Source organism: Agelaius phoeniceus, chromosome 3 (genome assembly GCF_051311805.1).
Source record: "Agelaius phoeniceus isolate bAgePho1 chromosome 3, bAgePho1.hap1, whole genome shotgun sequence".
NCBI lineage: Eukaryota > Metazoa > Chordata > Aves > Passeriformes > Icteridae > Agelaius > Agelaius phoeniceus.
In genome coordinates, this window is record NC_135267.1 from 5287764 (window position 1) to 5359412 (window position 71649).

Below are 71649 nucleotides of genomic sequence, written 5' to 3' on the forward strand. Positions count from 1 at the left end.
GCACTTTGGGATGTACAGAGGGTATCTACTGAAGGGTCCCACCCTTTCCACTCCTGATTTGTTCCAAAAACATACATTTACTGGTGTGATTGCAAAGAGGTGGATATGGAAGCATTGTGTGCTGCAGCCTGACACCAGAAGGTGTGATATTGTCTATTTTTGCATCAAAGTCACCCAAATGAAGAATAATCTGCCCCATATGGATACTGATATGACTCGATTGTGCCATTTGGGCCAGATGCCAAGGAAGTGGGGTCTGATAGCTCCAAGCTGTCTGCTGTGGAGGATGGACTCATAACTCCTTATGTTACAAATATTTGAGTTTCCCACTGTTTGAGTCTTTTTTTTTTCTTCTTTTTCTGAAGTCCAGGAAGGCTCACCAGAATGGACAAAACCTGGCATATTTTTCTTCTTTCTTGTAAAGCTTTTCTGATGTTCCTCCCACATCTTCAAGCAAAATGACAGTTGGCTAAATGCCACCCTGCTTAAAAAAAAAAATAGAATGTGAAAGCAAATAAAAATGAAAAAATGAAGTGGATAAAAGAAAAAAGAGGGTAGAACAATGAAAATTGGGAAAATTAAGATCTAGAATAACACAATTAACAAAGTGAGAAGATTCAGAAGTTACTAGAACAGCCTGTAGTTTTTTCACATTTAATTTTAAGTTAGTAGAAAGAAAGAGGAATCAAGACAGAAAGGCCAAGTAATCCTTACAGCTGACCTTACTGGTGCTTTTCCTCAAATCCAGGCCACACTTCAACTCTTCCCTGTGCACTGCATCATGTCATTCTGCTAGCTGGCAGAGCAACGAGTGAGTTGACGTTTAAATGCAAGCCAAAATGGTGTTGCTCTACACAAATGCTAGATGTTGTTGCTACCACGTGAAAACTGCTGCTCCATGGATCTCACAAGGTGAAAAGGGAGCCTGGTGTGCCTCTGGCTGGGGACACAGCCAGGCCAGGCTGAAGTCACACACAGACTGTTGTGTAGGTGCTTCAGGACCCTGCCAAAACAAGGTCTATAAATGCAATATATGGTTTCAAACCATGGATCGTGGCCAGCCCATGGAAAACTTGCTCACGTTTCAGCCTGCAGGTTAACCAGGGAGACTTGAGAGGAGGAGGGACCCCTGTCCCCATTTCTGGTGGGGCTGCCAGAAGCTCCTGCTGCACTTTACACCCCCAGAGACCACGGGGAAAGGAAAAAACACCTCACAAGTTTTCAGCTGGTGAGTGCATCAGGAAAGCCTCTCCCATTCACTCCCAGAGTTGCATTCTCTAAAAACCTTTCACGTGGCCTGAGAAAGGCCTGGCCAGTTCCTCTCTTTTCCCCATAATAAGAAAGAGCACAAGAAACTTTGCAGTTTATGGACACAATAATCTCATTAAAGCTTCACCATGGCTTCCAGAAGTTTTAATAAACCAGCTGGCTAATCACAATAATCTCCCTCCCCCCCTCCACTTTATGGAAAGATCCTGCGGTCAGGAAATATAAAACTCTCAACACATTGACCACAGCAAGGATTACAGCCTCATGCAGTGACACTTTTCCAACTGGAGATCTTGTGTGCTGCACAAACCTCAAACAACCTCATAAACAAGTTCGAAGCAGACCTAAATCCAGGCTTGCCAAGGAGAACATCAAGAGTGATTCTGTTAATGAGGTCTGGCTGGAGCTGAAACACCTCTCCTAAGTGTGTTATTTTTAATCAAGTCATTTCCAACAGGAACCTTTATGGGAGTGTGCACTGATTCATTCCTTAAAATTCACACTTGAAGGCCCCAGTCTTGGGCCACTGATGTCACCAAAGGCTGTGGCAGTGGTGGGTGGGTGTTGAAGCAGACACTGAGTGACTCAACACCCACAGCTCGGACCTGAATCCACGTCCTCAGACTCTCATACCTCAAAGAAGGCTGGGAACATAATCCACAGGCTTTGCTCTGCAGCAGAGAAGAGCATTAATCACAAATCAGGGAATTATCAAAGGGATGGAGCGCTCTTATGAAGACAGGCTGGGAGAGCTGGGGTTGTTCAGCCTGGAGAAGACTTTGGGATGACCTCATTGCAGCCTTCCAGTGCTTGAACAGGGCTTATAAGAGAGGGAGAGAGACTCTTCACACAGACAGATAGTGACAGGACAAGGGGGAATGGGTTTAAAACCATTATCTCTCCTAAAAGATGAGAGATGGTGGCCCTTCCAGTCCATAACCACTTCTATTCAAAGTGTACCTGAACTAAGAGTTCTTTTTTCCCAGAAAATAAGGAGATTTAGGGTTAGTGTCCTGCTCCACTTGAAAGATTTCAGGCCCCTGTCTCCCTATAAAGCCCCTTAAACCACCAGGCTACTTTAGGAAAAAAGAATCTCACCCCCTCATGCTGCAATTAAGTGACTGTGAAACCAGGAGAGAGGAAACAGGGGAGAGTCTGATTTCCCTTTGGACAGGACTGTGTCCCCCTAGACCTGTTTTTATATTACAAACAGGGGCAAGTGTTGAATGTGGAGACCACTTCCAAAGACTCTCTGCTGCTGGTAGACCTTGTGGACATTGTGGACATTGTGTGCTCCTCCTGTGGCAGCAGAGCAGTGCCAAGCTCCTGCAATTGTGTCAGAACAAAGTGTGACTCTAAAGATGCTGGGAAACTTGAGCTCATGTCTTACCTATTAGGCCTCAAAAGCTGAATTCTCCTAGGCCAAACAAGTTAAATCCCCTTGCACAGAAAAGCACAGCACAATGAAGGAGAAAATTCTGCAGTAGTGACAAGACTGCTACGGAAGTGCAATTTTTTGTCTGAAGACCTCAAAATTCTTCTCAGCATAAATTAAGCAACAAAAATCACCTTTTTGCTACTTATCTCTGCCTAATTCAGCAACTTATCAGATACAGCCTCTTAGTTCACTGAGGGCATCACTAAGCAGAAAAGGCAGTTCATAATATCCATAATATCTTCTTTGAATCCTCTGGGTGTCTGCAGAGTCCACTGAGAAACAGAGATGTAGAAATTATGCTCTTCAAGCCAATCTAGGTACTCAGGTCAGGGTGACACAAGGCACCCACTGGAAGTTCTTTCTATCCATGTAGAGGCCACCTTTGCAATATTTACAGGTGTCTCCTTGCAGTCAAGTACAATCAAGAGAGATTAATTTCAGTGTTTAGCTGAAGGACTTAGCCTTAGAATATGGCTCTCTATCCCCATTTATGAACATTAAAAATGAGAGTTAAAGCAGGTGTTCAGGTGGAGCTGAGAAAATACAGCATTTTTTCCTCATTCCCATGCCATGTCTCTCACTCAGCCACATTGTTTCTCTAAAGGTTTTCTACTCCTGGAAATTTACTATTTCTGGGTAATGGTTCCCAAGTAGTTGCTTAATTAAAGCCCCCATGTAGCCCATTTTATTCCAGAATTCTGGAATAGCTATTCTGGTAAATTCTGAAGTGTCAAGAAGCCCTAAGGCATGAGAAGAGAAGTGTGTGCCTGTCTCAATGAGAAGCTGTTAAAAGGAAGGTGAAAATAATAGGAAACTTTCATATATTGGTAAAAGCCAAAGAGTGTGTTGCTGGTAACATCACTTTAAATCATTCTGGCACACAAACAACTGGAGCTGCACAACTAGTTTGGAGGGGAAAAGAAGGATTGAATTAATGCACCTTTTTTTTGATTCACACATGGTCTTCAAGGTTGCAGTTTAGTCATTATCTGAATTAACACTCTAAATAATTTCTTGGAGGCATCTCAGTCTCAGGTCTATGAGCTGTTGATTGTATGTGTTTGATACATGAAAATCAAGCTGTGCTAATTAGTTTTGATTTTACATATAGTTTATGATGTGTTAGATCTTTGCCTTGATTGGATTAATGCAGGTCTTAGAAACACATGTTACACACACACAAAAAAAAAATGTATTTTCAAGTACCTCTGACACAAATATCCTCTAGCAGTTGTTTGAGATTCCTTGTTTGTGCAAATTTTCCTGCAGTAACTTGCAGGTTAAACTGTACATTAAAAATATATATGGGGAAAGAAAGGGGGAAAAAAATACATGCAGTATTTTATTTGAGCAAGAAGCCAATGTTTTGCAGACTAGCCCAGCACTTCTCACTACTGGTTCATTAATTGCATCCACTAGTTTTGTGGCCCTTATTGCTGGCACTGAGAGTCCTCTGCTCACACACCAGCCCCATCACACACACACACACTGACCTTCATCTTCAATCATGCCCTCCTGCCTGCACTAACATGTACTCACTCAGACACTTTCACATTGGCTTACGTGCCCAGCTCCTGGCACTCACATCCAGTTATGTCCAGAGTGTTACACCCACACTTAATTACAATCACACCCTCACACTCCCCATCCAGTTACACCACCAGGGCTGCCCACCTCCCCCCCACGGTCAATTATCATCAGATGTGATTAAACCTGCAACTCTGCACCTCTAATCCTCCACTGGTGTTCACATCCACTTATGCTCAACAGCCCTCCCTGGGATGCACGTCTGCTCATCACATCCATGCACGCATGGAAACACTGGGTTTCTTCTTTCATTCTGACAGTGGAGGGTTTTTTTTGTTTGTTTTTTTTTTTAGTTTTCCTTTTAGTGGCACAAAGAACACCCACTTCCTACTGAGGAACAGAAAGACTTGCTGTTCTGTAGACTGTTGCCCTCACCTTGAATCCTTATTTTATACTCCTGAAGAATGTATGAAGTGGTGGTTTTTATTTTAGTTTCTGGCAGGACTTTAAATCAAGGCACCATTATGCAAAATGCTGTGTACTTGAAACAAAAGGCAGTATCAGCACTGTAAATTTAAGCTACATCTTTCATCTGAGGAGAGTTATGGAGTTTCTTATAGAGGAATATAGTCACCTCCTCAATCCCCTGTTGCATCCAGGGAATGTTACAAAAGCAAATTCCTGATGTTCCCTGACACGGGGACTGGAACCCAAGCAGCCTGCAGGCACCTGAGGTGGTCCATAAAAATTATCCCCTCTGCATGGTTGCATGGCCTTCCTGAGCAGCTGGTGATGAGCAGGTGAAATCCTTCTTCTCCTAAATTCAGCAAAAGGGTTTTTCAGAGATCACAGACCCCGAGTTGTCCCGGGCCAGGTTGGATGGGGATCCCAGTAACGTGATCTGGTGGAATATTCCCTGCCCATGGCAGGGGAGTTGGAACAACATAACCTTCAAGGATGCTTCCAACCCAAACCATTCCATGATTCCTGCCTCTATGACCTCTCTCTTAAGCCTATCACGTCTTCATGAAGACAAGACCCATCTCAGAGGTGTGTGAAGCCCACACAAATGTTAGCAAGAAATCTGGCAGGAAATGGGACTGGTTTCACCAGGTGCATTCAATTCCAGGAACACTAACCACAGCCATTGATAAAGATCAGTAAGAAAAGAGGACAGAAGAAAATGTTTTGTTCAGACACTTTAGAGGCATAAAGAGAGGAGGCTTATGGGTACCAACCCATGTGCACCCAGATGCACAGACATCACATTTTTTTTCAGTATTTAAAACCCACAGTCAGTCTGAACCAGACTTAAGAGGAAGCTCTGAGAATCTGAGGTTATTTCTAAAGCAGGTTTTGATTTAGGAAGATAAGGAAAATCTCTGACTAAGAAGCCAAATTTCCAAATGTATGTTTCTGACAGAGACTTGGACTGGAGTTTTTATTAATCAGGACAAGATACCAACAAAATTCACTCCTAGAAGTAGTGGCAGGTGGTGGGAGAAAGGAAAAAGAAGAACAAGAAAAGAAAAATAACATAACCAAAACCATCCAAACGTAAAAAACCCTGCAGAACGAGACAGAGTCTGTGGATAAGTGCCTGCCACCACAATAGGATACACATGGACTGCTCAAAAATGCCTTTGCAGGAAGCCAGGCCACAAATAAAACAAGACATGTGGTGTGGGGTTGAGTTGGCCACTTTTTATTAAATAAACAATTGATCCACATCAAGTAACTCTAAATAATTTAGGAGGTCTTTGTTGATCCTGACCAGAACTAACATGTGCAGATAACCTGCACTTGGCATTATGATTATCATCCCCTGCACATCTACCACCCATCAGAAATCCCAATTCTGTGTGTCCCAGAGGTGCAGGAGAGCAGAGGAGAGAGAAGGTAGGGGAGACACACAAAAACAGGGAGCAATCTCTTTTCATCATCAAAACCTCTTCAGGACTGTCCAGGCCTGAAGAGATGCAAACCACAGAGGGGAGACACACCTGTGTCAGGGTCACAGGGATGGCACCCCTGTGCTACACCCACCACTGTGTGCTCTGCCCAGCTTTCCATGCAGGGACTAAAATACCACAACTGCTCCTGACATCATTCTTGGCAAAGCCAACAGAAGGAGGTCAGAAAAATATGAAGGGTGAAATGCATCCTGCCATGTCCTCGTGGAAAGGGTAAAAGCCAGATTTTTGCCACAACCTAATAATTTTAAAGATAGAACAGAAATTATAATGCAACATGGAACAGTTAGAAATTATTTCACCACAGCATTGTCATAATCCACAAAGATCACAATAAAAGGACAGAAAGAGTATTTTGACCAAACGACCAAACACCTTGCAAAGCTCTTGTGCTTTAGGAGGGTGAGATTCAGGTTTGGCTGCTGTGAATACTCCAGGTTCACTCCTGAGGTTATTGTGGCTTCAGATAAGCTGTCTTGCTGCAATGTTCTTGTATGACTTTTATAAGTCACAGGTATTTTAATCAACATTTTTCCAAGCTGCTGTTGGCTGCTTGCTTCTCATTCTTTTTCAGGACCCCATCTTTTGACCACCATTATTTTAAAGTCATGGTAAGTGACCACCACTCCATAGTCACCACTCTCACACATCCTACAGAAATGGAAGCATTTTGGAAAATCCAGTCCTGTTGTAACTGAGTAACACTTGTGAGCTTCTGCCATACTTAAGGCAAGGTTAAGGTCAAGTGGAAAAGATCTGGGTTCCAAAGAATGAAAAGCTTTATGGTGACAGTAAGGATTACAATTCAATCATTTGCTGGGAACATGAAAAAAAAAATTAATTGTCACTCTCTAGGAGGTACATTCTGCTTTTGGCTGATGATCCATCACTGCCTATTTTGATTTTTCATCAAAATATGAAAAATGCTTTCAGAGTAGTATTTTTCTGGAGGCTTGATCCTCAAAGACAAGACCCAGCCCTGAGGGTCCATCAGGATCTCAGCAGAGTTTCTGTGACACCACTAGCATCCCAATGCTCAGTTAACTTTCACTTGAGAGGGTTTTTGCGGATTTACACCCAAAATTATCCATGTCTGATGTTTGTAGTGGGCTCATTTCCTATGGAGTAAAGGAAGGGAGAAAAATCATGCAGCACAACATATGCCATTATTAAAACAAAAACTATTATCAGGATAGTGCAGAGAGACCAACTTTGCAATAAAAAAGATCCCAATCCATATTTTGGGTTCCCACCTCTCAAACAGCTTGTGGGAAAATAGTAACAGCGACAACAATAAACACAGGAGCAACAAAAATGTGGAATCCCAATGCCTGTGCCCACAGTGAGAATAAAAAATGCAAAGCCTGGGCCACCTCGCCTTTAATTTCCTAACTGCTGTTTTGTAAGGCTGTGTCATGCTTCTCAGTTCAAACACGCTTTGGCTCTTTATTATTCATGGGCCTTTTTCTCAGTCAGTGGTGTTGAATAATAAAACAGCCCAGGATCAAATGGGCCAATTCTCCACGCCTGACACCAACTGCTACTGTTCGCTGGGCTCTGCCAAGCGTTGCCTCTGATAATGAGTGGGATTTGGTTAAACAGTAAATTAATGAATAATGAAATATCCAGGTTGATCAGTTAGAGAGCACGCTTGCTTTGCCCCCGGCCAAGTGCTCGGGGCAGAAATTACTCTCAAACGGCACTTGCCTGTGTGCTGGGCTGGATAACTATTTTACAGCCTATTGCTTGACAGGATGTTGGGAAGGGGGCGAGGGGAAGGGGGGAAGTCAGGGAAGCAGAGCGGGCAGGGCAATCTCCTTATCACCCCGCATGGAGAGGAGAAGGGGCCGCTTGGGGGTTGTGCAGACCCCCCTAGAAAGGGGAAAGGGTTGCAGGATTGAAGGAGGTGGTGATGAGGGGATAAGGATCCCTCTTAGGTCTTCCTCCCACTTCTCCTGGCTTTTTTACTATTATATCTGAAGTGGCATCATCATCATCATCATCATCATCATCATCATCATCATCATCATCATCATCATCATCATCATTTTTTTATTATTATTATTATTTCCTAGTCAGAATTACCGATATCACTGGGGTTAGCCCAGATTTCTCCCCTTCCCCATCGCTGTTAATTCTCGCTTTCCAACAGCCCTGTCCGAGAGTGTTTCAGAGCGGGGCCATCCCTCCCGGCAGGGCTTGGAGCCCAGGCTGCAGAGACTCCCGCAGCCTGTGTCAGGTGTTTTGGGCAAATAAAAGAGCCCGTGAGAGGCTCTGTGTGCACGGGATGGGGCACAGAAACAGAGAGATGGAAAAAGCAAGTGCGGAAAGGAGGAAACAACCCTGAACCCTTCATTTTAATAACCCCGTACCCTTCATTTTCTGCATCGGAAGAAATAAGTAGCTGTGAAATATTTCTCGCAGGTCAGTAACACAAGCACACGTACGCACACAAACACACAGGCACGATTTTTACTGCTGGAGAAGGGTAAAAAGCCCTCCTTGACTCGCACACGTGGGACTGTACCCCAGCCTAGGGTGTTTATTTGGGGTGCTGGTATTGCTCCACATCAGCGAGAAAACCACTGGAATTATCACCTTTTATCCAGACGGGAAACTCTCTGTAAACAACTTGTCTTTCTTTCTTTTTTTTTTTTTTTTTTTTTAGTTATTCTTTCCAAACTTTCCAAACAAGCCCAAACTTTTAAGACAGCGCAAGGAGGGCAAGGAAAAACCATATATACACACTAAAATAAAAGAAGGGAGTAGAAAACCCATCTCTTTCCAGGTCGGGGCTCAGCTACTTTCGCTCAAGCAACTCCTAAGTTAAAGTTTAGAGAAACCTGTGAAGCGTAAGGGGAAGGAGATCCCGGCTCTGCCTCGGCCATCGCCCCCGTCCTTCCCCGGCAGCTGCCGGGTGCGAGGAAAAGCCTCCAGGCTCCGGCTGCGATGGCAAAATCCCGGGAAATCGGGATTGGAGGGGTTTAACCACAGCCTCCTTCAGTGTCTCAGTCTCCATTCATCGGCGTGGTGTGAGTGCAGGGATGAACAGGCGGCTCCGGGGCAGGTTAGAGCCCGTGTTTACTTCATTTCTCACATTCACCCTCTCATCTTAATATCAAAATCCAGAACTTTTCGTTTTCGAGTATTTCCCTGCGTTCCCTCCTGCTCTCCAATTTAAAAAGCATTTTTTGCTTCGGACTATTTCCGTGAAAACCGTTTACCCAAAAAAATGTTTTCATGCCCCGTTTGCAGTTCTTCCACCACCACCCCCCGCCCTCTTCCCATCATTATCAGTTATTATACTGTGATTTTCTATACAGAGCTGGAATCAGGTTCCTTTTTTCCCAGCAAAAAACAGGTTCCACTCTGCACTGGAATAAAGCAGAGTTTAGGGGTGTCCGGGGCAAATCTCACCCCTATCGTTGGTCACAGATTTTTTGAGAAAACAGCAGCTTTCGGTTAAGTTGCTGGGAGTTTCACAGGAGAAAAAAAACCTGCCAAGTGATGCTTTGTGCACGAAGATAAACTATTGTCAGTGATGATTTCATGAGGCAAAAAATCTTCCCTGGTACTTTGACGGATTTCTACATGGAAAATAAATGCCCACACGCATTTCACTCACATTCGTGTTTTAAACCAGTAAAACTATCGATATAATTGCAATTTTAGAGAATGCTCTTAGTAAATCTCGACGTGCACTGATTTATCACCTGGAAGGAGCCAGAGGTTTTTGTTTTAAAGGAAGTGTTCCTCTGGACCTGAGGAAAGCATCCTCCTCTCAAGCTGTCAGGAGATGGATGAGGTTTCGCTGTGTACTTAACAGGACTCATAATGACCCCCACAGCACTTCCCCACGCTGGGGAACCGTGGAGGTCCAGTGCTTGGCTTTGTATTAAAAAAACACTTTGCAAATGTTAGATTTGGGTGGTTTGGGGATTATTTTGGTTGGGGATTTTTTTCATACGTTTGCCCCATTCGGGACCAGAGGGAGTACAAAGATTCTGAAAATTCGGTTGAGAAATACATGCGCAAACACACACACACTTTAAAAAAAATAATAATAATGTTGTTTGGAGGAGGCTCCAAGTAATTGCGGTCATTTCGTAGTTGCGTGAGGTTCTGGGTTTTTTTTTTTCTTCTTCATATAAAGCAGAGAGTCTAGAGACACTCTTAACTCGTAAACCCGCAGAGATTTATCCCTCCCTGCCCCGGGAAGCGTTCGTAGGCAGAGCGGGGATTTTGCTGGAAGGGTAATCGGGGCAGCCCTTCCTCCGCTGGGACACGGGGATGTGCGGAGAGCAGCAGAGCCCAGCCCCAAGGCAGAGCTCCGGGAGGCACCGGCCCCTGGCCCCGGCCGGACTCTCCCGCAAGGGTTAAATTCCGAAGGCAAAGACGAGGCGCATTTTTGTTTTTCCCTTAACTCCTAAAAGCCAGTAGCGGAACCGAGTCTGGAGCTACGCGAAGCTGTGGCACAAAATACAGCACAAAGTCCTGGTGCAGCTGTGCACAGACACAGATACGCATCCAGCTACGGGGGGAAAATATGTGTGGGTGCCTGTTTACGAGGCAGACAGAGAAAACCGAAGGAATTCGGTGGATATATTGGTCCTGGGGATTATTTAAGATATTTGACTAGTTCCATCATAGGGACACCAGATGTTATTTATGAGGTCTCGTATAAATGTGGGCCATACCATGCAGGTAGGGAGGGAAAAAGTCAGCATAAAAAAGCCAAAGGAAGGAAAGAAAGGAGTTCACCCCAAAGGGATGGAAGACAAAACTGATGTTTATAACGATATAAATCACGCTGAAGTTTTGTAATGGAAACTAGAACTACCTGGAGTTTAAAGGAAGAGAACGGGGCAAGGCAGGAGAGGCGGAGGAAGGGAAGATCCCTGCTGGCCATGGTTGGGAAAGCAGATGGGAACCCAGAGAGCCCTAGGGAGGGGAGGTGGGCTACGGCTGGGCTTGCTGGGGTCACTGCGGCTACTCCTGGGTCTGTCTTTAGCTGGGGAAGATGCCAGGAGGAAGACTAAGACATAGGTAGATAGATGGGAAGAGAGAATGAGGGAGAGAGAGAAAGAGAGAACGAGAGAAAGAGAGAGAGAGAGAGAGAGAGAGAGAGAAAGAGAGAGAGAAAGAGAGAAAGAAAGAGAGAGAGAGAGAGAGAGAAAGAAAAAGAAAGAAAGAAAGAAAGAAAGAAAGAAAGAAAGAAAGAAAGAAAAAGAAAGAAAGAAAGAAAGAAAGAAAGAAAGAAAGAAAGAAAGAAAGAAAGAAAGAAAGAAAGAAAGAAAGAAAGAAAGAAAGAAAGAAAGAAAGAAAGAAAGAAAGAAAGAAAGAAAGAAAGAAAGAAAGAAAGAAAGAAAGAAAGAAAGAAAGAAAGAAAGAAAGAAAGAAAGAAAGAAAGAAAGAAAGAAAGAAAGAAAGAAAGAAAGAAAGAAAGAAAGAAAGAAAGAAAGAAAGAAAGAAAGAAATCTGATCTTGTCTTGTTGAAGATTTCTGGGAAAATGTAGTGAAGGGGAGATCAGCAGGAGTATTCCCGCTTTCCTGACCCCACATTTCCAGAGCCCAGTGTCCCAGTGTCCGAGCTGGCTGCGCGGCCCGGGAGGAGGCAGGACACAGCGCTGCCTCCCGATCAGCGAGCTGCACTTTGTTATAAACAGACACATAGCTGTGCTTTGAATTTGCAACCTCGACACAGTGCCGGGAGCCTGGGAAACTCGGGGTGAGCCCTTCCTCGTTTCGTCGGGTCCCGATTTAAAGGGAGCCCTCGGTTTCCACAAGCGGGGGCTTCTGCTGAGCTACAGGAGAGCTTTTCCCGGTGCATTTGTTTTTGTTTTGGTTTGGGGTTTTGGTTTAGATTTTTTTTGTTGTTGTTTTTTTTTCTGTTTGTTTTCTTTTTTTCTTTTTTTTTTTTTTTTAATAAACAAACCCCTTTTTACATAACTGTTGCACAGTTCCTGAGCAACAGAGAAACTTCCTGATCCCCCCCCCTTCACTCTCCCTCCAAACAACCTCCCCCCAGACCCAGCTGGGAACGGCGAGGGCTGTTTTTGGAAGGTTTCATGCAAAACATGTGCTCTACTAAAAATAATACCATCGGTGCGATAAAAACAAAAGCAAACAAAACAAACTAAAAAAGCGTGGCATGCAGCCTGGCTTTGGGGCATTCCCAGCCCCCTGTCATCCTCACCCCCACACCTGCCCGCAGCTGGCTCGGAGGGACTGAGGAGGGGAGGTTTGGGGCGCTCCCCGCTCTGCCAAGTCCAGGTGAAAATTGGGAAAGGGAAAGCAGGGGGATTCCCTTTGCTCTTTCTCCCCCACTTCGTTTCCCCCCGTGCTCGGACCCCGGGCGCTGCTGTCCCCGTCCCCCCACCCACCCACCCTCCTCCATCCCGGGCCCCACAAACTTGCTCCGGGCGTTTTTGCCATCACACCACGGAGAGAAAGTAGGTCACGGCTGGGTCCAAGCCTGGCTGAAGCCGAGGCAGCCGAGCCTTGAAAGCTTTCCCACAGAACACACTTTGGGGTCGTCGTTTGCAATGTTGTTTGGTTTTGTTTTGGTTTTTTTTTTTTTATTGTGATGAAGATGATGATTTATTTTGGACACCGTGGGCGATCAGCTGAGCCGGCTCCTGTAGTCCAAGCTGGAAGGAGAGGGAGAAGGGAGGTAGTTTGGGAGATGGAGGTGGGGATGGATTTCATTCTCGCTATTCCCCCATCCCCTCCGAGAGAAATATTAAGTTGCAAAAACCGATCCACCGCCTGTCAGGGCTCCTGCACATTTCCGTCTGCCCTCTCCAACCACCGACCGCTCTCTCTAAAAACCAGCAGATAAACCCCAACCCAGACGAGCCTTCAGCCCGGGTATTTGACTGAAATAGTTCACCGCAGTAAAAGAGAGGCTTTAAACCGGTTTTCCACCCTCAGGGCTCCGTTCGAGCGCACGTGTGTGTTTGTTTTCAGGGTGACTGTGCGGAGGGTTAAATTGACAGTCCTTTCCAGGAAAAAAAAAAAAAAAGAAAAAGAAAAGAAAAAAAAGGTGTTTTTTTCTTTTTGACCAGTCAAAAAAAACAATTAATTAAAAAAAAAAAAATGAGGCCCTAATCTGCTCCCCCTCCTCCTTTTCCCAGCCGCAGGGAAAACCCAGAGTCACTCCGGAGTGGCTCCGGGTTCGCCCTGGGGATCCGGATCTCCCCTCAGCTCTGCGGCGATTACAAACCTAAATAAATCCGATTTGGGACCGGTGGGGAAGGGAAGGGGAGAAGGGGGGAGAAAGAAGTTTTCGTTTGAATATTTCCTTTTGCTAATTGCTGGTGCTGCAAATGTGGACCCAAAGGTAGAAAATAAACCCACACTGTGAATACAAACATCACTCCCGATCTCTCAATAGATAAATATGCACCTATTTACAGACATCCAGGTACGCATAAGCGAAATGTACAGTTACAATGACATAGCGGTGGGAGGGAAAAAAAAGTTTGCTGAGCTGCAGGCTTACATAAAATTTTCCTTTAACAGCTTATACTTTAGAAAGAAAAAGATTTACTCCGAATTCAGCTGGTTAAAGCAAAATGAAACAAAAGCTCACGTTAACATGACATGAGGTTTATTATAGGTCGGCTTAGAATGAAGAGGTAAGAGTGGGGAAAAAATATGGACACTTTTGAGTCAGACAGAAATAAAATACCAACATTTCTGAGAAGCAATATTTATTGTCTTTTTTTTTCTTTTCTTTTTTTTTTTTTTTATGTAGAGACATGTCCTGAATTTCCCCAAAGCCTAGATTGGGAAAATAAAGACTTCTTGGCATTATAAGTAAATCCGTCTGCAGAATCAAAGCAGCACCAACATTCAAAAAAACTGAAGAGGAAAATACAACAAAACACAACAATCTCTTTTTTTTTTATTCTTATTCTTATTATTTATGTAAATCAGGTCATCACTGGACAAGAAACCAATTTCTACCCATTACCATAACAGCTTGTCTATAAAGAACAGAAAAGATTCAGATAGGATACTATCTAGTCAAGCGGGATTTTTTTTTGTTGGTTTTATTTTTTCTTTCTTTTTTGTTTGTTTTTTTTTTTTTATACTTTTCATTTTTAAATTCCCCCACCCATTCACAGAGGTATAGAGTCACAGATAAATAACCCAAAAACTACTTGCTCGCCATATTTACACATTCCCGTTAAATTAAGCATAAATAAATATATACAAACTCAATACTGAATGCCTCTCCGCATTTCTTCTCAGGAAGAGTCGATAAACTGATATTTCTCACTGCATGGTCAGATTTTTCAAGAAGAGGAGGTGAAAGGGATCGTTTGGGGCATAAAAGGAGAATTTTTTTATTATTTTTATCTTTCATCTTTCCAGTTTCTCATTCGTTTTTTCATAGCTTTGCGTTTGTTTGGGTTTGGTTTTTTTTTTTTTTGCCTTTATTTCTTGCTGGCACACAGTGTTTCGTCTCTCTCGAAATGTTCAGGCGTTTGCCAGTGTGTTTGGGGATGTTTTCTTTTACTTTTTTTTCCCTTTGTATAAGAAAATATACTATTTGTAAAAAGCCTACGGTCTCTCTCACACAGGGAAGCCGGGGGGAGGGGGAGGTTGTCTGGGTCGATCTGGTAAATGCTTACGGCAGCTGAAACAAGCACCAAATTCTCCGAGAAATGTATTAAAACAGAGCCGGACAGGTCTGTGTGATAAACCGGTCAGAAAGAGAGGAGCAGGAGAAGGGAATAAGCCCTGAGGGCACAGCTAAAGGTCTTAAAACCATCCTTCCCCCGCTCCCTCCCAGCCCCAAATGCAAATTTGGGGATTTGGGGAGAGATTGGTCTGGGGTGCAAAGGGACTTTAAACAGCTTCTCACAGAGAATTTCTATTAGGTGGGACAAGACACAACCCGATTTTTAAAGAAACCATCGGGTTGTAAAAGGATTCCCATGAAACTGGCTTCTTGTTTCCATCACATCTTGTGTGAATAACAACCAGGAAAAAAAAAAAAAAGTCAGGGAGCGTACGAAAGTAAAGACCTTTCCAAAGGCAAATAAAGAATTGGTATTAAAAAAAAAAAAAAAAAAAGAAGTGAGACTAAGAATGAAATAAAATTTACAGCAACCCACCTGTTTGGTTTGAAAACAAACTTTTCATGGTCTCTCCTCAAACTTTTCCCTTGAGTTACAAAGCAAAGCTGCCTTGTTAATCCTCCTGTTTATTGATTCATGATCCCGAGGAAACCAAATCTTTTAATAACTCAATTATCAGATAAACGTCTGAGGTGCCCCGCCAACAGAAGTAGTCAGGCTGGGAAAGTGGAGGGGAGCAGGAAAATACCTTCCAGAGGGAGGCTGGGTTTAATTTGGGGGGGACCTCTGTACTCAGCACTGATAGGAGCCACCAAGCAATGCACAATTCCCTCTGAGACCAGCACTAGGCTGGGGGGAAGGACAGAGGGATGTGCTCCTCTCCTGTTCCCTGCCTGATTGCATTAAGTCATAAACCTCATGAATTTTGTCTCCACACTTTGGGGAGCAAGTGAGGGGAGGGCATCCCACTGCAGTCAGTGGGAATTTGGATTTATCTTGCCTGAGCACTGCAATTTGTCTCCTCCAGGTAGAAAGCACAAGGGACAGACTGAAACTCTTCCCTCAACCTGCTCAAGGTTTAGGTCATGGTCCAGGTGACCAAGCCTGTGTCTAGGGAAGATTTCTGCAGCAGCAGGATCAGGCCCTCACACATGCAAATCTTTCCCCAGGAAATTCCAAGAGTTCCCTCTCCCCACTAACCCACAGTGGTGGTGGGACACTGTCCTCTGCAGTTAAAAGGAGAATCCCCTCCATTTCCCCAAGCACAAGGAAAGGCCATTCCCAACATGGCCCCAAAGACTTCAGCTGGAAGCTCTGGGGCAGCAGGGGGCAGGTTCCCATGGCCCTGCACATGCAGGGAAGACTGAGAGCTAATTTGGGGTCTCCCCACACCCAGAAGCCCCACTGGGCTGGGTGATGCTGAAGGGCTGAACCCACAAATCCTGTTTGCAGGGGGAAGGCAAAGGAACATCCAACACTTAGTGCTCTGCTCCTATAAACAGGAGATTCCCATCAGGCAGAGAAGGGAGCTGTGCTTCCAGGTGGGGCCATTTGTTCCTCCCCAAATTCCCTCTTTCCCTTTCCCTTGCATCATTGCTGGGCCATGCCCTACATTGGAGCCTGGATTGTCCTTCTCCAGAAGCCTGATGAACTTAGGGGTGGTTGGCAAGGGGTAAGATTTGGAGGACTGGGGATGTTGTTTTTCAGTCTGAGAGTCCCCAGCCTGCTGGTGGGGGACCCATGGTTTGACCACCACACCTCCTCTGGTGTCATCCACAGGGATGTGACAATCCCTGTCACAACCAAACCCACTGGCAGGGACATGCCAGGGTCTAAGACTGCCTCCAACTCATCCCAACAATCCATGGAGAAGGCTGCCTGCCTCAGTTCCCCTATTTTCTCACAGGAGAACCCCCAGTGCCCCAGAAGAACTAAAGCTAGATGAGCAGCTCAGGAGGGGCTGGATGATCCCTGGATTTCTATTGCCACATGTGCCCAAATCACAAGCAGAGAACAAGAGCTGAGACCTGGCTGCATGAAGATTTGAAAAGCAGAGCAAGCTGTAACCATGTCTCAGAGAGCCAAGGGCACTGAAGGGGACAAGAGGATCGTTTGCTCTTTTGTTTTGAGAACATTTCATCAAGGGATGCTGAGAGCATTGCAGAATTATTTCTCCCTCACTATCCATTTGGAAGGTATCTCAAAATGAAGGGAAGGGTAAGGTTTCTCTCTCTCTCTTGTTTTGAGTTCAGGTGTGCCTGCATGGGATGGTGGGACTGTGTCCTGCAGCTTTCACAGGGATCCTAGGGGAAGGCCTGACCCCACTGGAATTTTGCCAGACTCCAGGAGATTTACCCACACCCAGTTCTGACATAAGTAAAAAGATGTGTTAGTGCACGAGCCCTACCCCACTGAGAAACACATGCAATTACCCGACATGGCAGAATGCAAACAGAGATTCATATCCTTACACTTCAGCGTTATTTTTACCAGAGAAGACAGAGAAATGTATGTTGAAAAAAAGAAAACAAAGAGAGAGGAAAGAAATAAAACTTCCCCTTCACCCCCACCACCCCAAATCATATGCATAAGACATCCTGTCAGACACCAAACCACCAAGAAAAACATTGGAGTTAAGAAGCTTTTGCCCCCCTCACCACACCGACTTGTTCCAAAGCAAGAGTCACAAGATATTTTTTTTTAAATAAAAAAAAGCTTTCTAAGAGAAACAGATTTCCTCAGACTGAGCTCAGAAATCAGGATATTCCCTGGCAAACCCTCCCCACTCCCATCACGAGGAGCCAGCTCACATGGCAACTCTTTCCTCCCTGGGTACAAAACCCTAGTGCCAAGCAAGTGCCGTAACATTCAACACAGCTCTTATTCTCTTTGCAACAGTACACCTCGATTTCAACTTATATTTTTATCTTGTTCAAATTATTCCCTTTGAGCTTCTTTAAAGAAGTGCACCTACAGAATTCAGTAACAACTGGCTTTGATTTGAAAAAAGCAAAAAAAGCAAAAAATAAAAAGTATCAGAATATCAGAATTGTGGATTTTTTTTCTCTGTACCTGATATATTGTGTAGGGATCTCTAGTCCTCTTTGAAGAAGCTCATAAGCCAAGCGGGCAAAGCTTTAGGAAACAGAAGAAAATAAAATAGTGCATACTCCTGAGAAAGAATTACATACTCATATCACTCATTTTTTGTTGTTGTTAACAGTTCTTTAAAAATGGGGGAAGAGCTCTCTCACACACACTAGTCAAGGAAATTAAGGACTGAAACATTGGCATAGTTTGGAATATAAAACTCCCTAGAGAAAAAGAGGAGATCTCAGAAAACTAAGAAATCAGATAGCGCTGACATTGTACTAGACCTTACTTCCAAAAATTTTGCAACCCATTATAGACAAGGCATTTTACCATCAAAGACAGAATTACTAAATTACAAAGGTATGTTTGCATGCATTAATATGCGTGGCTACGCACACATATTTTATATATATATATATATATGTATATATCCACATATATACATATATATCCACAAACATACGTGGGATCCCCGCGCCCCTCTGGGGAGCCGGGTGTGCACATCCACAGATGCACACACAGAGGCACACACGCACCCACACACACCTGTAAACGCTGCCAATCTAAACAGAGAGTCTGTCTAGACCAGGAAAAAGACACACAAAACAGTTCTTAAAAAACAGAGCTGGCAGATTCAACCGAGCCACGGTGACCCCGAACGTCCCCTTCTGGTGGCACCTAAAGTTAAGTTCACGCTGCTGTGAAGGCAGCTGGTGTTGATGGCTTGGTGAGGGGTCTGGGAGCTCCCCTCCTTTCCTAGTCTAGACAGAACCAGGGTGGTGAGATGAGGTGGGAAGAGCTGAGGGGAATGAGGCCATGGGGTTGCTCAGAAAGGAACACTCTGGAAGATTGTTTTAGTCTAGGTGGAGACAGGACGTTGTTCAAAGCAAAAAAAGAATAAAATAAAAAAGAAAAATGATAGCAAGACAGACCATGCAGCTCAAGAAATCAAAGCACTGACACCAAAAATGTTTCTCCGATTTCTTCCAATAAGTTATTCATTTCTTTCTTTTATTATTATTATTAATTATTATTATATTCCCCTCCCCCCCAATCATTATTTAAAAAATGTGAAAGAACAGAAGTGGGGAAAAAAATCCTGGTGGTTGTCTTCACATGTTCCTGGCAAGAGACTCTGAACCACTGGTCTTGCGCCATTGTGCTCCTCTGATCTTAGATTATTGTCTTTCTTTTATTATTATTATTTTTATTTTATTATTATTATTATTTTGTCCTACCTAATAGAATTCTTCCAAAGCCCAATCCAGTATTTTTAAAGCTAAAATTAAGACGGTTTTGTTTTAAAAGATTATCTCTCTCTCTTCTCCTTTTATTTATTTAACTTTTCTTTTTTTTTTTCTCTTTTCCTTTCTTTCATTCTAATTTTTTCCTCTCTCTCTCTCTCTCTTTCTCTCTCTCTCTCTCTCTCTCATTTTCTGTGTTTCTCTTCCTTGTCTCCAGTTTTACTACCTGGTCCTTCGCCAGATGTGTGCCTGTTAGCAGTGTTGTTGTTCAAGAACATCTTGTCCATGCCTTTGAGAGCTTCAGTCAGGTAGTTTTGGAGGGCCGTGAGGGCAGCGCAGATAGCGGGGGCCCCAAAGCCGTGGGTGATGAGGCTGAAGTGAGTCAAGCAGCTCTGAATGCCCGGTTCCAAAATGGGGGTGGGCCGGCTGTTCCCAATGGGCGTTCTGTCCTGGGCCAAGAGATCTGTAAATTCTTTACAAAGTTGCCTGCAGGGAAGAGAGAAAGGCAAAGAGAGAGAAGAGATGGTGTTAGGCTCATCCAACAATTCTCTGTGACAACCAAAAGGGTAGGATGAGGCTAAAATTGATCCCAAGGCATGGGATGGGACCTTTTTGCCACCATCCTTTCCCCCAGAGGTTCTCAGGGACCAGCCAGGGTGAGCCAGCAGCTCCCTGCTCAGAATGATGCTCTCCAGGGGATAGCACCAGCTCTGGAGATTCAAATGATTGTTCTGATTAAAGTGATGGTTCTGAAGCGCTGTGAAAACCCAGCCCTGCCTGGTGCCTTCAGAAACAACCAGGATGAAAGGGAAATGTGCCCTGGATCTGCTGAGCACCCATCCTCCTGGAGGCTGACCCTGGCTCAAGGCACTCCCAGGAATACTCTTCTGAAGGAAAGCACAGCCATGCACTGAGAGCTACTGGGTGCCACAGGGGCCTGGTGCAGGGAAGGGCTAAAACAACCTCTGAGACTGCTCAGGCACCTTACTGAGAAAAATCAGGATTTTGGGATTCCATGCTGGCTTATTCATGGCCTGAGAAGCCAAGCAAGCACTTCCCATTTTATTCTGGGGGCATGGCACCCCAATTACCACATCAGAGTTGACACCTGGCTCTTGGTTGTTTGTCTGCACCTTTGAAAAATCTGATTTGATTTTTCTGATGAATTTTCACATAAACATTTTATTTTAAATTACTCTGGTCCAAAAGACCTTCAAGTCAACAGATGCCTGGGCAATGCAGAAACCCTGGAGGCTGGTGGGGTTCCCACAGGAATAGTTTCTTTAAGGATACCCAAAGGAATCAGTTTTTTTTTAAAGACAGGTGCCTACCCAGGGACTGGAGATAAAAAAGACCAGAATTAAAAGAAAAAAAAAAAAAAAAGAAGAAACCCTTAAAAAAGACATTCAGCTCTCATCCTCTGAAATTCTCTGAAATTCCCAGTGGGTTAAAGGTTTCAGAGGGTGAGGAAAGATAAAGGTCTACTTCTATGTGTATTATCCATTAAGAAAGTGCAAGAGAGGAAACTTTGAATTTGGAGAACAAACAGTAATGAGTCCAACATTTTACATCTTCAAAGAGCAAAGCAGGGTCTGCGAGCAATTAAAGTTCTGGGACATTAATATCTTCTGACCCTGCGGAAAAGGGCAATCAAATTCCAATCACGTCTAAGAAACATCTGGACAAATTTGAGCAAATGATTTTTCAACCCTCCATATATTTCTTTAAATTACACTGTCATCGGAGGCAAGCCACGTCCCAGAGCATGAAATAAATGAGAGCTGTTTGGGCTGGGATTTTCCTTTTTTTTTTTTTTTTTTTTGCCCCCTTTTCATTCCTGACAGACAAAGATGTGTGAACACTCAGCACCCACTGCCGAGAACCCAAGCAAACCATGAAGCACCCATGAGCAGCCTGGGAGGCACAGCCTGGTGTAAATCATCACATACAGCACACCCACCGAGGAAGTCCCAAGGGACAGAAATGGGTTGGGGGGGCCAAATCGAGAATAATTAGCAGTGCATTTTGGTGGGCTTTTCTTTCTTCCTTTCTTTCTTTTTTTTCTTTTTTTTTTTTTTTTTTTTTAATTAAATCGTATGGGAAAGGCATTGCAATTTGGTAGCAGACAGACAGGTGTGTGTGAGCAGCAGCAGGGACAGACAAACACGCTGTGGAAGCAAAATACAACTATTTGTTACAATTTACATAAAAAATTCTTTAACTGGGGATGGCTTGGAAGTGATGTTCAACAGCTGGGGGACCAACCCCTATAATCTCTATAGCGGCAGGGTCTGTTGCCAGGATCCCCACTGCAAAGGGGTGCAGAGGTCCTTTGGGCGATTTGAGCATCCTTCCTCCCCGCGGGGCTCTTGGAATTTAGAGCCTGGAAATTCCGTCCGCTTTCCAAACGGGCTCAGAGGAAGAGTTTGAGGCCAGGGAGAATTTTCCCCGAGAAGGGCAGAAGGACAAGAGTAAATTTGGCACTCACTTTGTAGCAAGCAGCATGTTTTTCCTGGAGTGGAGGTCGCTGGGGTCCGTGTGCTGTCTGTTCAGGTACTCAGAAACAGCTTTGGCTGGGAACTCCGTTTCACAGATGTACCCAAAATCCCGAGCTAAATGAACGGCCTCACCTGGAGGGAACGAGATGGGAATTTACCCCTCCGGGCAGCGCCGGCCCCGGGCTGGGCGGCTCCGACCCGCCGGGACACCGGGCGGAGCCCGCGGCTCCCCTGGGGACACCAGCCCCTCTGAGCCGTGTTTGGAAACCTCTCATCCCCCATTCCACCTCAGGGACAGGTTCCAGTGGTGTGTTTTCCCCCCACCAGCCCTATTTTGGGGAACAGAAGTCGATGGGACAGATTTTGAGCTGATGGGGTTTGTCTTTGCACTCTTGTGTGGGTCTGTACCCATCAGCTGCTTGTGCAGAACGGAGGGAAGAGCTCACACACACACCCACCACACACACGCACACAAAACTTTAACTGGACCAAGGAAAAATGCAAGAGGAAGCTGGTCAAATCCTGAAAAACTAAGGACCCAAACTTCTCTAAAGAGCAGAGAAACATTCCTGTTTCAATACCTCAGATCGTTGTCCAAAATTTTACAGATGTGGATGTATTATTAATTAGTTAATGTTAATTCTTTGTGGGACGTTATAGACACAATTTATTCCCACACAGGGCACTTGCATCATTATCACAGTTATCACCACATCTGTAAAATTATGGAGATAACTGCATTTAGCCCGATGGCAATTTAAAAATCTGCATTTTTAACTGACCATCATGCAACAAGAACTCTTGTCTGCCGGCTGGAAAGATAACAGCTAATGGCAACTTTTTCTGTGAACAAAATAATTATTATCCTAACTCTAATTCTAATTCACTTTCCCTGCCTGCCTGGTTTCAGGTTTCTTGCCTACAGAGGTTTGTGTCATCCAACTCCTACTGATGTACTTCATGCCACAAGAAGAAGACAGTAGCTGCAGAATGGAGGAAAAGAGGAGGGGGGAAAAAAACCCCTCAGACTCTAGAGGGATTCCACCAGATTATAGCTCAGCCCCTCTAGAATAAAGCGTTAAACCCTTTAAAGCATCGCCCGAGGGACGAGGGGGAAGATTTCCAGCAAGCAGGTATGTCTAATAACTCCAGGACCGCGTTATTTTTAACCATCCGGAGCTGCTTTCCAACGTCATCTCCTGCTCTCCAATGGCTCTCGCTAATCATCAAACCGGTTAATGAAGGCCAGGGCACCCGGCAGAGCCTGGAGCGGGGGTTCCCGAGCCGGGCACGCTCCTCCCGGGCAGCCTCCGGGCACCGCGGGCCGGGAGCGACCGGAGCGCTCCTGTTCCTGGCCATGCAGGAGCAGCTCTGCTAAGCCTGGCTGCTGGCAGGAAGGAGGTGAAAAAATAAAGAGAAAAAAAAAAAGGAAAAAGGAGGTAAAACTCCATAATGTGCAGCTTCTTCCAAAAGGAGGGAACTCTCTGGAGGCAAACTGTTGATTTGTAAGGGAATCAGGGGAGAGGAGGGGAATGTACACCTTGCTGCACGCTTGACACAGATTTTAGCATCACTGCACAAAACCCCGCCGGCTTTTGAACCTCACACCAGCCTCGGGGAGGGGCTGGTGCTGCTGCGAGCAGAGGGCACGGTGTTCCACACACGCCGTGGGAGTCAAGCTGCGCTAACAGGGCGCTCAGGGGCACCCGAAATGCTTCACACCTTCCATAGCTACACCCCGTAACCCACCCTGAGCCTTGCACTCTCGGGGGAGGAGGAACTCACGCCCCTCTTTTTGCGAGCCTTCCTCCAGCTCTGCAAGCGGCAAGGTCGTGTCGCTCACATAACTCAATCAAAAGAGTGGAAAAGTTAATATATAGTGCAAATATTTGTGCTCGCTTTATACGCAGAAGAGATAAGTGGATTATTTATACACCTCTCGGTGTGTGTGTGTGTGTGTGTGTAATGCAGATACATATAATTCATAATTGCATCCATACTATTCCTGTTAGGTTTCTTTTGGAGGAAGTCCAACTTCTCTTAGCATAAACTCGCGCATAACCCTTATTAGTGGCTCCAAGTTTTCCTTGTCGATACAGTAACAACAAATCAAAGAAACACGCTGGCCACCAAAATTACATTAGTCGAGTTGAAACTTCATTCTGCCCTTCCCTCTCTCCTTCCTGAGGAGTAGCTGGTCTCTTTGTTCAGCTCCAGCCACCTTAAGGGAAATCGAGCTCTGCTACTCTTAAATTCTCTGCTTTCTTACCAAAAAAGGGGGATAAAAGTAACTTTGCATTATTTTTCCTCACTGAGCATCTTGTGGTGGCCATAAATCAGCTCAGGAAGAGCGAATTATCAGGAGGATGGAGATCTGGAGTCGGAGATCACAGAATGGAAATGAATAGGACGAGGAGTGGGGCTGCCCTGCAGAGTTACACATGCACACAAATGCACACGCACATATCCACACCTACACACACGGACACGCTCCCTCGCTCTTGCCACCAAGAGGAACCAGTGATCCTCCAGCCAGTGACTTCATTTTTGGGAATGGGATCCTTAACCGCGACGGTGTTCCTCCTAACCCACCCTGATTTTCATCTCTGCAAGGTTTTCCCACCTGATCCCAAAAGTTGGTGGTTTTATTGATTTTTTTTGTTTGTTTGTTTGCTTGTTTGTTTTGGTTTTATGGTTTGTTTGGTTTTGGGGTTTGTTTTGTGGGGTTTCTTTGTGAATGTCAGACAGGAGCTCAGAGCAGGGGTGTGAAGGGACTTGCGAGCCTCGGCTTACCTTCCACCAGGGAGGTGAGTAAAGTGACATTTGCGGCCTTACGCCTGCCGGCTGGTAAATTCAAACCGATCTTTTCTAGCCTTTCTCGCAAAGATCTCCCCCCGTTTTTCGATTTGGCTCTAGAATTGCAAAGAAATTAACATCGTGATTAACCCCGCAGTGTTCCTGGAAGAAACGTTTAGTCTGTGCAGACAGCGAAGCCTGGGAGGGTTTTCACTCGACGTGAAGGACTCTGGGGGTGTTGATTTCTGCTCGGGTTTGCTGGGATTTTCTTAATTTCACCCAAGGGGTAGAAGTGGGGATGAACACATTTTTCTCCCGATTTTATCCAGGGAAATCAAAGAACGCCAAACAGCAATAATTAATGGAAAGGTCCTGATCTAGAGAGCAGGTGGGTATGATGCCAACTTGTATTAAGATGTAGTAGAGGGATGGGCAGGAAGGTAGAGGAGGATTAAACCCTCTGTTATTCCAGGAAAGAGCCAGAATAAGACGAGGGGATTAAAGAAAAAATCTGAAAAGTTCGAAGGGGGTGTGTGTGCGCCTGTGGATAAATTGAAGAGGAGGGAAATATTTATTAAACTGTTTCCCTCCTGTGAGCGTGTTCTTGTGCGAGGAGGCGATGCTGAGAGGAAGAGCTCACCTGAGGCAGGGTGCGTTATAGAGAGGGAATGGATTGCCTGGGGGAAGATTGGAATATCTGTCGGAGGTTACTGATAAGGGCAATAAAAGGGCGAGTGAGAAATTCAGAGCTATTGTTCGAACGCCCATACATATGTAAACCCCCAGGGATGAAGTCTTGCCACCTGCGAAGTTAGGGAGAGTTTTGGCACCTAAGAACAACACTCAGGAGTCTATCCCAACACTCTCCTAATTCTTACTTAAAATTTGTTTTAAGAATTAGAAGTCGCACTTAGAGAAAGGAAATCAGGAACTACAGAGAAGCCAGACTGGCTTCCCACTATTTTATATCGAAGTAAATAGGGCTGGATGGCAGAATTGCAAGAGAGCAGCTTTCTACGTCTCATCTGCTCTGAACCAAAACCTTGTTTAAAATTTAGATTCAAGATAGGAACTGAAGTCAGCAGCAGCCAATAATTATGGCTTGGGCCACGTCCAGAAATCTGCTGAAGTCCAATAATAATGCTTCTTTACCTTGGTAATTCTATTTTCTACAGAGCATCTCTCGGATGTTCTCCCTGCTCCATTTGTAGCTGTACAGAAGGAGCAGGCAGGTTTGCATCTGTAAGTAAAAATCTCTGCTGCTCTCCCTGGCAGCTGAACAATGATTACAGACATTCACATGGAACAGCAGCTATTTTAGGAGACCCCAATTCTCACGTGGGTATTTGGGTCTGGCCAGATGTAGCAGAGCTTTCTCCCTCATCTCCAGACACGGATCCAGAGCCTTTGACGCGATCACAGAATTTTTTGCGGGGGCAAGGGGGGAACCCCAAACATCGACTTTATTTTACAGCACCTGAGAGCCAACGTATGCCAGTTGCTGCTATAGGAGTTTTCAAGATATTTCCTCCTCTAAGATCAGCAACTTTTAAACATGATCTGAAGTTTATTCATTGTCAATTTGCATGCATCTGTCTCTGTTTAACAGTTAGGATTTTTATTCCAGTCTGGTGTCTACCTCACACACAGATAATGAAATCTTGTACTCCCTCATCCTGAGTGTGTGAACTGGTTCCTCATATTGTAACCTCCTGGCTTCTCCCCTGTTGTGACTGGAGACAGAGCCTGAGCTCACCTTTCTTACAGACAAGCCGAGCTGACAATTCACAGTCCCTCAGGCACTGCCAAGAAGAAAAAGCCCTTTCTCCCTGCTAGCCTTTCCAGCTAATGGCCTCAGAGCTTAAATTCTTGCTGCTTCTACATAAAAGCCCAGTCTCCCACTCTTTATGAGGGAGTGGCAACCTCAAGGTTATTCCTTGCTCCTCACTTTCTTCAGTACCAGCATGGCCAACTATTTTGAGGTCTTCATCAAAATCCACCAGGACATTAGTGGGTGATTTGCACAAATATTAAGCAGCAAAGGCCTCTAGACCAGGTGTGAGCTGCAGCAACTTTCTCTGTATGAAGCACAAAGTTTCTGACTTTCAGGGCTACCTGCTGGTGGCTTTTCTTTAGTCAGGTTCTTGCCTACCTTACAGTTTGCCTATCAGATCCCTGCCAATTTCTTGTGTGACACCACGCGTCATAATTGACATAATTGCCTGATCGTTACTGCCATACAGAGCAAACCTCGTGGGTTTATCTAGGAAATCCCTAGAAATACATCAGCTCCTGAAATACTTGCAGTTCAGCCTGAAGCAAGCCCATCAGGGCATTTTATTTTGTCCACTTTCTAAGAGAGAAGTGTGAGGAGGAGAAAAGATAGAAGGTCTGTGCAAGGACAAGGAGAAAGTCCTTCTGTCTCAGTTCCTTCATTTGTGGCTAAACAAGGCCCAATCTTTCTCTACTCTCCATATATTCATCCCAATGTTTAAACACAGCATATTTTTGCCTTATCACCAGCATTACACGCACAGGCTCTGACAGTAGGATCAATGCACATCTGAAATCACCTGTACAGTTGACCAAGGGTTTCTGGTGCATGCATGGAGGCCCAGACACATGCACACGTTTGCCTCTTACCTTCTAAGAACTCCTCCTAGGAGGGACGCGTTCAGACACTCTGGAGGGGAAAGGCGTCTCTGAACTTCTCCCACAGTTACTTTGTACTTTGAAGTTGAGCTAAGCAAAGACAAGCGGCCAGGTACAGAGCAGAACACCTCTCCGGTATTGACTGAGATTCCACCCAGGAAGCCATCTTTATTCATCATCAAAGAAGTAACAGATTTTGGAGGAACCGGAACTGGAGAAAGAAAAGGGGAGGGAGGGGAGAGAGAAACCATCAGGCCGCGAAGGAGCACAGGGTAACCACAGTCTCTCTGACATGCACAGAACAGCAAAATGAAAGGGAGTTTTGAATCTCTGGCTACCTCCAGCAACCTAAAGGGTGCTGCTCCCCCAACCTCTAGGAAAGTGCTCCATGGATGATGGATGGAGAGAAGGGTGGTACAGTACAGCCTCTATGCAGGGTTTGATCATTGGGAAATAAAATACATATTGGCAAGCACCTGGCAACTTTCGGGTTTGAGCCTGTGTCTCACCCAGAGCCCCCCGATGCCTTTTGTACAACGGACAGCGCCTTTCTGGAGGGGAAAAAAAGAGGAAAATTTACTTTTTTTTGGCTAATGTTTCCATTACTGCTAAGCTGAGCCAGGAATAAATTCACTACACAAAGGGAGTTGCTGTCTTAAATAAGTATCAAGGCTGGAGGATACAGCAATGAGAAGACAGCTCTGTTATTGCTTTGTGTTTTTATTAAGTCTAGTTTATGAAATAAAATGAGTCTTTTCCTTCAGAAAAATGAACACCAGGAAAAAAATATCTGGTCTAACCATGGTGCTCTCCACTCTGATCATATTGTGCTGTCCGTGAATTAGAAGGAACTCTCCTGCCCCTAAATAAAACTGATTTAGTTACTGCAACACGTATTTAAAGGTAGTTATAGGGAAAAGTAAAAGGAGAACGATAAAGTGAAACTAAACAAAATAAAACCATGTTGTTCCCTCCAAGATAAAAATAAGTTTTTCTTTTCTCTGAGAAACCAGTGAGGTTATTTTAAGAGTAACCAAGGGATTATAACGAACAAATTCCTATAATAGCAACCAGACACACTCAGAAATAAACAAAAAAAAATTGGTTGAACTAAAACTGAGAGCAATTCCCCCGTGACATGAATTTTGTTTACAAATGAACTTAAATAACTCCCTCATAATTGTGTGTAACTGTTATGATTTACAGCAGGTGCTCTAATCAATCACCCAATCACTTTAATTTATAGGGAGCCTCGCTGCATTTTCCCAGTTGTTTCATTTCTGCAAGTAATTGATAACAAACCATACTTAAGGTATGTTTTATGCAGGAGTTAATAAGAGCTGACAGCTGCTACTGCAGCTTCCTCTCGGATCTGCGGCAACACGAGTTTCCTTATAGAAAATATAGGCTGAAATTGGGGCTTTCGCTGGTGGGAGAGCCCTGGCAGTCCAGCGGGCATGTTTCAGAGGAGAAGACTAATTGATTACACACCCTCTTCAAGCAGATACTGCTCCACAATCTCCCCTTTCCACTCAATCAATTGCAAAACCAATTCGGCAAATAATAAGGTTCTATTATGCACATATGCCAGCTATTTAGGTAGTTATAATACATGTCAGTTAAGTCATAAAAGCCCTGTTTATTTGCAACATATCTGGAGAATCAAACCATTAGGGTTGAGCGGATATTTAAGTCGTCTGGAGCTGCTAAACAATAAGATCGGGTATCCTAATATATTACCAAGTGCTAACTACTGGGCAATTGCCAATTTTATAACCTCAGTGCATGGAATAGACACAACCGTGTTTCACTGTTTTTATTGCAGATCATTTCCTACTGCCAGACCAGACCCCCACAATAAAAGCTCTATAACAGCTAAAAACCAAAAGGCATGTCGATTTTAGATATACATATTGCTTCGAATGCCTGGTATATAGTCTCCAGTATAAACAAATTATTTTGAGTGGCTTGACTTCAGGGAATCGGAAAGTGAAATGGATTCCTATTTCTCTATTATTTTTAGTTAGGCACTTTATGCAGCTCATAAAGGTGGTTTCAAATAGTTTGAGAATGGCTCAGAAATAGTTATAAAAGAGTTAGAGGCCCGCTCCCGCTTTCGTTGATATTATTAGGATTTTTTTGCCATTGATTCTATAGGAAAAGACTGGTTTGTATATCAGAGTCAGTACCAGCAGACCAAGAAATTGTATTTGTGTTTTCCCCCTCAATATACATAAATATACCTCTTGTTTCATGCACAATGATCTGTCTGAGTGAAGCGTCGGGTAGAAAAAATAGAAATTAAAAAAAAAAAAAGTTGGATAAAAGCAGTGCCACCAGACAGATTTTCATGACTGGCATTTTTTTTTCCTTGGGACAAGCACACGGGCTCTGTGGTTCGAGTACACCTTTACCGTGGCTATATTTAGTGACCAGTTTATCAGGTCACTGTCCAGTGAACTGAGAAATTAAACAAGAGGCAGCAATTCCACGAACATCTGATCTTAGTCCAAACTCACTAAAGAGAGAAGGACCCGAGCAATGCTTAAATGTACCTCACCCCGCTCGCTTTGGCCTTTTGGAGCACTCATTACATTAGTTAACCTTTGAATTATGGATTTTCACGTGCTCGGTGGTTTTTTCCCCCCCTTTGCAAATTGCTGTTGGGAAGCAGGCTGGCTCCCCTCCCTGCTATGCCGAGAGCTCCTCGGCTTCTTTTCCTAGCAGTGTTTCCCTGAAAAGGACGGGATGAACAAACCCATCAGCTGGAGCCTGATAGCTCTGAACCCATCTGAGAGGCTTGCCAGGCGGTGTAAGCATATCTATTGCAATTTCATAGCTTCAGAGAGATCTATTCTATCTGGGCTCTATATCTTCTGTAAATTACCTAATGCTGCCTCAAAAAAACGTGTTTGCCATGGAATGAATTATCTCTATCTATATCGTATCTATATGTTTATCATGGCTGGAGCTTTTCAGGCACAGCCCAGACATCAGCAGAGATAACAGAACGTGGAGCTTTCGTGGGTGAGGAGATCTCCGCGTCCGTGCGTGCGGCTGCATGTGTCAAATCCCTGCGCCTATGTAAATAAACCCGAATGCACAGTGTATTTTTAGCCAATGTCAACTTCCCCAGTTGGTCAGGGACTGCCACAACTGCTGAAATGACACAGAAAATAACACACACGTATCCACGCAGCGTCCCCACCGCCCCTGCTTTCACTTTATCCCATTTAGTTCTTGTCATCCCCAGCAGAAACTGTTCGATTTTCTTTCACTCCCAAACTCTACTTGCTGCGTGTGTGTGAGCACTCACAAATACATAATTCCCCTTTTCAAAATCTCTGCTTTCTCCCTTCTTTTATCTTTCTTATTTACCTCCTTTGTCTCTTTTCCCCCTCTCCTTTTCTATCCCTTTATCTCTTTTTCTTCCCTCTATTTTTTTTTTTATTTCTCTCCTCCTGTGGTTACTTCCAGCCTCTTTGTCATTTCTCCCCCTTCCATTTCTCTTCAGCTTATCAATAAACCGGGAGAGCAACAGTAGCCGCTTGATTTGTTAGTAATTATAAGCATACTGTTCCTGCAAACGGGATCTCTAGATGAGTGAGATCGCTTTAGAACGACAGCAGGAAATGGTGGGGAAATGGAGCATGGCGAAACTCAGCGTGAAGCTTTCAGTTCTTTACATGTTTACAATTTTCTGTGCATACATTAAGTTTTAGGCTTTTTCTTTCCTTTTTTTTTTCTTTTTTTTTTTTTTTTGGTGGTGGTTTTCTGTTGGGCTGCTCGCCACAAACGTGTGAAAATGCTCACAAAGTGGAGATGGGGTGAAAAAAAGCTGTTTTGACGACAGTAAAACTAAAGAAATAATAGACTTATGTTTGCAAACAGCTGTTCAATAAGGGTTTAAACTATGGCTACCATTGCAATAACCCAGCTGAATAATATCGTAGTCGAAGAGTCAGTTAAATTATCAATCAGAAGAAATATTTCTCGTGTTTCTTACCAAAAAACGTCGTGGGTAACCTAATTACTAATAAAAGTACTATCAAACTACTTTCAAAATTTTTAGTCTGCCTGGGCTTTAAATGAGTAAGAAGTTCTTTATCCCTGCTAACAACAGGACTTTGCTGTAAGTGGTGATTCGGTCTGACTCAGGAGCCAAGCCTAAAACGTCCGGGAGCAGCGCCTCAGATGCTGAAACTGAAGAGACCCGGATCTTATCTTAATTTTTAAGGAACAAACACAAAAAGTGCGCGTTCATCTCGCATTTCCTTCTGTCCCCCTCGTCCCCTGCTCTCCTCCAGCCCCTCTCCCCCACCGAAAGCTGGGGCTGAATTTCAAGGTGGAATGTATTCCCTCGAAACTGTTTTGCATTTAATTAAAAGGGGATCCTCAGGTTCAGTGGGTAACCCGGGAATAAGCACGAAACCGAGCGGCATTGAAGCAGCATCTCTTGGGCCCCACATCTATCACCTGAAAACTGAGGCCAGAGTGGTTCTCAGTTAATCATTGATCAGCTGGTCCGAGGGGTGGGCAGGAAACTCGTGCTGGATTATTAACAGCTAAAAACAAAAGGTTAAGACACCTTCTTTCATGTGTTTCCTTAAAATGGGAGGGACAACGGAGCGTGATTGCAAGACCATGAACTAAGGTCTTCAAGTTAAAATGGCCTTTCATGCTAAATCAGATGAGAGTGTGCAGACGATCGTCAGAAACAGCTGAAAGTAAATAAATACATCAGAATAATTTTAAGGTCACTGACTGTGCCCCAGAGTCACAAAAAATTAACTTGGGACTCAGGCCATGTAAGGTTTTGCAGGAAGACAACTTCTTTCACCATAGAGAGTGCCAAGGAAATTTCAGATGAGCATTTGACAAGGGGACCCGATCTTTTATTCCTGACACATGGCAATACTTCTCTTCATTTCAGCAAAAATCGAGAGAAAGGCCTCAAAACGTGCAGCCGGTAAGCTCTGAAAGCTGACTTGAATCTGATATTAATGTTCTTGGTGATTATTATCATCTTGATGATTTATCTGGTTCCCTCCCTCCCACTTCCACCACCCAAATCTTAATGGAAGTGGGAGTTAAAGATGATTTTTTAATGTCTCGTTGGATTTTTAGGCTGTTAATGTACCGCATCCTTCTCATTATTAGTTTATTGATTGTTCATTGACCAGCCCCCTTCAAATCGTATTAACCACCCTCTGCCAGTTTAGATTAGGGGAGTTTAAAAAGCACCTTTCATTATTTCAGCGCCACCACCACCACGGCGGAGTTCAGGCTTGGTAGCTTAATGCTCGCTCTAATGGGGCAGCTAAGAGACAAGGGGCCACGGTCCCTGCCTATTGCATTAATAGCTCAAAGGGGGCTAATACAGAAAATTAGCCTTAAACGAGCTCTGGAGATCTCCAAATGAAAGAGCCATTTATCACGCTGGCTACCTTCACTCCACTCGTTTGCTCTCTCTACTGGGAACAACTCATTTCCTCTTAACTAAATTACTTCAGAAATGTCAAGTAAGCTCGGATAGCAAACATAACAAGAGCCTGGGTATATGTAAGCTGTTGTGTGGGATCGATACGTGAGATAAATCAATAGCCGTGTATGAATCCCGATATAATTTCCTTAATATTTTGGCAAACCTTTTGCATAGAGACATAATTCCCTCTGCAGGCCTCAGAGGCCATAAAGGAACAGACACAGCCTGGGTGATATAATTAAGTTTAGGCTTCAAATCCCCATCATACTTTTCCCAGTACTTTGCAATGAAAGAATTTTAGGCACTGAGCTAGGATTGGGTGGAGCAGACCCCCTGCAATCCTCTTCTACAGAATATGAGCCACAGGAGTGCTCCACTGCACAAAAATCTGTCAATACCTGTGTGTCTGTCCATCTATCCGTGCCATCTGCCTGCAAGAACGACTCGCAGAGTTTAAATAACTTGTTCTTGTTTCAAAGCACACCCTCACAGCTACAAACTGCAGGGAACAAAGCGAAATTGATACTGAATGCTGTGCTGCTCTTTCCCCCGTCCTGATTAAATATTGACTGCCACAAATGTGACCTGCTATTTATTACCCACTTCTCTTCCTCTGCACCCAGGAAACTCGCTGTGCAAAAAGCCAAAAATTAAAAAAAAAAAAAAAAAAAAAAAAGAATGAAAGAATAATACAATATTCCTTTATGCTGGAAAGTTTCTTGGATCTCAGCCTTACTTCTAAGGAAGAAAATGCTGCTGCTGCAGTGACTTTTAAAGAGTTGCAAATGCATCTCGGGCTCTTTCTTAGTAACCTTATTTCCAAAGAGCATGTGTCTCCTGTTCATCATGTGTTAACTCAGAGTATCTCTTCTGGCTGCAAATAGGCACAAGTAATCCCACCTAGATGGGACTGGGTCTCTTCGGGCAGCAGCTGCTCCATCTGGGGCCGTTGCAATGCCCACACACACGAAGCGCACCTAAATATATGCCTAATGCATATAAAAACCTCTACCTAATACGTAATAATTGCAGGCATTGACATTCTAGTGCTACTCGCTGTCTAATTGCACCACCCAGCACGCACATGGAATGTCTGCGCTGTCCTCGTCAGCTGAAGGAGGGAGAGACACAGGCGGGCTGCGGGTTAAAGGGAAAAAAAAAAAAGAAAAGAAAAAAAAAAAAGAAAAGAAAAAAAATAGAGTATTTTGGATTGTGTATTCTGCAAAAGACCATCATGGAACAACCTTAGCAAGGAGTCTCTCGACCACAAATCAAGTGCCAATTAATCAAAGGCACCCAAGAGGGAGTGTATGAGGTGTCAAGTGGGGGTGGGGAAGAGGGAGGAGAGTGAGGAAAAAAAAAAAAGTTAAAAATACAACCAGAAACCGTCAGGTTACAGACCTTGAGTATAAACACCACGAAACATTCAAACTGAACCAAAAAAGCAGAAACATGCAACCCTTTTTTTTTTTTTCCTTTTAAAGTTAAGTAACTTTCTATTTCTTAATAAAAAACCACCAAACCCTTCGACCTTTCGACCAATAGTCATAAATGGTGCTGTCAAATGGTCTTCAAGTTTTCATTAGTCCTTACTCAAATAACCAGACCTTGATCTTGTGTGTGAGAGACGTACATGGGTATTTAAATTAAAAAAAAAATACAACAACAAAAAAACCCCAAACAACCAACAACAAAACAAACAATAAATACACGGAAAGACCTCATGCTGCCTTCAACACATTTTACATAAACACCCTCCCTGTTATTTTGCTTTACATCCTAGAAAATCGTCGCTGTTAAACTATTTGTGCGCATTTGACAAATAACAAGGTCCTGGAGATAAGTGCCGTTGATAGTAAGCATAAGGGACAGCGTTTTTAAACCTCATCTCTGCTACTTAAAATTGAATCTAGAAATAGAAACTCCTTAGATAATTAAAGATAGCTTTCCCTCCATTTGCAGCGTGTGATCTGTTTAATGTCTATCAGCATAACACAACACTAATCGCCAAGCATCTTCGAGTGACTGTCAGAGAAATGTAAAAAAATTAAGCAGCTGCAATACGCCCAAAATGAGTTATTGTAATTACATTTAATTAGTTTAATTAGTTAATTATTTTGCTTACAGCTGTACAAGAGACTGCAAACATTTGTTAATATCACATTCGCTTTAACAGTATGGGGTGATTCTGCAGTTGCACTAAATCATGGGCGCATATGTAGAAAGATGTAAAAAATGGGCACGGGGAAGGGGGGAATCTTGGGGGAAGGGGGGAATCTCGTAGGGCTGAGTCTGCCTTTCCATGGGCATCTCTCTCTCTCTCCTCTCCGCGTTTGATTCGCCTGGGAAATGCATTTAAGCCCCAAAGGGAATCAACCCCTTCCCCCAGTAAAAGCCAAGGGGTCCCCACCGAAGAGAATCGGGGGGAGAAGGGGAGGGAAGGGGGGCGGTGGAAACCGCGTTGGAGCACGGGGTGCCCCATTAGAGAGGATTCGTGTAATTAAACCCTTTGAAGGGCTGGGGAGGCGGGGAGATATAAACTTTTCCTTTCTCATGTCTTATCCCTTCACTCTATCTGCTGATCCAATCCGCTATTCATCTTGCTGCCATGGGTGCCTGCTTCCCGGAGAAATTCATTGCCCCAAAGTCAAAATATATCATGAAGATATCACTACACAGTAAAAGTTTGTCTAGCTTGTTGGAATAATCCATACCTTTTTTAATGACAGACTGGTCCAATAAGTTCATACCGCTGTTATTGGCATCTTCAACTGACTGTGGATATAAAAACATCACTATTCAAATTGACTGGATATTAAAGAATCACGTACATAAATCATGTCATTCCAAACTGGAGTCCCTGTTATTTCCATTTATATTAATTCACTAGGGGAGGAGGGATTTTTTTATTGTTATTATTATTATTATTATTATTGTTGTTATTATTATTTCCCCCAATCGACAAGGAAATTAAATTCTTACAAATTATATAGTCTTCTAATAAAACAAAAGGAGGTGTGAAGCATATGGGGTGCAATACTGGTTTTGTTATCTTATAAAACATAGATATCACATAGACTTCTTTGCATTCCATAAAGCTTTCCATTTCTTCCTTTGAAAATGTGGCAATTTGGCAACATCTGCAAGATCTATTGCATGACATAAATGAATACGATTAAGGACAACTTAAATGCTCCCTCCCCTTTCCTCCCCCTCCTCCTTTTTCTTTTTTTTTTTTTTTTTTTTTGTCGTTTTTTGTTTGTTTGTTTGTTTAACCCTGCTACATCTTACTAATTCAAGGGCCATTTACTTTTTATATATCATAGTTTACATTATGGACTTTTAATTAAAGCCTGAGCCTTTCGGAGCGCTGTGCAACGCCCACATCGTACAGGGGACGAGCAGAAAGAGATTTACAGCTCCCGAGGTTGCTTCCATGTCCTGAATTAGTGGGGACGGGGAGGGAGGAGCAGGAATACACGTTATCAAAAGTATGAACCATCAAATTGATTGCCTAGGAAAAAAAAGTCTCCGAATTTCAAAGCCTTGTTTCCCCATTTTCCCCCCTTTCTTTCCAGCCTGCCGAGGAGCACACCTGTTATTATGGCATTAACTTCTTTAGCAGGGAAGAGAACAAAGACGGGCACAGAGGACACAGCAAATGTGGGGTTTCATTTCTCAACACGAAAGTGGGATATACAAAACCTCCCCAAACAAACCAAAAATACTGCTGAGCCTGTGTTCAGCACAGTAAAACCATGTCCGAAAAAGAAGTGGTGTCATGAGAACAATTTATAGCACAATTCTGACAGGTTCCGTTTTAGGGTAAATTCTGAGGTAAAGGGGGACCTTTGGGTTTATTTGCTTTATTATTTTATTTTTTCCCATTGTTTTTACTAAAGAGTTTGGGGTTTTCAGTGTTATTGCATATTTGGGGAGTTGTCACGTTTTTCCTTGATAAGCAAAGCACCTTTCCAGCAAAGCAATGAATCACTTCACCATGACTTTAACTTTATCTTTGCTATGCCGAGAAGCTGAGCTTATTCGGATCCGGCCCTTATCTCCGTCTCTGTGCTCTGCGGAGACATTCCAGATGGAATGTGGTTTAGGAGAAAATTACATCTCCCCAAAATACGATGGAACAATATTTTCTATGAGAGCTTTCCCTTCATTTACCTTGAATCCACCCTCAAACGAGTGCACAAACAGAGCTGTGCCTTATGTGCTGTGTTTGGGCATGGCTGTGTCTCTCTCTCTCTCATAATCAATAGGCTACATACCTAAAGGGCACAAAATAAAATTACAAAGTCTTCCCTCCTTTCCCTGAGCAGCTCCCAACGAGGGATGATGAGCAAATCCTGCAGCCTGCTGGAGCGCAGCTTGGCGCACCTCGATGGCACAGAAACCGAGGTAAACGTGAAACACCACCTTCCCTTTTCCTTTTTTCTTTTTTCTTCTTTTTTTCCCCCCTATCTTTCCTCCTAATCTCACCTTATCTCTAGAGTCGATGGTGGCGCGCACCCTTTATGCGTGTGCGTGCGCTCAGCTCGCTCCATCAGCAACGTGGGTTAGTTGTTGTAGTTAATGAGAAGACTCCTGTCTGATTTTCTATCTAATTACGCCCTCCTGCTGGGTTTTTGTACAGGATATTCGCTCAGCATGCTGGCAGTTAATAGTCACAGAGAGGATCGTAAAGATTTAATTAGGACTGCATGCGGAAACGTGGAAAAACAACTCAGACTTTTAATTACTAGACTTCTTTAGTTAAAAGTGATACCAGGGGTTACTTTATAAGAGACTTGGGTGTTTTGGTGCAACTTAACTTTCCGTGTCTCTAGCTAGTACGTAGTAGCAGCGTGAGTGAGGAGGAGGAGGAGGAGGAGCGGAGGTGTGTGTGCAGGGAGGGGAAAGGTGATGAGTTTCCAGATATACTTGGAAAATCTGGAGAGGAAGATTCCCCTCCCTTCCCTCCTCCAATAATCTGATAGCGTGAAGCTTCCTAAGTACTACCTATAACCACCTTGTTCAACTTCTGCGGATACATCTGAGTGAAAATCTTAAAAACTGAGCTCTATATTTTCCTTCAAAGAGTTTACAGAGCCTGAATTTCCCCCTCCATTTTTTCTCCATCGAATCCTTTATTACTGTAATCCTACTTTAACCCAGCCGGTGGGAAAAATATCTGTGAGTGCAAAGGTGGATTTTTTTTCAGAGTCCTTATTAGATGATGCAAATTTTTGTTCAAGAAGGAGGTCTTGGCTTCTCTGTTCCCTGTCTGAAGGTTGTAAATCGCGGACTGAAAATTCCTCTCGAGAGGGGCAGCAATAGCAATACAGAGTGTCCTGTTTACAATAACAGAGCGCTATCGTGTTACAATCACTTAATTCTAGCCCTGGACAATGGCTCACACATGGACTGGATTTGGTGTTTATAAAATAACCACTGCTTCTTTCTGTCACGCACTCTCTTTCTCTGCCTCCTTCTCCTCAGCCCAGCCCATTCTCATGGCACATATTTGATCAGACATGCATAAGCTACAGCAAAGAGAAACATCTTTATCCAACTGTTCATCTAGATATCCGTTCAACTTTTTGGACAACTGAAGTAAGATAAAAACTTCAGTATCTGAAACCTTTCCTGAAAATTATATCCAGTGATGGTGGATAATGTGCATACATTGTCTGGATAAAAATTCCTGTTGCTAGAAAAGGTTCCCCGAATCTAGAATAAATCCATGTTAAATATCAAGATGGAAAACTGCCCAACTTCATCTGTCACTAGTGGTAGGACAAGAATAGAAAATGCTGAGTGGCAGCAGTGAGTTTTGGGCTGCTTTCCCTCCTGCCTGCGTTAACTTGCAGTTGGACACCTCTTCCTTCACGTGTTTCTCCTTGGGATACCCTCCTCTCCCTCTTCCCCTCCTCCCCCAGCCTGGGAACAAACTTTCAGAAATGAAGGGCCGATTTCATTTCCTGCTGTCTCAGTACCCCAAACCCAAACCCCAGCCCTGCAGCCTCGCCTGTCCCATCGCATCCCCATCCCACTGCACCCACCCTGGCCCCGCCAGCCCCGGGCAGCAGCCGCGGGTGGCCCCGATGCCCCCAGAGCATCGAGGGGAGGCACTTTCCGCCAGTGCAGTGCCCTTCCCGCAGAAGGGATGTTTTATTGGGAAACGGATGGGGAACTGCTTTATTTGAGCTCCTTCTTTCCTATTATTTCTTCTCTCCCTTCTCTTCTTTATGTCTTTCTTTCTTTCCCTTTCTTTTCCCCTCCTTTCCCTCTCTTCACTATCTTCTCTTCTTTTCCTCTCTCCTTTCGTCCTTTCTGCATTTTATCTTTTTCTTCTCATTTTATCTCTTTCCTTTCCTCCCCTCTCTGTTTTACTCTCCTTCTCACAAAAGCACCACAATTACCGGCTCTTCTTTGGGGAAAGTGTAAATATCCAGGCACAAACAGTCCCTAACGCCTATCGGCTGCAGAGAGAAAGGAGGAGAGCGATCTGCTTTCTGCATTCACAGAGGTAAAACTCGCCTTGACTTGCAAACCACTTTGTCTGAGGCAGGAATGCGAGACGAGACCTGCGCATCGCACCCGCGGCGGCCGGGGGCTGCCCCCAGGTCTCAAAGCCACCTCGGAAACCCGCAGAAAGCAGCGACCCGACGGTCACTGAGCTCGGAGGCAGGAGCAGATCCAAACAGCAAAACCTTTCTTTTTCTAAAACATTTCACCCCAGAAAAGCTCGGGGATTTCCCCGTGCAGCCCTAAGACAAGTCTCAAGCCAAAGCAATGCATCCCCTCTGCTTCCCTGCCGCTCTTTCCTCTCATGTTCAGCAGCATCCCTTTTTCACGGCTATTTTTTATCTTCCCGGCTCCTCTTTTCCCTTTTCTTTTCCCCTTTCTGTAACTTTGAAGTCGTTATTTCATTCGGTGGTCCATACCTTCATCTATCTCAAGACTAAATGCATATACAGGTTTGATATATGATAAAGAAATCTGGGGGGAAAAAATATAAAAACGCATGGAGGGGAACCCCAAAAATCCCGATTAGGAGAGCCTGAGGCAGGGTTTGGACCCTGGAGGCTCCAGCCCCCGCCTCGGGGGTCCCCACGGGCTGGCCATGCCCTGCTCCAGCAAGGTGCAGACCGCCCCAGCAGCGAAGCTGTTAAGGGTCCTTCTGTTTTTAGGGAATAACACGTGATGATGAGTTTCGCGTGGGATGGAAGAAAGCTGGGAAATACTGTGCTTTGAGCCCGGCGAAACTCCTTTGTTATCCAAAAGAGGGAATGAAACTATTTAAAATCAGCGCTACCTTACCAAGCACACTTAACAAATAAGGGGGTGGGGGGACGGACAAGGGACTTGTTCCTGATCACCAGTTATTGCTTTTGATTTGGGTTTGGTTTATAATTTCCCTCTCTCCCGGATGAAAAATGTAGTAATTCGACAGTTTCATCAAAATCTCTGAACGGCAGGAAATTGGTTGGGGGGAGGAGGGGGAGGGTGGAGGGGAGTGGAAGATGAGATTGCATGGGAAATAACTGGAATTTGAAAAGCCAAGCTTGAACTCTGCCAGCTTTTGAAACACGTGGAATATTTCGAGCAGCATGTCTGCCTTCCCCCTGCACTTTGCTGCTTTGCCATGTAGGGAAGGGTTTATAAAGCAGAGCCTGTGCGTGACAGCGAGGAAATACATTCTCTTATTTAAAAAAAAAAAAAAAAATAGAAAAAATAAAGGAAGAGGGAGGGGGAGTACCACAGTTACAAAACCGGTGTGGAAAAAGAATGGCAACCCACAACAATATTGCTGGAAATCCCTCAGTGGCCATTCCCAGCCCAGGGGACGGGGGCTCCAGCTGCACTGCCCAGGAGAAAGAAACGCGGTGCCTTACCTGGACCTCCTCCATGCCTGGGTGTCCGATGCCGTGCAGAGAAAGGCTGTCCCCCATGCCGGAGTCAAGGCCATGGTGAGCTGAGTGCAGGAGGACATCTGGCCTCCGTACTGAGTGGTAGTCCCGCCTGGGGTCCAGTCCCGAGAGCTGGGGCAGGGCGGCCCGAGGCTGTGGCAGCAGTGACCCGGTTTCTGATCCCACCTCTTGCCTCTGCCTCTGTCCCCAGGGGTGCTGCTGGGGCTGATGCAGGGGGTTTAGGGAGTAGGGGTCATTGACATGGGAGTAAGGGTCCTGGCTTTGGTGGTAAGGAAGAGGCTGGTAGGGGGGTGGGAAATAAGGCGGCTGGAAATCCGAGGATGGGGTGTGAGAGAGCGGAGGAGCGCTGGAGTAGGGTCCCTGCGAGACGGATCCCAGCTGGGACAGCCTGGAACTGTGGCTGGGCACTCCATCATGCCGGTCCTACAAGCGGAACGACACACAAACGACAACGACAAAAAAAGAGGACTTTTTTTAGGAAAAAAAAATACTCAACCAAAAAAAACTACCAAAAAACCGCCACGAAAAATCAAAAGGAGCACAAACCCACCCCGGAGTTAAATAAAATAAAATAGGATGCAAACAGCTGGAAAGTGGGATTCAGATGTGCCCCCTTCTCCCTCCACTTATTAGAAATGTTCCAATGTTTTGCACCCACGTCGTGCCTATTCCCAGGAACTATCAAGGAGGGGGAAGGGGAGGGGGTGTGAGGGAGAATTGCTAAATGTCATAATTAAAAATGTAGGACTAGTGCTCCAAATACATGTACGATCTGCAATTTCAGACCAGTAGTATAATTCCCAATCCACAGCCCCCTCAAATCAAATCAAAGCGGAAAAAAAGAAAACATTAAAAAATTAAGAGCACCAAACCACCCGTCTATCCAGACAACCCACCCCTTCTCCTGCCTAAAGTTTCCCAACATCTGTTTATTCCCTCTGCTCAAGTCCTGTAACTCAAAATCACCAACCCATTTTCACGTGGAAAAGCCCAAAAAGAAAGTTGCACTTCTCGGAAGACTCCGAGGTGAGAAGTTGAGTGAAAATGGACTTGGGAAAAAGAAAAAAAAAAAAAAAAAAGGAAAAGAAAAAAATTAAAAAGAAAGGCAAAATAAAAATTACAGGGAATCTTTGCTGAAAGACAGTCTACCCCTTAAAAATAATTTTTTAAAAAAATCAAATAAAATAAAAATGAAACATCGGTATTGAACATCCAGACGCTATGATTTCTGCAGCAACTTCCAGTGTCTTTTGTTTCCTTTTCCAATATTATATTCCGGAGAATGGGGTGGGGGTTAATTGTAATGAAAAGTCTTTGGGGTGTGTGGGGGGGACAGGGGGTGGGGGGAGTGTGTAGAGGCTTCAGAGAAAAGGTGGGAGAGGAGTTTTGTCCAACTCCAACGCACTGAAGCTGCGAGGTTAAAGTAAACAAGAAAAATATCTATTCCACAAAGTGTAGTTCAAACCCCCACAAGCAATGGCACACATGGCTTAAAAAAAAAAAAAAAAAAAAGAAAAACAACAAGGAAAAAAAGTTCTTTTTCCCCCTGCTCTCCCCCCCAGACTCCCCTAGCTCAAATCGGGAACACACAATGCAAAAAGGGAGAAGCAGCTGCAAGCCTCCTCCAATTATTGTGCTAAATTACCAAGCCAAAGGCGTTTAAAAAGACAGAGAGAGGGAGAGAGAGACACAACAGATCGAGAGAGAGAGAGAGAACATGCAATTCTAGTACAACATGGATCCAAACTCACCATGGCGGAATAGGTGTGGACTAACATCTGGAAATAAAAAAAGTCTTGTAATAGCTAAAAATAAAATAATGGTGATAATACTAACAATTGGAGGGAAAAAATATCAAGGAGATCTGCAAAGGGACGTGTTGGACACAGGAGAACAGCTTGAGATATTTCGAAGTCTATCCATCAAAAAAAAAAGGTTAAAAAAAAAAAAAGAAAAAAAAAAAGACCAGTGCCCCCAAAACCGAGCCTGGAAACCTCTATCTACATATATGATTTACCCCTCCCTCTCGGGGTTTTTTTCCTCCTTTTTTTTTTTTGTTTTTGGTTTTTGTTGGTTTTGGTTTTTTGTTGGTTTTTTTTTTTTTTTTTTTTGCCTTTGAGCTCCCAAATACAATCCTCTTCAACCCAAGGCTAGGCTCAGACTGCTCCGCTACCCCTTCCTCCCTTTCCTTCTCTACACCGCCTCATAATAATTGATATTCATGACTATTAATATTACACGACTACTTTAAAGGGAGAATGCAGGACCAAATGGAGCGTGAAGCTGGCAGCCAGCTCGAGAGCTCCCCTACTATTGTAAATGACGTTCATTCAGTGGAGAATTACTAGATGTAATCAGACGAAGGGGGCTGGCAGAGGCAGAGTTTGGGGAGAGGGAGAGGGGGGAAAAAGTTTAGCGAGGAAGAGGCAGAACTTCAATTAACTCGAGTGGAGGAAGATGCGGAAAGTGGAGACTGCTGAGCTGGAGCAAGGAAGCGAGATGAAGCAATGCTTGAGGCGGAGGAGAAGAAGAAGAAGAAGAAGAAGAAGAAGAGGAGGAGGAGAAAAGTATATTTCTTTTTCGTTTTAATATATATTTAATTTTAAATTCCTAATACGAGGAATTGATTGCCTTTGGTGCTTTTGTTCTCGCAATTTGGTGTTGGGGTTTTTAAGCAAATAATGAAGAAAAAAGAGGCTTTTCTTTTTTTTTTTTTTTTTTTGGTAATTTTTAAAGGAATTTAAAGGAAGAAGAAATGTGCAGTCACTCTAACATACGTCTATTTACAGTGAAGATTAAGACTTTCTGGTGCGTGTTACAAATCATATTTATTCGCAATAGCCAAATAAATACTTGAATCTGCATTGTTGGGCTCCACTTTTTTTTTTTTTTTGTCTGAATCATCTTTCTACTGCCTCATATGAAAAAAATAATATATATGTACACAGATCTCCCGATTTCCACCCAAATGTGAAATGCATGGAGTGAATTTTAAAGGATAGTAAATTTATAGTTTTGAGGCAAAGCCAGGGGCGATATAAAACCTTTTTGATGTTGCAGGAACCCGTTCAACTGGACTGTCTGCCATTTCTGTTAAAGTTCAACTTACGTTCCTTCCTAAATAGACTCGCACTTCCCAGAGCTGCCCCCCCTGCACGCACACGCACACACACGCACACACACACACACACACACACACTTTTGTTTTAAGAACAGATTCAGTTTAAGTGGCTGAGACGCCTCTACCATCGTGTTGTTAATTATACATCGGAAAGAAGAGAGAGAGAAATATTTTTAACATAAATCTAGAGGGGTTAAGGCCTTAAAAAAAAAAAAAAAAAGGACAACAATTTTTTTTTCTTTTTTTGGCGAGGCTAGGCGTTACAAAATGCCCTGGAGTGCATCCCTAAGTTAGGATCCACCCTGCCCGCGGCCAAATCCCACCCGACCGCTCCCCCAGCTCTTCTCTCCCACGGCAACCTACAAACGTGTGTGTGTGTCCGTAAATCCACAGCGCCTTAAGGCCCCTCCATCAAAAGCAGGGTGGGAAAAAAGCCCCGTCCCACGGCAGCAGGGACGGGAGATGTTCTGTCGCCTGCTGCTGCGGGAGAGACAATGGCCGGGCTGTGCCGGGAGACGGCGAGGGAAAAGCAGCGAGGGCTCAGCGGGCTGGGGACACCCAGGGACACGCACACACACACACAGACACACAGACACACACAGACACACGTGTGTGCTCATTCTCTGCTCCTTCTGCAAATGCTGGCTTTTGCCGATGGTAATTAGCCTGACAGCAGCTTTTAGGAGTGAGACATTTCTCCCCTCCCCGCTTCCCTCCATCCCGTCCTTTCTCCGGCCGGGACCAGCCGGAGCTGTACCTTCCCTCGGTCTCTTCCTGCGCTTTTCCCGGGAGTTTCCCCTCTGTAAGTGCCAAGGCTCTCCCGGAGGGGAGCTGCGGCGGGGCTGGGGACGGGGCGGCCCCGACGGCGCTTCCCGGGGGGCTCCGGCCGCTTCCCGACCCCAGCCCTGCCCGGCTCCTGCCCGACCGCTCCCCAGTATTCGTCCGCTGCCCGATCCCCTGCCCCTGCCCAGCAGCCAGCCCCTGGCTCGGAATCCCTTCCCTGCTTGGTACCCAGCCCCTGCCCGCTGCTTGCCGGTCCCCGGTGGCTGCCCGGTCCCTCCCCGGCTCCTGTCCGGTTCCCAGCCCGGCTCCTGTCCGGTTCCAGCCCCTGCCCTGTCTCCGGTCCCTGCTCAGTGCCCAGTCCTTTCCCGGCCTCTGCTCAATCACCGGTTCCTGCTCCGTCCCTGATCCCTGCTCGATCCCCAGCCCCTTCCCAGACCCTGCCACGTCCCTGTCCAGCCCCTGGTCGATCCTCGCTCCCTGCTCAGCGCCCAGTCCATCCCGGCCCTTGTCCTGCCCCCGGTCCCTTCCCTGTCCCCGGTCCCCGGTCCCTGCCCGGCCGCCTCCCCTCGGAGCAGCTCCGGTGCTGGAGGTGGCGGATTGCGCCCTTCTGAAAAGCTCCCCCCATGATCGCCGTGAAAACGCCTCCCACTCAATTAAAAAATAAAAACAATGGAAAAAAATTAGAATATTGTTTTTGTGGAGCGCCATCCTCGCTCATCTTTTCAGATTTTTCTTTTTTTCTTTTTTTTCCCCTCGTTTCTGAGAAAATCCCGCACGCCAGTTTAACTTACAAGGAGCACACTCGCGGAGCCCGTTTAGGAAAGATCCGGCTCAGGAAACCGTGCAAAATTAAGAAAGGTTTCGCAGTGTTTGAGCTGTGATTTTTTTTTTTTTCCTCCCCCCTTGGTTTGCTTTTTAACCTCGAAAATAAGGTCTGGATAAAGCTCACAACTTTTCCTGTCCGCGGACTATGCGGAGCTGCCTCTGACTGTATCGGTTCGGGCGTGTGAACTCACACACGCACAAGAATGTATGTGCCGCTTAATTAATGCCAGTATATGTACACATGCACATCTTATCTGTGGGTGCAGAGGTATTAAAAAGCCGTAAAAAACATATCCGATGGTGAAAACAGGAAAAAAACAATAGTAAAAAAAAAAAAAATCCATATTCGGGTTGATCTGAGCTTGGAAGTGCAAATAAAAAATAAAAGAAAGAAATTCATCCAGTCCCTGAATACCGGATTGTGTTTCTTTTCTATTTTTTCTCTCGTTTAAAAATTTTCCTCAACATTTGTCCATATTTAATCGAATTATATATAATTGGAGGTCTAAACAATCAAACTCTTGCCTTTAAGTTGCCTCATTCCAATCCCCAGATCATTTCTTTGATGTTTTAAATCGCATCCAACAGCTTTTCCATGAAAAAAAAATAAAAAGTTTAGGACTTGGCATGCTGAATACAAATATGCAAATAAATAAGCATTTAAGCATTTACTCTCTGTTTCCCATCTTTACATTCGTGTGTGCTGCTCTATGTCTCTATTTCTCCCTGGATGTATATGTAGAGCTATATATGCATTTTATAGCCATGCCTGTATCTATATGCTAGATGTATATTTAAATATACATATACTCTCTTACTCATATGCATATTATATACTCACCTCATAGATATCTTCATACTTGACATTTTCAACCAGTTTCCAGAGCATGATGGCAGGCTGTTCTCTAGGAGGTGAGTGCATTCATGTGAAGAGCAGATGTCTGGATTCTCAGTACTTCTCTGTCTGTAATGATCCATCTATAATTGGAAATGGGGGACAGACACCAAATCCGACGTTCCTCTTCCATCGCAACTTATATCTGTTGTCTGAAACAATAGGCTGCAGAAGCCTACCTCAATGGGATAGTAAAAAACATTATCTGTTACACAGTTACATATAGCTACGGACATATATGTGACTAGATATAGACATATACACACATATAGAGACTTATATGCAGGCATATAAAATATATACACACACAGAGCTGCACCATCACAGATTTACACATACAGGCACCCACACACACGTATATCTCTGAACAGGCAACTTTTCCCCATGTATAGACATATTAGTTGCCACATTTAGATATGTAAATTATATATATTCTTCCACATGTGGGCACATGGAGACTGCATGTTACATATGCACATGTGCACGCTAACCTGGTTAGTTTATATAGGAATGTGTTTAAATGCATATATGTGAATCTAGCTATACATTTACACATATATATGTTGGTATAGAGGATTAAATACACACATTATGCAGTGCATATATCTGCTATTTTAGTAGATGGTTGGATGGACGCATAGATAGATAGATAGATAGATAGATAGATAGATAGATAGATGAAATTAAATTATTATTTTTTCAATCCTCCCTATGATAAAATAAAGGATAAGTTGCCTCTGCACTAAGTGATTCATCATTTACAACGAGATATGATGCTTTTCCCCACATGCAATATGCTTTTATTTACATGTCCAGAAATTATCCTCTCATATGCAGTTAAACACCAAAACAGCGTCTCATCAAAGCACATTCAAGCAAATCTAAAAGGAGCAAATTTAGATCAATGATTTCCACTGGAAAGCCTTAGACTTCAGGCTTGGACTGTATATTTTATAACTTAGAAATACTCAATGTGGGGAAAAAATAAGGGGAAAAAATAGGAGTTTTGCAAACCCTTCTGTGCACACATTTGAATAGTGTTTAGCACTTTCAGAAAACGATTAAAAATAGAGTTGGATTTGTGCATTTCCCAGGTAGCCCTCGGTTTGGAAGGGGATAGGAGGAGTTAGACCAGTTTTAACCTTTATTTTTTTTTTTCCCCCAGGCAAACCTTCCTTCGCATTGTCCGATTTTTTTAACACGTTGAGCGGCAAAGAGCCGACACAGGCAGCAGAGCCCATCTCTGCCTTTGAAAGGAAACAATCGAGCTTTGCAGTGGGCTGGTGCACCAGGAAGGGAAAAAAGATGGGGAAAAAAATGAGGCACAGAGGCAGAGAGACAGAGAGAAAGAAGGTGTTTCTAAATTCAAGGTCCTGTCTCTGGAAATTTCAAGCTCTACCTATAAGGTTCCTACAAATCTTTGTTGTTCTGCACGGGATCCTATGGGAAAGTGCACAGTGTCCTTTGTACTTTCAAAGGTCCTACAGGTAAAGATGCTTTTATATATATATATATATATATATATAATCTCGAAAACGAGGAGAACTTTATCAGGAGACACATTTGCTGGTGTGTGGTTGGCTGGTGGGAAGGGTGGGCTTTGCTTTTTCTCTTCGCTTTGGCCTCAAATTAAGGCAGAAAGTATAAATTCATCCTTTTCCCCCTCAGTCTCTACACCACCCTGCCACCCCTCCCCATTTCGCAGTGTGCATCTTCTCCTAAAGCCTCAGCCCACAAAAGGCAAGAGGCAAATAGCAGCCAGATATTACAGCAGGAGCTGGACAACGCTGTTGCTAGAAGTTATTAAAGCAGATACGAGGTTTTGTTCTCAGCACAGCCAGTGCTGCGCTGAGGAGGAGCAGAAAAAGAGCACATCTTTGAGTGGGTTGGACCGATCATTTCAACTGAGGCAATAGGGTAAAAAAATGCTGAAAAAGGAAAAAGGATGTGAGCTGTTTGCATGGGGATGTGCGGAGATACCCATGCAGCCAACCTAACGCACCTATAGATCTGAATGACCCTCTTAGAAAAATGCCAAGCTCATAAAGGGACAGTTTGCCATCACTTTTGTGGAAGTCTTTGAGTCATGAAGGCTGGCACAGGGCAGAGTGAATGAGCTTCGTGACGGCTAATGCTCCACAATTCCGTGGCACCCTGAATTAAATACGTTCTGCGGGCTGGGGGAGGGGAGAGGAGGGGAGTGAAAAAAAGAAGACTCTAAAATAGACTTGACGTCCACTGTCTCCTTGCTAACATATTGGTATAGACAGTAAATTCTGACTTTTAAACCCCACTATTATTATATTCATCTGACATTTGCAAAGCATGACAAACAAACAGGCGTTCATTTGGAAAAGTAAGGTCCTTCACATTTCATTTTTGCGCTTGTTTTGCACCCCCACTCCCGCAGCTGCCTCCAGTTTAATTCAGCAATCCCACGCAGCAACACTTGCACCGATTTACCCCTCACACGTGCAATGAACCCTGCGTCCAAAAGGCGACACGCATACCTCAAACTGACCACCACAGCCTATACTTTCAAAAGTAAAAATAAAAACCAAACAAAGGGGGGAAACCAGAAAAGCAGTCATTTCCCGGCAGTTTGTGTCGCGCTTTTCCAAGGAAAACACCGGGGTTTTTATTCAGTGGTGAGCTGGGCGCCGCAGCCCCAGCCTGGCAGGTACGACGGCAAAGGAATATGTTATGTATATATATATAATTTTTTAAATTATTATTTTGGTTTTTTTGGGGCTATCTTTCTCGGTGGCCGTGCCCAGGGCGGAGGAAGCCCCGCTGCCCGCGCCGGTGCCCGCGGAGCTCGGAGCGCGTTGAGCGGGGCAGCGGCGCCCTCTGATGGGGACTCGCTCCCCGCAGCGGCACCGGCTCGGAACGGAGCTCAAAGATCGTCCCCATCCACCCCCCTGCTACACCTTCCACTGTCCCAGGCTGCTCCGAACCCTGTCCAGCCTGGCCTCGGACATTCCCAGAGATCCAGGGACAGCCACGGCTTCCCTGGGCACCCTGTGCCAGGGCCTCACCAGCCTCACAGGGAACAATTCCTCCCAATATCCATTCTGATTCTCCTCTCTTCCTTTTTAAAGCCATTGTCTCTTGTCCTGTCCCTCCAGTCCCTTGTCCTGAGTCCTTCTCCGGATCTCCTGGAGCTCCTTTAGGCACTGGCAGGGGCTCTAAGGTGTCCCTGGAGCCTTCTCTTCTCTCAGCCTGTCTGCTCCAATCCTCAGAGCATCTTTGTGTTCCACTCTGTACTTGATCCAAGAGGTCCAGGTCCATATTTGGGTATTGCAAACACCCAAATATTTCCTCTGCTAAAAATGATGCTGATATAATCTTTCCTCCTTAAGGATAAAGTTGCAGGTTCTTATTTACACTGATTTTTGATTAGCAGGCCATTCGGTGTTTCAACCTCTACCTTAAAATCAGAATAAATCTTCTATACCCCATGTTCAATACCATGAGTATTAGTAGAATAATAGTGAGTAATAGTAGAGTACAGTGAGGCTGAATATCCTACTTATCCCAATTAAATATCTGTTGATAGCCCTGGAAGGGAGAGAACCCACAATAACAGGATGTTTACTTTGTTGAGAACTTGAAAAAAATTTAATTCAATAAATGATGCCACCTTTATCTCATGTGCTTTTTCCAGAATTATTGTTTGCTGTTTGGATTTGGTTTTTTTTTTAAATTTTGCCTGCCCCAGTCAAGGCCCTGTTTCAGAAATGAGCTTTAAATCATGCTCTGCCTTTTAAATCTGGCATGGATCTCTATAAATAATACTATCTCCCTCAGTATCCAACTCCCAGCAAATCCGTATTGTTGGCTGGAGTTTAAAAGAAATCCGTTTATCCCAGCGCCCTCTGCTGCTCGCTGAGCTCATAGAAAGGCAAATTTCTGAGTTCTGGTAAAATCCAAGCTTTTTGAACATGTTTGGTACGTTTTCCTCCAAACCAGCTCTTTTTTCTCCTGATATTTTTCTTCTGTATGTTCTCACGTGTATTTAAGAAATCAGTACTTTTTATTAAAAAGCTTATTATTAATGATAAAGCTTTTAATTTGCATTGCAGGTGTCTTGAAATTTACTGCCACCTGCTAATAGATTTACAAAGTCGTTGCTTTGGTGAGAACTTTATACCTTTTCTTTGTGAGTAATACCAAGACTCTTCTCTTAAAAATCCAGCTTTCCATAACGTTTGCTATTAAATCTGTGTTTCCTACTACATCTTCAGACATAACCATCTCCAGAAAAACAGGGTTTTTCATGGAACCCTACAATTGTAGGATGATAGAATAATTTGGATTGGAGAGGGTCTTAAAAGGGCATCTAGTCCAACCCCCTGCCTTGAGCAGGGACATCTTCAACTATGTCAGGTTGGTCCAAGCCCTGTCCACCCTGGCCTTGAACATTTCCAGAAATGAGGCATCCATCACCTCTCTGGACAACCTGTAACAGTGTTTCACCATCCTAATTGAAAAATTCCTTCATTTTATCTAGTCCAAATCTGTCTTTTTTCAGTTTAAACCCCTTGCTCTGTCATTACAGACCCGGCTTATAATTCTGTTCCATTATTTTACATTTTCCCAAACCCACCAGCGCTTTCTTCAGGGAAGGACATCACCAAACCCAGCAGCAAGAAGGATACCTAGAGGAGCTTTTTTCAAGGCAGAGAAGCTCAGCCACATGTGTTGAACCCTCATGGACAGGTCCAAACTGTTTTCCACATTTAACACCCCCAGGTCCCTCAGTAATTCCTCACAGGACAGGTTCTCTACATCCTTTACCAGCTTCATTTCCTTACTCTGGACCCATGCCAGCACCTTTTTTTAGTAAGGGACCCAAAACTGAAGACACTGATTTTTCATAATTGTGATAAAAAATTAGCTCAAATGTCACTCACTTTTCTCTGGTACCCATTCTCTGACCAATTTTTGATGTCAGGAACCCCAAATGGTGAACCCTCACATTGGTGGGTCAGGTCCAGTTTCTCCCAGACCAAACCTCACACAGCCTGTGGGCTCTTTGGAAAATGAAGCCCCTCCAAGAGTTTGTTGCATTACTATACTGAGGAGAACTCTTGCATCCAAGATTAATTTTGTTTGCAATCCATGTGTTTTACCCCTCTGCACTGTCTGGGGTTGTTTTTCCCCACAAGAAATCCAAGTACACGATACCAACAAGGACCCTGACCTTGAGGCAATGTGGGGTGGGATGCAGCTTTGGCATCCCCTCTTTAGAACCGTCCTGCAGACCCCAAACCCTCTGGAGCTGAAACAGCAATCAGATCTCCCAGGTTAAGAATGAAGAATGTTTCAGGACTGTTTTTCTCATTCCAGTATCCTTTAATCTTTATTTTGATCTGATGTGGGTACTTGTCTTGGTTTGGAAAGACAGGAGTCTGCTAAGGAAGGCAGGAGCCTCCTCTGAAACGGAGAATGTAAACCCTCCCCACCCTTCTGAATTGCTATAAATTTTAAATTAAGGGGGCTCTTGGGTAAAAATATGGGAGCAGGAAATAACAGTTCTTTAATAGGGAAAAAGAAAAAAAAAAGGATAAAATAAACAAGGCAGTGCACTAGAACAACACTGACAGAGTCAGAACCCAACCTGACACCCTCTTGTTCAGGGTGTTGGTGGCAGTCCCATTGGAAATGTGGCTGCAGCCCTCCTGGAATGTCAGGTGTGGTTCTTTGGAGCAAGGGGAATCTCTAGAGAAGGATGAATTCTTCCTCTGAAGATCCAGTGGAAGGCGAGGCAGCTGCTGTTCCTCTGGGGAATCCAGAGGAATCTGAAGGATCCAGAGGATCTGGAGAAAGCTGTGCTGGTGTCTCAAAAATTTCTGGATTATATCCGGGTAGCAATGCTTGGCTCCTCCCTCTGGGCTCACATCTCCCAATGGGATGTTATAGTTCTTCTCAGTCATGCAGTGACATTCAATCATCTTTTATCAGCAGATGTCCCCTCCCCAGGGAGGTGTGAATGTGGTCACTCAAAGAGAGAGATAAAGCAAACTGCCCACTTGACAAAGGTAATCTGCCATAATGGTGGATGGTAATGGAAAACAACTTGCATTTCAATCTTTAACAGTAGTCAGCTCAGGCTGAGGGAACTTCAGAAGTGCTTGGCTCCCTAAGACAGGGAGTTCAAAACCTTGCTCAGGTTGTACCAGCTGAGCTTGGATTGCCTGTGTTATTGCCTTGTGTTTCCTTGTCTCAGGACCAAAACCTCTTTGAATACTGAGTGCTGACTTCCCAGCATTGCATGACTGACAGGAAAAGCAGGACTTAGGTGATAGAGCATTAAACTGAAGACTTTATGGATGATTTGTCCCTTGGAACACAAAGGGGAGGCTGGGAACTCTCAAGAGCTGCTCACACTGCTGCATGGTCATCCTTTGTCTTCACATCCACCTTTTGAAAGTGAATTAATCCTTTCTAAACCTTCTTCCTCCTAGAAGCCAAACAAAACACACAGAAAAGTTGCTGAACTTGTTTTCTTGAAAATTTGAAATCAGTCATATCAGGTTTTCTTTCATTTTCCTCAGCTAGGATCTGGACCATCACTGAAATTAGCTTGAGTATCGAAATAAAACATATCCTTTTTATTTCCCTATTTTTCCCATTCTCAAACAATCCCCCTATACCTAAATAGAGCCACAAAATCAAGAATGGGCAAACTGCACCCATTAAAGGAAGTCCTTAGTTTTTAGTGAATATTTAAAATGTCAGGAAGTTAGGAGATTCCATTTTTATTCATTTAATTTAGTTCAGCTATATTTATGTGGCTAAAAAGTATTTGTATGTGATTTAGCAAAAAACCCCAATCTTTAAATTATATTCATGTGAGGAAATACACTTTTTCCATTTTAGGATGTAAGCAACAGAGCAAATGATATATTTAATTTTCATGTCAGGAGAGAGTTAATTAGTTTTAAAGGGAGAGAAGAAAAATTAAGACCTAGCCCATTATCTGTTCGAGAATATAACTTTTTTCCTCAAGTATCACTCCCAGCCCCCTTGCTTTTTAATTTCTCTACTCTCTTAACTTGTTTTCTTACAGTAGGCACTCAGAAAATATGACCACAGGCAATGCTTTAGGGAGAGAAAAAATTCTGGGTACATGAAAGAAGACATAGCAAAGTCAGCAAACTGCATCTATAGGGGAAATGCATTTCGGGCTCCTAAAATTGCTCATAATGTATCTGGAGTTACACCATTCCCTGGATTCTCCCTTCAGTTCATTCATACACTGTATTGTGGCTTTCAGGGACTTTAACCCAAGTATTAGAGGGGGTTTAGGTCCCTTCCCTTCCCTTCCCTTCCCTTCCCTTCCCTTCCCTTCCCTTCCCTTCCCTTCCCTTCCCTTCCCTTCCCTTCCCTTCCCTTCCCTTCCCTTCCCTTCCCTTCCCTTCCCTTCCCTTCCCAACATTTCTGATTACTCAATTTTCCTATTCCTCAGAACTTCACAGGATCCTGACATGGTTTTGGCTCATATCAGAAATTTCAGGCAGCTTCCAGGCACAGTTTGAGGGGCAGGAAAGACCAGGCACTATTCCCAGGAGTCTGAATCAATATGATCACTTTGATTTAGAGTCCATTCAGTCACTTAAACTTTATTAATATGGATATAAACTACTCTGTGCTAGTTAAGTCATGGCAAATAATTCAGATAGAACCTGAAAATTAGGCACAAACTTGTTTGATTTAGGTTAACTGCATCCTCACCACTTTCCATGAAATATTCATTCTAGTTATAGAACATGATATTAATATTAATATAAAAATGCAATTTAGAGCTGTATTCCTAAGGTAATTGTATATCATTGCCTTCATATTATAAATGCAGAAGCACAATAAAAGTCAATGTTTCCTGCCTAACAGGCATAAGAATGAGCAAATGTAAATGAATAATTTTTAACAGTTCTGAAATTAAACATTTTGTTCTCTGCTACCAAAATGAGAAATTTGAAAATTCAAATTTTACTTTCTCCCACTCTGAGTTTTGAAATGAACATCTAATGATTTGATTTGGTTACCAGAAGAGTACAATGCGAAAAATATGAAAATCTGCACTTTGATAAACAGAATTGCTTATGGCATTTCAGAATACTTTCCTAAAAATATAATGACAATGCTCCTTAAAAAAATGGCTCTCAGAACTGCTATTTCATTTTGACAACATTAGTCTTTGTTATTAAGGTTTATCATGGCCAATTTTTTCACCAACAAGGTAATCACTAATTTTTTTGGGGCCTACTTTTTTATAGGGGCTTTACCCTGAGCTTTCTCTTATGCTGGAATCACAAGAGCAGTGTCAGAGTTCCCTGAATGACCAACCTTGTTTCAGTCTTTGCTTTTTTTAATAAAATTCCTCTTCTAACTAGTTCTGACTATAAGTCAATGATGAATCTATAAAACTTCAGTGAAGACATAAAATAGAAATACTCTTAAAAGCATGTGGGGTATAAATGAAGGGACCTTAATCAGTGTAGTGGAGAAGGGAACTGGAATTTAGGAGGATGCTTCCCTCTCCCAGCCCTGCTTGGATTGATCCCGAGAGCATGACCTTGTCCACACCAATTTCTTTACTGAAACTCCATTTTGACTTACCTTGTTTGTTGTTAATCATCATTTATAGAATGATAGAATCCCAGAATAGTTGGGAGAGACCTTAAAAACCATCTCATTCCAACCCCCTGCCATGGGCAGGAGCACCTTCCACCACTGCAGGTTGCTCCAAGCCCTGTCCAGCCTGGCCTTGAACACAATTATTCAAAACCAACCTGATCATATCCCAGAGGCAGGAACGTCAGGAAGATACCTGACAAAAACAAAAGGGATCAATGTTGCAGCACCAAGAACAACATCCAGCAAAAGTTCCCTATAATGTTGTTGGAACCCAGGACATTTCTCTGACTGCCCTGGAGGACTCAAGACCCTGGCAAGGGGCTCAGAGTTCTTGGCACGGAGTCACAAACACCTGTGCCTTCGATTTTAGCCCAGGGAAAAAAATACCAACTTTGTGTGAAGATTTACGAGCCACAAGAGTTTGAGTAGAATAATAGTTAATTTGTCACAGGGTAAAAAAGTAGAATTTTGGGGATTTAGAATGGGGGTTCAAGAGGCAAGATGGAGGAATCTGGGCGTGTCCTGTTCTTCTTGTTCTTCTTGTCCTCTGTCTTCTGCTGTGATGGTGACACTTCTGGATTGGTTTAGAATAGAGACACTGTCTAACATAGGTGATAGGTATTGGGAAATTATTGTAAATAAAGTACACGTAGTTTTTAGTATAAAAAGCTAACAATGCCCCAAGGGAGCAGTTTGTGCCACAAACTGACCTGCCAGACAGACCTCAGCAGGTCAGAAAAAGAATGTTATAGATAAGAGAAAATAAACAACCTTGAAAACCAGAACCAACGACTCTTGACTTCTTCTTCGGTCACGGGGCTGGAAAAAAGAGACTTTCTAATACCTTGGGAGCCATTTCAACCACAGAAAACCCAAGACAATGTCAGCATTCCTTATGCCATGTAGGATCTCTTGTGCAAATGAGGGGTGCTGCTGTTTGGTCAGCTTCTCTCATTCCCTAGGGGATTCCATTTGTGTATCCTCTGAATATGGAATTAGTCTCAAGTAGAGCAGCAAATCTGTTTTGTGCAAGTCATGAAAATAGCCACGAGATAGACCAGGAACCGTGGGATGATCACAGCTTTGTGGAAACAAAAGCTGCAATTGCTCAGTTAAGGTAACTCATGCAGAACACGGGCCAGAAAATCTGCATGGAACAACTGTTGGATGAGCCACAGTGTTCCTGCAGAAGCACTAATAATAACACTGTCTTGGTTTTACTTTTTAAGGCCATGGACATAAATTCTTTGCCTAATTTAATAAATTATATCTTTCTTAATCACTACATCTGATAAAGATATAAATCTGTTTTCCATTCAGGGTTTTATTGAAACTGAATCCTTGAACAGTAAAATCTTTTGATAGGGTGTATCTGTTAACTCTTGCAGTTCCCTTCATCACCTTGCGGTTAAGATGAATAAATTAAGCTTGTTTTGCCTTTCATTATATGATAGATTCTCTTATAGTTCACAGGATCACAGAATGGTTGAAGTTGGAAGGGATCTCTGGAGGACAGCTGGTTCATCCCCCCTGCTCAAGCAGGGCCACCCTGGTGCCCAGGACCATGTCTAGATGACTTCTAATAGCTCCAGGGAGGGAAGTCCACGACATTTCTGGGCAACCTGTTCCAGTGCTGGGCCGCCTTCACAATAAAAATGTGTTTCCTGCTATTTAGAGGAACCTCTGTGTATCAGTCAGTGCACTTGACCTCTGGTCCTTTCACTGGACACCACTGAGAGGAGCCTGGCTCTGCTCTCTTTGTATTCTCCCTTCAGGGATTTAAGGATGGATAAAATCCCCCTTGAGCCTTCTCTTCTCAAGACCAACCTGTTACAGCTTTCTCAACCTTTCCCCATGAGAGATGCTCCAGAATCTGAATCACCTCAGGAGTCCTTTGTTGGACTCTCTGCAGTCTGTCCATGTCCCTCTGGCACTGAGAAGCCTTGAACTGGACACCAGTGCTGGGTAGAGGGGACTGATCCCCTCCCAGCTGTTCCCAGCACCTCCAGTGCAGCCCAGGACATTCCTTTTCCACCTGGGTGTGAAGGACACATTGCTGCCTCACACCCAACTCAATGTCAGCCAGGACCCCAGGTATCTTCTGTAAAGATTCAGACAATGCTTTGGTGACACCAGGGATACCACATCACTTTATTCAGCTGACCAACAGACTTATGAAAGGGATGTGTCAGAAATGAGCTTCATATTCCATGGTCTGCTGCTTCTTACCTGTGACAGATGCAACAACCTTTATGAATAACTTCATTGTATCCTTCTGTTTAGTCAGACAAAAGACACTTGGCCTTCTGCCCTTAAGTTCAAGCTCATTCTTGGTGGATCACCCCCTACAACCAAAAATTCCCTTTCAGAGCTGCTGCTTTCCAGAGCAGACTCCACAATTTCATAGGGGAAAATATATGTATTTTCTTCTAAGACATATAAATTCCATTTTCATCTTTTAATAAGTTGATTACTGACATCCAGCTTGTTGAATAACAATCCAGATCATGGTGCATTTTTCCCCTTAATCAGTTTTTCTGCGATCTCTCAGTCAAATTACAAACATTATCATCAATGATGTTATTTATTCTCATCAATGAGCATATAAACTATTGTCAGGGCAGGAACTGAAACCTGAAACTCTTTTATGAATTTATATGTTTAATCATTATTCTATCTTTTTCATCCATTTCTGGATCAAATAGATAGATTTATATTCATTTATGGCATTTAGCATTTTGATGGATTATTATATTTCTAGTCAACATCCTTGTGGTTGCAAGTTAAATGTGCTCTAGAACTTGATCAAATTTGTCATCTCATTAAAAGGAAGAAAAACAAGTTTATTTGACAGCATTTATTTTCTGTAAACCAATATTGATTAGTGTTAATTACATTATCATCCTTTAATTTTTTTATTAATTGAGTCCTCAGTCAGATAATTCATTAGTGGGAACAGAACTGATGCCAGACTGTTAAGTATCTAATTATGTGAATTTTACTGTTCATATTTTGAAAATTTTAGCAACAAAATAGCTACTATGTTTCACCAAGTTACAAAAAAAGAAATATTTATTTTCCAGACAGCTGATAATTTCTTTGAAAGCTCCCCAAGTTGTCATATTGTAAGATATTGTGTAACCACAGATGAAATTATTGCTTTGTTTTTATCGATACCATTTGTTTTCTTCTTTCAAAGCATTAGTTAATTGCTGTGAGAGGTTACAGGGCCTGCTGCTCTGGTTTGATTATTGCACTGGAATGGTCCCTGCTATTAAAAACTTCCCTCTCCCTTTTTTCTCATTCTTGAAATTTCACAAACCTGGAAATAGTGGCTTTCCATGATTTCAGATGGAGTATAGGAAAAAAACCCCATGTATTAGATGTAAGAAAACTAAAAATCACCTGAAAACAACCAAAACATTTCCACTCCTTGTGCCACCTTGCCCCCTCAACATGGGGATGAAATCAGAACAATTGCTTCTAATGATCTGACAGATTCTCTGCAGAGCAGAAACTGGAATGATAAAAGGGAATAAACTGGAATGAAGGGAATCATATCCTTGTGTGGATAACACACACCTCTAAATATATACAGAAAATACACATTGAAATCAGACCAGTATTTATATGTGGGCTTGTGTGCATTCCTCCCAGGAGCTGAAGGAGAAGGCTGGGTTCAGCTGTGTAGAGGACACACACTGTGATTGTAGGACAGGTTTTTGGTGGGACAGGAGATGTTTGGGAGCAGCCACCTGGATGTCAGGGGCTAGAGAGAGTACAGCTGTGTTGTCACTGTTAGTTTTGAGAATGAGAATTTTGGGGAGTTATGAAGGAATAATAAATCAGCAGATAGCTTGAGCATTGCTCTGCCATCTTTACTGATCTCCCACACTCTCCCAGTGTTAGAAGAGCTCCTGGAAAAGTTTTGGCTTGGATTCACTAGCAGTCTCCCAAGCATGAGGAAAAAGGGATAGCACATGTCAGAGATCTTCCCTCTTGTGAAGTCTGGATGCAGCCACCTCTTTTGAAGGGGAGAAGCCATGCTGTATTGCTTTTGTGAGGAATACAAAAAGACTCATAGAATAAGTGGAAAAAATATTGCTAATAAACAGAGCTGTCTGAAATTAATCCTGGCCCTATTGAAGTCTATGGGGATTTTGTTATTGACTCAAGTAAAGGCTGAACAGGGTCATTAAGACAGCCCCAAGGTACTTGAGTATCAGAAATCAAGGATGTAGTGTGATATTGGAAAATAAAAGGAATTATCAGTCTTTAGGGCTATTCCGTAACTAGGTAAAAGGAGGAAACCAGGAGGTTCTCTTTGAACTGGTATTTAGAGGACATTGTTCCCCATGGTAAATAACAGACACTCTTTATCTAATCATCTTTAAATATTATTCAGTGGATCAGACTTTTGTTTGTCATCCCAAGAATTATTAGAGTGCTGCTAACATTAGAAGAAAGCTTTAGCATTTTGGGATATAAACAGACTGCCATTATTATTATTATTTTTGTTTTTAAATTTTTTTTTACGCAGATCATCTTCATTGACACACATTATTATCATGTGAATAATATAGCTGTTTATTTTGTCTACAAGGTGGGACTTCTACTTTGATCCAGAGGTCATTCAGCAGCTACAGTCGATGCAACCTTTCAGTTGGAGGCTGGGATGTTCACCTCACTGAAGTTTCCTCTGATCCTGCCAAGACTCCCTGAAATAGCTCTCTCCCCACATGGTCCCTGTTGGTAGTTGCTGTGGCACGTTTGTCTGATCTGAATTACATACAGATATTTTAGGGAATGTTTTTAATACCCTTCCTGAGGGCAGGCTGTCTTTACTGCACCTTGCACAAAGTTCAAGATGGTCTGTGTGTCAGAAGTGACTGATAGGAACATTTTATGTAGTGAAATATAATCAGCTACTCAAAAGAAGCAGCTAAGAGGCAAGAAGCTGCTTATGAAAGCGGAGGTTTCAGACTCCTGAGAAATTCTACCCAGAAGTTACTAACAGCAGTTGAGACTGAAAAGTCAAAATCCATCTTCTATCATAATTGAATGAGTAATGAATGAGATGCAGCTTAAGTTTTGGCAGGCAATTAACTAAAAAAAAATAAAAATGCACGGAGCTGAACTGTACTAATAAATAAAGACTGAAATATATTCACTGCCCCAAATACTGATTTTGTTGATTGAAATAGCTGGAATAGGACATAGATCATCCTGCTGCCTGTGTGTCTTGTAGAACACATGACGTGTCAGGGAACTTACCACATCCTTGGTTATGTGGTGGAAACACCTTTGCAGCAGTCTAAGGATCAATTCCCTGCCTGGTTTCCAGCTGAAGTTTAATTGTAGAGGTGTGGCCATGCTGTGACAGCTGGCCTCAGGACAAGAGACCAATCTGCTTAGAAACACTAATGAAAAAAAAAAAAAAGCCAAAACTGCAAAAGCCCCAATCAATTAATAAACCAAATTATTCAAATCTTTATCTGTCACTGCTTGGTTTTCAACTGGTGTAGTCTTTCTATGACTCTGTTGATTTCCATGAGGAATATTCTTCCTATGCTCATTCTTGCTTGTCTATGTAGTGGCCATTTTTGAGGTGCTCTGATTCTTTTTTTTTTCCCTCAAGACAACAAACTTGAGTCAACTCAGCAGGTTAATAACAGTGCAGAATCTGGAGCAGAGGCTGTAACACCAGCAAACTGTGACTGGAAACACTGTCCAGTCTGGTGGATGAATTGAACCTGAAAAACTGGAGGACAGAATGGACAACAGATAAGGTTGCTGGAACTCTTTCTTCAATAGCACCAGTTTCAGTCCTGAGCTGAACTAGTGGTGATTAGAAGTTCTTCTCATTTAGTTTTAGCTGAAGGTACATTTAGTGTGAGGTTTTCCCCTTTCTACTTAAATTTAGGTGTTTAATCAAGCTAAGCTTCCTCTAGAGTCAGTGGAGTTGCTCTAACCAACCTGTCCAAATTTATGCCTGACTTCTGTCTAAAGTCTTCTGCATTATGTCTAAAATTAGAGATCTGGGCAAACCTGTGCTTTTGTTTAGGGGTTCAGTGAAAAGCAGATTAAATGGAGTTAAAAACGAATTGTATGGTAACAATGAAAAGTAGGCAAAGACCAGTGGTACCTCTCAATTAATTTTGCTGCAAAAGTAAAAGAGTGGGTCCACAAAAGCTTCTTCTGCTGCCACAGTGCACTTGGCTTGTTAACCAGGCATGAAAGTTTTTTTATTTTTTACTCAAAACAGTTGGTGTCACTGCAAGCATACTTCCCTGATGCAGTTTTCAAAAGTGGTTTTGCCACACAGGATCTCTGGTTTCTGTTTTAATTGGTAGGAATAAAGGGGGAGAAACATAAATTTTAATGTGGTTCAAAAATAATAATTTTTAAGCTGTTTTCCTCATACACCTGTCCATAGCTCATTGTGGAAGATTTTTATCTGTTTGCTCATCTTTCCTTTTTATTTCCACATCATAGGCAATTTTCAAGGGAAAGTTTTCCCACTTATTTCTCAGATCCAAATTTGACAAATAAGGAGATAATATCTTGGCATACTTCCAGCAGTTTATACACAGAGCATCCACTTCCACTGAAGTGCTCTCTACTGGCCGTTCCTAATTTTCTGTGTAGTTTTATTACTGGCTTCACACTGCATGTGTTAATTGGCAAAGAATCAGTGTTTTGATAACACCTTAATTTATCTGACCATAATGATGGCCCAGAGTGGTTCATTACTATTTGTGTTAAATGCATTAATTAATAAAAAAAAAACCCACATGTGAAAAATAGATAGCTCTGGGTGATAGCAGTAATGGGATCATCTTCCAGCCATCACCTGCCCAGTCTAAGACTTTGGATGGCAGAATTGCAGAATGGTTGGAAAAAAAATATTTACGATCATCATCCAACCATGTTCACCTCTAAACCATGTCCTCAAGTGACACTTCCACATGTTATTTTCCCCATGTCCCTGGGCAGCCTGTTCCAATGCTTTACAACACTTTCCATGATGAAAGTTCTCTACATATCTAATCTAAATCTCCCCTAGTGCAACTGGAAGCCGTTTCCTCTCTTCCTGTCACTTGTTACCTGGGAGAGGAGACTGACAGCCCCCTGACTACTGCCTTATTTCAGGTAGTTGCAAGGACCAGTAAGGTCTTCCCTCAGCTTCCTTTTCTCCAGTTAAGAGGGATATTAAGGTGGGTGCCTCTGAACTGAAATATTACTACTGTGCATGTAGACAGACAAATGCAATGTATGCTTTTTCTTGCTGGGAGATGATGCTCACCAGCATTTCCTTGAGGAAAGCAAAACCTTCACCAAGGTTTCCTTGAGAATCCAAAGTATACACAAGGGATTGACAGATACAGGTCAGATAAGACCCTGGTCCTTCTAAAGGAGCAGTGGGAATCAGACAGGGTACACAAGGCCAGCCTCCAAATCTTGATATTTTGAGTTGCTCCAGGAGATGCATTTATATATCACTAATTCAAATATCTTTCCATTAAAAAACTCCACAACATAAACTCTGCCCAGAGCAAAATGCCCTTTCCATTAAGGCTTGAATTTCCCATTAATTTCTTATTCATGTTCTTTTATGGGAAGGTGAACCTGAACAGGAGTTAAGAGGTTAGATTTTGTTAGATTAGGCTTTTGGTCCCTGCCTAGAAACTAAACTGTACTTTCCAGCAAAATATAAATACCCAGCCTTTATAACAAGTGGGAGCTCTGCTGTTGAAATAAAGGATAATATTACCATACATACTTGAACAACTCTGCTAATTCCTGGAGTTCAGGACACTCAGTATTTTACAGATTTGATCAATTTTTTGCCTGGTCACTTACTCTGAATGCAAATTTGCCCAAGCTCTCTGTATGCAGTTTGCATATAAAATCTGACAGAGATTAATTTTTTTTTTCTATTACTTTTTTCCCTTTTCATCTTCTTGCATGGTGCACTATCTACAACTTAGAGGCTACTTTTGCACATTGACTTGTGCTTTGGCACTGCACCCCTGCAAATCTCAGTGGAATTGTTTTCTTTTTGTTTTAATGGATTGAGTGGAAAAATTAACACACCAAAGTGAAGAGAGATAGGAAAGGCAGCCTCTCATGTGACTGTGTTTAAAATACTGGAGAATTTGTCACAGTTGCATTTCCTCTGATTTTGGAGAAGAGCACATACAGAATTGGTTAGAAGTATTCACTGCAACACCTGGGGAGTTATATTTCCTAGAAGATTACAGGGGTAATATTAATTATTGAGAGTTCATTTGTTAGGGAACAGAGGTGACAGTTGGATAAAAATAAGTTTAAATATGTGGGAACTTCCTCCCAATGCATTTCCTTTTCTACCTGAAATTCTTTTGAAGTTTTTTCTCACTACAGCTTTGCCCTTGGTGAGTTGCCTAGGATTGCTCAATTCTGGAACAACACAAAATGAAGGATTGTCATCAGGTTCCCAAAGAGTTTTGAATATGTATGTTTATAAAATTGCTATTAAAGCCACATCATTTTGCCTTTTTAAAAAAATTTTTAGTGAAAACTTTTAGATCCATTTTTTTTGGAAATCTTGGCTAAACCTCTGAGCTAGAGTTGCTTTAAGTCATACCTGAAAGAGGATATGGTTTGCATCTAAAGACTTTTTAATGACTGTTGTTTCTGCCTGGAAAGAGTCAAACCTTGTGCCACAATATTGGAATGAAAATCTCGAGTGGGAGCAGTGGCAGTTAGCCCAGACCCTTGGCTGAAGTAGCACTTGGAAATGAACTGCTGTAAATTTTCAGGGAGAAGATTAAATAATTTGTTTGAGGCTGTGGGGATGAGGATTTGATTGCCAGCATTGTTACAACCTTTCCCACAGTTATGGGAAAAGCACATCTGAGAGCCTCTAAATATTAAATATCAAGGGCTAGCAAGTTTTCCAGGGTGCATCCATTATGAGTAAAGACATGAGGACTCCTGCTACTTTTCCTAATCCACCCTGCCACTTATCTAATATAAATCATCCTAACCAGTTTGGACTACTGCTTTAGGATAATATGAATTGCCTTGCATTAGATCTTCCTCTTTACATAAAAACATTAAATCTGGGTAGCAGATTCTAGTACAGAAAACTATTTAACATAGTCACATTTAGGTGCAATAAATCCAAACTTTAATCTCTGTATAAACTGATTTCCTTGCTGTAATTTCAGAATAATATTTTTATTTTTTCTCTGTTTTGTATGTCTTACCCGTTGGATGAAAATTCTAGGTCTTGTAATGTCATAGATCTGATTCCTGGTCAAGTTTGACAATCTTTTTTCAGAGATGGAAATTATTTTGAAGCACCAGACAGATCAGGGTTAAATCAACATAGATTTTATTGCCGTGAAATGTTTGATCAAATGTGGTCATTATCTTCATAGACTCATGTAAAACAGGTAGCTTGTATAGGAAATAGAAATATAAAAGATTATGTTTTTCACCACTGAATTATAAATTAAATTAAATGGAAGGAAAAAAACCAAACCAAAACTCCAAAGCAATAAAGAGGACATTGTTTGTTGGTGACCAAGTGCGCACTCACATTTAAATACAATCACAACAGCTGCTGTACAGAACAGAATTAATTGTACAAAATAAAGAAAAGTAAAGAATAGCAATAAAAAGATCAGATCTTTCCAAATGACCTTCACCTGGCAAAGGAAAATGACTTTATCTTCCTCCCTCATTCCCCACACAGCTGTATGTGAATTCTTGTTAAACCTGTAATGAGGGCAGAGGCAAAGGATACTTTTATAAATACAGTTCCTATATAATTTATTGATTCTTCCTTGTGTTGCAGGCTTGTGTCTTCTACAAGTGCTGTTTCTTCTTGTCCTTAGAAATAAAGAATCAGAGCAGCAGAACTATTTCTCCAAAGGATAAATGAAAGTCAAATGACCTTGGAATTCACCAGCAGCCCTTTTGGATCCCTAAGACATCTAAGACCAAAATTTCTGGTTGGTATTAGGAAACAAACAAAAACCAAAAAAATAGCAGTTAGAGATTGTAAAGTTAAAAGTGGCTCTTAGGACAATAAACAGCCCTTCTTGAGCCTGGCTGCAAAACTGTGAGCTGCGCCTGTGCCACTGAGTCACGTCCAAAGGAGGAGATGAACTGGGGAAATATTTACACAGAGGTCCAGGATTCGGAAGGACTATACATTGTGCCTGCTTTTTAGCAGATTTTTCTGGTTTTAGGAAAAGTCAAAGAGAAACTTCAAAGAGCAGATTCCGTGTTGATTTGGAGAGCTGAAGTCTTTTCCCAACAAATGTTGGTGTTTATCTTAAAAAAGGAAGCAAATGAAAGGCCTAAATTCACCCCTTCTTCCAGTTCTCCAAGGCAACAGAATGACACTTAGGAAGAGTTAGGGTTAAAGATGGCAGCACAAAGGACAAAGTTCTTGACAGTCTTCAGTTGAAGGTGGCAGAGTCATCACTGCTCGCCTGTGATTCCCTCTCCTTAACAGGCCACGTGAGCTCTGTTCCACTTCTCATAATCTGACAAAACTCTACTACATTACCTGTCTGTCATGTAATGGTGCTGAATGAGGGCTGTGTGAACAGAGAACCAAACCTCAGGGCAGAGGTGAGAACTTTGCTCCTACTCTGCCAGACTCACCTGCTAAGCTTAGTCATCACAAGAGCTGTTTGTACTCACAGTGAGTAACACCTTGCTCTAGAAAAATAAGTTTGTAGTCAGTCAGTGTGTTTGCTCCATGAGTAATTTGCTAATAAATCCAAGAGTCAGAAGCTGCTCTTTGTGAGTCAATTGTGCCAGGACTTAGGATAAGGAGTAAGTTCAGGGGCCTACATAAAATGTTTTGAGATTCATGGTGGGAAAGGTGTAACTCATACGGAGCTGAGCAATGGGCTGAAGCACAGAAGGATCCAACTACTAAAACAGCTCTTGGGTTATGAATCAAATTTTGGGGTCCAACAATCATAATGACTCATTTTCCTGGCCTTGAAACTTGGGAGACTTTTCTCTACTCCTTTGATGGTTTTGACATTGGATAAACACTTCCATAATCTCTTAAAGGAAGATATTTTTTTCCTTTTTCTGATCAGATAAATTTCCAAGTCAAAGAGGTACAAGTATACTTCAATCTGACACCAGAGAGCACCCACTACCTTCAAATCATGAACTTCCTTCAGGTTTATCTGGGTCATGAATGTGTTTTGAGATGGCAATGTTTTCACAGAGATAAGGACTAAGAAAATAATAAAACCCCCAAATCTACAACATGGGAACATGGACAGCACAGGAATGTAAGTGGGAACCTAGGCTGAGATTTTAACAGGAGCATCAGTGAATCCATTGCTTAAAACCTCACTGAAAGTTCCAGTGTTAAAAACTAAAGGTATTTTGACACCAAACCTTTCAGACAGCTAGTTCAGCAGAAAAGGCAGTGATAATTATTGTTCGCTCAATAAAATTATTAAGTGTGATTAAAAATAGAAATTAGAGAGCCTGCCAAGGTCAGCAAACTTGCAGCTACATTCAAAAAAGAATTTTGCTTTTAAAATGTGCTAAAGTACTAAGGGAAAAAACAGAACGTTTGACATGGAAATAGAAACAACTTCTTAATGGTAAGAACAAATAGCAGTTCAATCAGGTAGAATTAGATCTATATGGACCATTAACAAAAGTATAGAGGGGTCATTAAGCCAAAAACTGGAAGTTCTGGGGCTTGAAGTGTGCTCAGATTTATTAATAGTAATAGATTAAAGGGTAATCCAGGCCAAAAATAATCTGTTGCCTGAAGAGCAGACACTCATAGTGATTATGTAACAGTGAGAGACTTAAGTCTTGAAATAAATCATTGTTGGGACCTTGGACCATATCCTGATTAGGCAAATATTTCATATAAGGCTGCATACATATTATTTGCAATGTTAAGCATTTTAATTTGATGGTAATAAAATGTTGCTTTAACAACAGTTTCATAGATTTATTTGCCCAACCATTTATTCCTCCTTCTCCAAAAAGTAGATGTTTTAGTGGAAAAAACTGAAAAGGATTTTAAAAACCTTTTACTTATATTTTTTGCCCAAACAAAATCTAATTTAAATCTATCCACATCTTGAAATAGATGTTCAAATTAAATTGCTTTACAGCACATATTTTACAGATGTTGCAAATCTGCATATCTGACACAGTCAAACTTTTGATTTTTCCCTTTCCTCTCCCTCAGTTTGGGCAATAGAAAAAGCAGAATAATTTTCCTTTTCACTTTTAGTTATGGTTACCTAGTTTCACTCAAGTATCTAATGTTTTAGGACAGTTCCACAATGTTTCTGCTGAAGACATCTCTGAGGATTGTTCATTTGACTTTAGAATTTCTCCAGAAGTACCAGTACATATTCATTAAATTAATTTAATAAAATTAAATTTTTTGAGCTACTTATCTGATCTTGGTATGTTAAGGAGGTGGAGTGCCATGGAGATACACCTGTTTCCCTCAATGCAGGGGGGCGACTGCACTAAAGCAGGTATCTGAGTTATACACCTACCCTGAGCAAGGACAACTCTGGGCAAAAGCATAGATTTTTTTTTTTTTTCACAGATTTCTTTAAATAAACAATCAGGGACTCCTTACCTTCTAGAGTGTTTTCTCATGGTGATGGCAATGTCCTTACTGACTTTGAGAGGAACAGCATCATGCCATTATCACTCTATTGCCTTCCATAAGTTGAAAGGTGAGGGTGACACTGTTCAGTTTAATTCCTTGCATCTGGCTCTAAACACTGCATGTATTTGTCCCAGTCCTCAGGTTTAGTCTAAACTGATCATCCAAGGTGTAATCCATGCTAACAACTTCTAGAGAGTGAAAATGTGTGTGAGAGCTTTTGTCACCCACAGTTATCTACAGCTGTCTCTGGGATCCTCCAGCTCTTCCTCCAAGTGAGTCCAGTTCTCTTAAAGGTTTCATGTCATAACTGTCAAAACTCTGTCTTAGATACCTAAAACATCTCAAATGGCTCTAAACATTTACACATGGACAACTATAGTTCTTCTTAACACAGAAATATCTGAATTGTTCCTTGGAAGAAAAGGTCTGGTTCTGCTGATTTGAAGTAGAGTTTAGATGGACAACACCAAGCCCTCCCAGCAATACCATTCCTTCCTAACATTCTCAATAAGGTGATGTTAGAGAAACAAGAAAAAAAATGGAATGAAGTCTCGTTGAAGGAGTTAGAATGTGACTGGAAAAAGTCCCTAGACTCAAAGAGTCTTGAGCTCAAGCTATACCTCCTGTGTTTTCTGCTCGAGGATGTGTGGTAGATGGTAAAGTAATATTTCAAGAGTACATTAGCAAGGTTATTACCACTCAGCTGCTGTGGACTAAGCCAATCTGTCTTATTTGTTGTTTTGTTTTTATTTTGTTTCCAGTGAGTGGATTCTGTTAGACCTCCGCACCTCAGCTGGATTTATAAAGACAATAAAGTCGCAGAAACAAACTGTTGGAGAAAAGAAAGCATCATAAAATCAAGGCAACACAAAAGGTGACTCCAATTGCCTGCACTGATTGTGTTGAACAGAGACCCAGGTATGGCAGAGTGCTGTGGTACCAGGAGCTGAGAAAATAGAGAACAGAAGCCCATGCTGTCATTTAAACTGAAGTTCACAGAGGGATCAAGGCTCTTACTGAGACTATCAAGGTTTGTTTTCCTTTTAGTCTGCCATGCTCCTTTCACAAGAGACACCATGGCTGCTGCTTGAATGGTCAGGACAGATTCCCAACAGGTTCTGGCCTCATTCCAGTGCAGCTTTATTTTGCATTCCCATGTACAGGATGGTTCATTTGTCCCGTGACCCAAGAATTCCTTTCTACCAGATTTCCATGTTGGTTTTTCAATGGTGAGTAGATCAGGTGTTTCCCATGGACCAGAGGAAGCCTTTCTTTCAATCCATCCAGCATGAGAGCAAAGCCAGGATGCTGGAACTGTGTGTCCCACAACTGATGCACTGACCCTAACTCTGCTGCTGGAGAAGAAAGTGCTTCAAATTTCATGCGCCATCTCAGCCAAGTCCAGAAGTGCTTATAAAAAACAGTGTTAGTGTATCATTCAGAACAATCAAATACTACGTGCACAAAAAAGCAGTTTAGAGCAACATAAATTTTAAAAAAGTGACAATTTCATCACACAATTACTGTACACTGCTGTTCTTAGGGTTGAATACTTTCCTCTCTCACGCTCTCTCTTTCTCTCTGTTTTAATCTTTCTTTTTTATTTTCTTTTTATTTTCTTTTTTTTACTATTTTTTTCTTTTTTCCCCCCCCCTTTTTTTTTTTTTTTTCCTCTGGATTTGGTCCACTGGAGATAAATTGCCCTCAATGATATATATATTTAAAAAAAATATCAGCAGCAAGACTCTCTCGAAATAGATTCTGTTTGATGTAGCTAGTCTGTCTTTTCTGTTTTGCCCTCTTTCACAGCAGCCTCTGAAGTTTTCCGCAGGGGGGCTTTCTCCGAGTTGGCGTGTCCTTGGCCGGATTCCGCCGCTCCTCCGTTTTTGTGCGATGTGTGCTTTTCCAAGTAGTTCAGCATTTCACTGAGAACAGTTTGGAAAGTGCTTAGGGCAGCACATATTGCAGGAGTTCCAAAACCGTGAGTGATCAAACTACAAATGGGAAAGAGACAGAAGAAGAAAACAAAAAAAAAAAAAAGAAAAAAAAGGAAAAAAATAAAGGGAAAGAAATACACACACACACATAAATATCAATGCGCCCACAAACACCGAGGAGTTTACAGTACGCTCATTTTGCTATACTGAAATTCAAGATTTGCTCCCTAAACTATTTATTACCTGTGGGAGAAACAGAAAAGAAAGGAATAGAGCCAAAGAGCAGACTGCATGCAGCTTCAAAGGTTGTTTTTGGTGGAGCCTCAGTTCTGAAACACCACAGGACAGACTCTCAGCAAGTGCAGACTGACACAGGGCTGTTGACTTCAGAGAAGCCAAGACAGAATCCATGCCCTTGGCTCTTCAGCATTGCTAATTTTCCAGTGTCATAAAGTCTGGCTCCCCCTTCTTGAGTAAATAAAAAGAATTTTGTGTGGTTTATTCAAAATTCTGGATCATACTCAGTTGACTTGATGATCTTGGAGGTCTTTTCCACCCTTAATGATTCTATGATTTTATAGCTCTTAAAAATGACCTGGTTATTTTAAATGAAGATATGACTGCATCTGTACTAGGAAATTCAGCAAAGCCAAGGATTCCATCTCCAACCCTCAGCACAATTGGCATGATTTGGTCATATCCCTGCTTCTACGCTCATGGACCATCCAACAGGGTGAGATCTGAAGTTCCTGCTGGGAATAGACCCTGGTCAATATCCTTGGCCAATACCCATGTTCAAGCAATGAACAGAAAATGTTTCACATAGGGCTGGTTTAGCTAGGTTGAATTAATGAATAATCATAACCAATTACTGGCAAAAATAACACAGTTCTAATGATGCTTCCCTGGTAGTGTTGAATTTACTGATATAGATTTGCCCTGTTGCACCTGCCACCTAAACATCTAAATAAGGGGATTTTATAAACACTGAATTTTTATTGTCATTGTTCCTAGCTGCCGCCTGTACATCCAGAAGTGTGAAAGTTTTCTACATGTCTTATCTCTTGGATACCATCTCTGTGAAGACCATAGAATCCCAGAATTTTCTGAGTTGGAAAGGACTTTAAAGAACATCTCATTACATCCCCCTGGCATGGGCAGGGACAGCTTCCACTACCCCAGGATGCTCTCAGCCCCATCCAGCCTGGCCTTGGACACTTCCAGAGATCCAGGGACAGCCACAGCTTCTCTGGGCAACTGGTGTCAGAGCCTCTCCACCCTCAGAGTGAGGAATTTCTTCCCAATATCCCATCAAACTCTGCCCTCTGTCAGTGGGAAGCCATTCCTCCTTTTCCTATCACTCTATGCCCTTATCCAAAGTCCCTCTCCAGGTACCATGGAGCCTGTTAGGACACAAGAAGGGGCTTTAAGGCCTCCCCAGAGCCTTTTCTTCTCCAGGCTGAACAATTCCAATCAGCCTTTCATTGTAGCAGAACTGCTCCAGCCCTCCAACCATCTTCATGGACTCCTCTGGACTTGTTCCAACAGCTCCACGTCTTTCCTATGCTGGGGACCCCAGAGCTGCATGCAAACCTGCAGGATGTCCCAGCTACCATAGGATATGGGACATGCCACTAAAAATTGGTTTTTAGGCAATTGTCTTTGGCATCATTTGCCTAAATATTATGTGTGCAGTATAAGATTATCATGAAAGGGCCAAAAAAACCAAAGTTATTATGGGGCAACCAAGTTGTTCTCCTTGTTATAGTGATTCATTTTCATAAGTGGTATGTGAAAACAAAAACCCCTGCCCTAATCATCCAGAGTTTTAGTTTTAATTTAGAAACATAAATTAAAAATTATTTCAAAGATTGAAATGCCATTGAAATTTTCAAAAGTGATTTCAGTTATTTTAATCCCACTCAGAGAAGAAAAAAGATGAAAGGAACAGAAGCTAATTTTTGAGTTTGTGGGCATTTTTGGGAAATCAATACTTTATATTGGTTTGAGTGAAGGGAAAAGAAAACCCACATCACAGTGATTTCACCAAGGAAAAATAATTGTTTCCTATTCCCTGCTGGTTAAGATTTTGTCCCTACAGTCACTCTTTGGCTGTCTTGGGCACCACATCAGTAAAACCTGATCTGATGTAGAGACCCACATGAGGGTTAGAAATACGAATATTTCACTTCAGTGACCTGTTTCCTCTGCACTTTGGCTTCTTGGTCTTTCCAGGCTTTTTCAGAAAAAAGGTGAAAATGTAGGGACTAAGGGG

General features: G+C 42.8%; 2 protein-coding genes across 6 annotated transcripts in view; both read right to left on the reverse strand.

The window, feature by feature from the left end:
• Nucleotides 1–13839: 13839 nt before the first annotated feature.
• TFAP2B (transcription factor AP-2 beta) lies at nt 13840–46186 on the reverse strand. 2 transcript variants are annotated; one of them, XM_054629832.2, is made up of 8 exons: nt 46062–46142; nt 42243–42269; nt 40456–40914; nt 35281–35341; nt 27073–27292; nt 24427–24545; nt 21624–21765; nt 13840–19621 (listed from the first exon to the last, which is right to left on the reverse strand). In XM_054629832.2, exons 1-8 carry the CDS (start codon nt 46140–46142, stop codon nt 19321–19323), a joined length of 1410 nt encoding a protein of 469 aa, XP_054485807.1. In that variant the 3' UTR covers nt 13840–19320. The 2 variants fall into 2 exon arrangements, with proteins under 2 accessions (XP_054485807.1, XP_054485808.1); XM_054629833.2 differs by lacking the exon at nt 42243–42269 and having other exon boundaries at nt 46062–46186.
• Nucleotides 46187–64117: 17931 nt separating this feature from the next.
• TFAP2D (transcription factor AP-2 delta) overlaps nt 64118–71649 on the reverse strand; it is a 54085-nt gene continuing 46553 nt past the window's right edge. For all 4 annotated transcript variants that reach the window (XM_054630485.2, XM_077176496.1, XM_077176497.1 and 1 more), the window contains one exon: nt 64118–69431. In XM_054630485.2, the coding sequence (XP_054486460.1) occupies nt 69212–69431 (220 nt within the window). In that variant the 3' untranslated portion in view covers nt 64118–69211. The remainder of the gene's footprint in view (nt 69432–71649) is intronic.

What these genes read in the sequence shown, in the direction of transcription:
- TFAP2B (XM_054629832.2), bottom strand. Translation starts at nt 46,142, where the DNA reads ATGCACTCACCTCCTAGAGAACAGCCTGCCATCATGCTCTGGAAACTG. An exon ending in CAGGCATGGAGGAGGTCCAG is followed by an intron (nt 35,342 to 40,455) that starts GTAAGGCACCGC and finishes TTATATCCACAG; the next exon opens with TCAGTTGAAGATGCCAATAA. An exon ending in ACTCACCTCCCTGGTGGAAG is followed by an intron (nt 21,766 to 24,426) that starts GTAAGCCGAGGC and finishes CGTTCCCTCCAG; the next exon opens with GTGAGGCCGTTCATTTAGCT.